Raw genomic sequence first — 72,089 nt, 5'->3', positions numbered from 1 at the left:
GCATTTGTTTTTCAGTTCATTTCATTTATTTCTGTCAGGGCCTGAGAGCCTTACAGGGAGCAGTGGGTTCTATATACAACACCACGTTAAAAAATATAAAGGCAAAAGCACAGAAACATTACGACGGGTCATTTAACAATTCGTAGTTTTCTTTTTGCTTTTTTTTTTTGGGGGGGGGGGTTGTTTTTTTAATTATTATTGTCAGTAATGGCGACAATGGCAATAGGAAGGCTAATTCAGTCTATGAAAGTTTTTGAAGAAAAAGAACATTGAAAGTTGACGTTTTAACGCGGGAGTTCCAACTTTTAATTCGTGATCAATGCTGGTTCAAAAAATAGGGCATGACTAAGTGTTCGGTTAGAGTGATAAATCTTGTGGAAAAAACTAAGACATAATATTTTTCAACAAAGTGAGAGATTGGGCAATGACAGGGATGTTTTCAAGCTTGTGACGTTGGATGTTCGGTGATGGTTAAAAAGAATAAAACGAGCGAAGCGATTTTGAATAGGATCTACTGCAGATTAGGGGAGGATACCGCGGTTCCAGATAGAGGTTATACGTTCAAGTGGGGTACGAACGAGAGTTTCAAAGAAGTTCTAATGAAACGGGGTCATGCAAAACATTTCGTTTGATGTAACCCAACAATTGATTACCACTGTGACGTGGTCTACATGAATATTCCACGAAACATAATTGGTTATATAGACACACAACTATTTAGAGAAGGGCACTGTAAGGAAGAGAAAATTATAATATTAATTAAATAGGAAGGGCACGTGTTATTTTATGTATAGACTGCAGAACTCTCGCAGCAATCTCAATGCAGGAAAAGTATTTTGCGTATTTCAAAAAAAAAATTAAACTGAGTGTTTCCTGAAATAGATATCAGCAGTTCCGCGATAGACACTGTCTGTAATGTAAAATTAGTGTTATATATTTATTTACTCATTTCTGTATTTATTTGTTTATTAAATTAAGAACTCACAGATAAACGTCGGTGTTCGATTAGGACTACGACATCACAAATTATCAATCAATCAATCAATCAATGTTTATTTTTCTCTTGTGCTAACCAACAGCTCGAAAGCCTACTGGGTTAAGCACACACAATTGAAATACACCCAAAATACAGAGTAGACAAAATAAAGAGTGATGAAAAAAAAAAAAAACATGCAAGCACACAAACGTGTATATATGCCAATTAAAAACACATGCATCAAAATGATCGTTCTCCAAAAGACAGGTTTGCACTAAAAATATCGACGTCAGTAAATTGCGTGTTTAAAACATGTTGGATACGCGAAACCGGTGATGCGTTTCGAATAAGGTCTGGGTAAAAGACTCTAGGATTTCTAGAGTTCGTTCTAAGTGGTATGCGAAAGTGAACACAGGTGAGGAGAGTAGGGCTGTCTATTGCATTATGAATTAGCCTATGTAAAAACTGAACATCCCGAATGGACCTTCTTTTACCTAAGGTGCCCAATGTTAATTTTGCTAAAATCGAATTATATTCATACAAACACTTTCTTCCAAAATATCGGTCGTAAATGATGCTCACAAATCGCTTTTGTACATGTTCTATACTTTCACTTGCTGTTATAGATATGCAGTTCCAGACTACAGATGCAAATTCTAGTTTCGAACGTACATGGGTACTATATAATTTCAAGAGACAGTGATGAGTGATAAATGGTCTAGTTAAGCGAGACATTATTCCTAGCGTGCGCAATGACTGGCTGATAATGGAGTTTACATGAGAAAGGAAAAAAAGATGGTCGTCCACAAGAACATCTAGGTCTCGCATCTGCGTGGTCCGACAGATCGTTTCATTTTCCAGAACATATGCATAGGATAAATTGTGACGCTTTCTTGACAGCGACATTACTTTTGTTTTGCGCGGATTTAAGAAAAGATTGTTAGAACTGCACCATTCTACCACTGAACGAAGATCGTCCTGCAGCAAAGTACAGTCAGTGACTGAGGTGACCTCCCGAAACAACTTCACGTCATCTGCGAACATAAGTAATTGAGAGTGTTTTACGGACGACACCAAATCATTTATAAAAATAAGAAACAACAAAGGTCCAAGGTTTGAGCCTTGGGGCACTCCTGATATAGAAATGAATGGACGAGACAAGAAGCCAGATACCCTTACACAGTTCTGCCTTTTATGAAGATAACTCCTAAACCAGGTATTGTACTCAGGACTCAGGCCATAGTCCCTAAGTTTCAGCAATAACAGCTCATGATTGACCTTATCGAAGGCTTTGGACATATCCAGATATATTGCGTCTACTTGGCCCCGAGACTGAATAATTGGAAAAGCAAAATTTAAAAATGTGCACAGATTTGTCTCGACGGATCTGCCTTTGACGAAACCGTGCTGTACAAGAACAAACTTTCTTTTAAAATAATTATACAAACGATTGTACACCAGCTTCTCAAAAACCTTTGAAAATGCATTGAGAAGGGAAACAGGACGATAGTTACTAACATCACAAGAATTACCTGTCTTGAAAATCGGGACTACTATTGAATATTTCCATTTTTCTGGAAAGACACCACTCTGTATAGACAAGTTAAACACTTTTTCAAGAACAGGAGCAAAACATTCGGCACATCCTTTTAGAACGAAGTTGGGAATACCATCTGAACCTGTGGACAGTTTAGAATTCAGCTTTCCAATAGCTAAAAGCACTTCGTGAACAGTACATCTAGTAAAAGGTAAATAGTCATCAAAAGTAGTATTACATGTCATGGGTAAAGGGGTGTTGACATTGGAAAAGCATGAACTGAAATGATGCGAAAACAACTCACAAACAGATTTTGGGGACGTTTCAATAACTGACCCGATGCTCAGCGTTATATCGTTAAAGTTCTTCGTGGTATGCTTTTTCACATAGCGCCAGAATTCTTCTGGTCGCTTGTTCAGGTTACGCTCCATCTGCCTGCGGTAGTGATATTGGTCGTTAGCAAGAAGCTTTTTTGTTAATTCACGACAGATGCTAAATTTTTCATACCACAAGCCGAGCCTCGTTTTTTTATGTAATCTGTGGTAACGTAATTTTAATCTCAAGTAATATCGCAAATCTTTGGAAAACCACTTCGGGTACTTCTCTGGGCGGTTGGTGCGCTGGGGAACAAACAAGTTCATGGCATCATTGACTACCGCTGTGAAACTATCCACCATCGAATCTACGTCAGAGCATTGTAAGACATCAGTCCAATCATATTGTTCAAAATATTTGTATAAACTAAAGTAATCGCCAGCGCTGTACGCGTACCGTAGTGCACCAGACGAAACCCTTGACCTTAGAAACATAGAAAATGAAACCGTAAGGGGAGGATGATAAGCATCAGGGGGGACCAGCGGAACAACTGTGAATGGAACAACTGTGAATGGCAGCCGTATCCAATGAACCTCAAATCCCTCCAAACGCGTTCTAACCAGAAATAGTAGTACATATTTTTGTTTATCATAAACAAAGACATAAAAATTAAATGGCCCTGTTTTACTTTATACTTCACACCATTGCTGTGTACTTCCATTCAGTAGACGAAAAATGGCCTTCAACGTGGATCTATTTACATAGTCGAACATTCACGACGACAAGATTATTTGACTTTGAACTGCCCTGCGTCTTAAGAAAACCTTTAAAAGCCATATTATCAACAAAAGCGCGCCATGATTTTAAATTAACAAATATTGCACGGCAAAAATGGTAGCACATTAATTAACATCTTACTTTCCTAATTTTTTTTATAAGATGCGGTGCGAAAAAGTTCAACAGTGGCTGAAAAATTTTAAGCCGCCTTTTAACTCTAAGCCAGCCTTATCAAATTGCTAGACGGGAAGGTTCAGATTCAGTTCACGTTCGTTATCGACCACACGACTTTTAACCTGCCTAGGTTAGAAATGTCTACAAGGATTTCAGGCGCTTTAATGTTGTGAATAATTTCTGAGTGTAAATTAGGGCGAATGTTGAGCCTCAAAACCGGGGCCGACAAACGTTCAACAACCTTTTCCTTGTCTCGAATGGTATGTATAAAGTTTAAGGTTTCTGCAAATACAAGTCCCACACAAAGAAAGCAAACAAACAATTAACAAATGGCGCGACAGAGGAATTGTTGTATGAATGCCTGGAAAACAACTTTTTTTTTCATTCTGAACATATATTTGTTCGTAATCTTCGTGCCCTTGGTTAAACTATTTAAGGTGATCAAATGACTAAATGTTCATAGTTCAAGCTGGTCAGTGCTCTTTGAACTCGTCTTGCTATGATTACTCTGCACGTAACCTGCTACTCCGCAAATCACTGTCAACAAACAAACATTTATACTCGACCAATGAGATGGTTTGATTGCTTTTACATGGCGCAAAACTCTTAGCGCGACAAAGCAATAGCCAGCTATTACTGCTGTCTTTTTGAAAGTATCATCTGCCACAAAGGTCACTAATATATCAAAACTTCCTCATTAAGAACAGCAGGGCAAAACTTTCTGCATAAAATAAAGACAAGCGCCGATGTCGTGTTCGTGCTAACAGCGTCGCGCAGTGCACATCAATGGCGGTAACGCAGCCCACAGCACACACTCGAGTAAACAGCTATGATTGTGAGTACCCGGAAAGTTCGGCGTAGGTCAATCCACGTATCTAGGTATAAAGAGTAAAAATCAGTTTCACGCAAGTTGGAAACCTAAAAAAAGCCACCATAAGAAATAATTTAGTTGAACGTGAGCGCGTTGGTTTTGATAACTTGTTACAGAAAGAAGAAACAAAAAGGACGGACAAGGACAGATATCTTTCGACTTTCAACAACATGTAGCGCTTTTCATTAGATGTTGGCGCCGAGATCGGTGGGCCATGAGGGAAAGGGGGAAAGAAAAGGAAAGTGAAAGAAGGGAGGGAGAGAGCGAAAGAAGGAAAGGAGAGAAAGAAATATTACTTTTTCTGGTTGACGGTTATTGGACGTCTAGAACAGTAGTTACCCGAAGAAAAACACCACTTTGTCATCTGGAGTGTGTAGCAACCCTTGCTTGGTTATGCCAAAAGATACACGAGGTGCTAAACGAACTGGAAAAAGTAATATAGTAAGAGCTATAAAACAAAAGAAATTATAAACATATAAGGCGAGGCACAACAGAACCAGATTTCTCAGCTTGCATTGATAACAAAATGCTGCCCTACAACGTGTCAACAAACCCGCAACCCAAATGATGAAGGAGGTGAAGAAAAAGGAGAGAAACAAAGCAAAAATGAACTAGGGAATTAAATAACCTCGATAAAAGAACTGAAATGAGAAAATGATTAACGTCACCAGATGGCTCGGCATTTTTGTTGTTGTGACACAATGCCTTTCACTGATTCATAGGTTGAACATTGTGTGCGACACCGGACTGCATGAGATGAAGGTAAAAAAGGGAACGGTATCTAAGGAGAAAAAAGGGTCTATACAAAGAATCTTTTCAGAGACACGGGAGAGCTGCCGCGACAAGAATGGCCGTGCTCCGTGACGACAGCACTTGGCAGCCCTAAAAAGGGATTTTGTCGGGGTAATAAAATTAATAAACGGCACAGCTGACGGGAAGGTTTAAGTTCATTTTGTAGACTTTTGTCAGCTCAGTTCTTGGCAGGGCCCCAAGGCTCCACTTCAGTCAGAACCAGGACTTCGACGTGGCCTGCTAGGCGCCAAGCCTGGCCTCGTGCACTCCGAATACCGAAGCTCGCGTCTCGTCCGTGATGAGAGCGAACGCCGCCTCGATGTGGGGATACAGCCCTTGTACACCTGGGACTTCATAAACCCCCAAACCAGAAGTATCATATTGTGAGGTCTGGTGATCGGTGCGGCCAGGGATTATTCGGCGATCCTCAGCCCATCCTGTGTCTTTGGAAGATGGTGTACAGCCACTGCCTTACACTTGTCGCCCAGTGGGCTAGCGCCCCATCTTGCATATACATACATACGCCCCGCTGCATGTGGAGTGCCTCCAATTAGGAAAGAAATTCATCCTGCATCATCTGCAGGTGGGTCTCTAACACGTTGCCGTCAAAGAAAAAGGATTCAACGACGCCCTTTCTCCAGATTCCGCGCCAGGCTGGTTTTTCGGCGACTGCAAAGTTCCGTCGAGCGCCCAGTGCGGATTCGTCAAACTCCAAAAGCGTCAGCTCTGGGTGTTGACCTGCCCGCCCAGGTGAAATGTTGCCTGATCACTAAACAGCAAAAACTGCAGATGTGATAACTTTTGTGCAATCCTGAAGAGCTCGTCCCGGCAAAAGTCGAGTTGGTTCTCGTAGTCACAGGGGTAACAATTCATGAATCAGCCAAAACTTGTACGGGCGGATCTCGTGGGTAGCTTTCAGCATGGTGTGCTTGGAAACACGGAACAAAGGTGCGGCTCTTCGCGAAGACAAATGGGGATCTGCCTCGAAGGCACCGACGACGGCGAAGCGGAGCTCTTGCTTCTGAGGAGGAACGAGGAAGACGTGCGTTTTGTTATCGACGCTACTTGAATCTGCAAAGCGCCGGGCCCAAGTCCAGATTACCGACTTGAAATGTTGCCGTAAGCCGATCTACAAGAAGAACTTGTGCTTGGTTTTTTAAAGCTCCCCAGTTCAGAGTACCACAGTACGACCTGACTTCGTTGTCTGCGCGTTTACTGCTGATTAAGGAACACAAGTTGGCAATAAGATAAAACTGAGCGAAGCAATCAATGCATTTTCGCGTAGATGACTGTCGGCGTTCCCAAAGTTAGAAGCAGACGACGTTTGCTTCGGTATTTATCGGGGTAGACTTTTCATAAAAAAACAAGTTAATACCATTTCAAATCCTGTATTTAATTTTGTTTTTTTCTATGAACAACCGACAAAGTTGTGGGCAAAGATACGATACTTTTGTCAGGTACTGTAACTTTAATTTTCTCGCGAACGTCCGTTCTGGTTAGACAAGCGCAGTCTTGCGGGAAGCCTCGAGGGCAGGTGACGCCATCTGTGAGATGCGGTCACAGACAGCGGCATTCCGTCCGCTGCTTCTCAGGCCGGCGTCCTATTATAGACGAAGACAGTTTTTCACTTCCGACTTTTATATCCCATAATGGTAAGTGTTGAAACGTTGGCATCTTGCTCGAACGGCTGAGGCCACGTTCTGGCGAAGTTTCAGCACTCCGCGATGTCTATTTTATTTTTTTCGGTGCGAAAAAGAGGGTTGGGCATTGTCGGTGACGCCCGGTATATGTTATGAATAAATTCTGGAGTTCAATTTATTTTGATTTCGGAAAGCATTTTTTTTTTTTGTTTCCAAAGTTTCCAAGGTTTTAATATACTATGGTTTATATGACGTAGTTTATGTAGGGTTCGATATTCCCGCGGATGCCCGGTACATCACTTCCCGCAAGGACAGGGGCTCCTCAATAACATGAAGTATAAAGATAGATAAGTGGACATAATTCATTCAGCCAAAACCTTCTTTTGCTAGATGTTCGCCATTTCATAAAGCCCAGATAAAAACATGGCCGCGAGGCTCGACACTGATTGCTTGACGGCTGGAAGAGGAGGAGTGAAGGGCTCAACGTAGATCGGTTAACGTGGTGGTCTTGTGTACAGGCGAGCTGTTTAGAGGCACCACTTTAAACTTTCTTTTGCTCACTTAAAGACAATATTATGCTTCGACAAGGAATATGTACGTATATATAATCTTGAAACAATCGATGTGTCTGTACTCTCCCCGATAAACCTCCGATGACGAACTCATGCGCGTTCTTCAGACTTGTCATATTCAAGCATTCATTAGATACTGGCTACACATTCCGTAAAAGGGGAACTGAAGCAGGTCTTTATTTGAGGAAAACACTTATATTGTATTCATTTGGCTTCCAGGATCATGAATACCTATATATTTTTTTTTTCAATTTGGTGCAAGAAGGCAGCAGAAAATGTTTTTTTAAAGTACTGCGGAAACTTCTCCTTCCCGCAGCGCAATGTCATACTCAGAATTTTGGAAATCTCCGCTATCGCGAATCTTCAGCGCGTATCAAATCACAAACACTGTTGCTATTTTTAAAAAGGTCAGTAAGAGACGTCACCACTGGTGTCAGTGCAGGGCAATACACTTTGCAATCTTGCGATTGCACGCATTGCCCACTCGAGTGACACGCGCTTGGCGGCCAAAAGTCCTGGGTATGACGTAGCCACTGATTAAAAGTATGTGTTTTCTCGCATTTGGTAAGATATTCCGAGAAAATGAACGTAAGACTGAAATTCACGAGACAAAAATACGCTAGAATTCACCTCTAACTCGTTGTTTTCAAAAACTCCTGGAATGTAGCTTCCCCTTAAACAAGTTCTTCTTTCTGACAGTCGTTCAGCGCTGGATCGGAAACTATGAGCACAATTTATTTCTTTTCCTTCATTCCGAAGCGAAAGTCTTGAAGTATTAAATTGGCTGTCAAGTGCAGAAGAAAACTGACTCAAGCAAGTGACTTCGAGACAAAAGAATGACAGTTTTCTTCTAGCTTGGTTGGCATCAGCAGAAGAAACATCACTCATTTGCTGTTGGTTTTTGGAAACTGTTGCTCACTGCGCCATTGCCAAACATATAAAAAAAAGAAACATTTATGAAGCATAAGGAGATTGTCAAACTTACTCCCAAATTGTTGTGTGTGTGTGCTTTTCTTTTTAGATGAATGACATTTATTTAGACAAATATGTCCGGACTCCTGGAGCAAATTGTTGTCAAAGCCACATGGCGGGCCCCCAGCTCTCTTTTTTCGTCAAAGTTGGTGTAAGACACAACACAGAAGAAACACTACACTGTACAGGTTGTTTAAAAATTTTGATGGAACAGAGTCGTCCTACTGCAGGGAACGTAACCCAGCATGTGTTTTAATCTTGGAAGGATCTACTATGGACCATGCAAACAAACTGACTTGTGTCGTGAACTTAAAATGTATCCCTGATTTTTCAGCCTGAAACGCTGCTTTCGATATATACATATACTAATGACCACTTATCACAGCTTTCTGTTCTCTTTAATGCACTGTCACACTAATCGTAACAATATTAACCTTACCTATTTTATCAAGTTGACAATAGCAGCAAAGTTATATTTACCTGCTACAGCTGTGTTTTCGTGCCTTCTTATACATTTGTAATGTAATCGTGTTCGATATCATTTCTCACAACATATAATTAATAGTTAGCAACAGATAATGATATTCCAACAGCTTTGTTTTCCCCTCGAAGATTGTGTGTTATCTAGTAATATGATCAATAAACGCCCAACGACTGCGCGAGCAAGTGAAATGAAAAAGGGCAAATCATTCCATAGAGTCGATAAAATGCCTGGAATGACTCATATCGGACTCATATCGGAATACACTCATAGACTCATATCGGAATACACTCATAGACTCATAGTGGAATAGAAATGAATAAATATTCAAAAAGTGTATTTTGCAATGTGCCTATTGATTTATAACAGATATATCTTCGTATTTTATAAACAGCAAGGTGAAATACCTTGTGCAGCACCAGGTAATCAGTGATGTTAAGCATATCAAACAAGAGTATTAGTAAATCTAACGGATGCACAAGGAAACCAAACATCACCGTGAATGAAAGAAACATAATAATGTCATACACGGTAGACACAAGTTTTTAAGACATCATATGAAACGTAAATCAAAATAATATAATGTGTCTGGCGTCCCTTGCATTTGAAAAACCTCGCATAGTATTTCTCTGCGTGCTTAACAAGCAGCGAGTCCGGGGCCAGCAGGTCAATAACAATCACAAAATCATAAACACGAGAGGCATAAAAATATTCACTGAAATAACTAAATCATTATTTGTCTGCATAATCATCGAGTTCACGAATGTCTGCAATATTACAGACATTCGTGACAAAGAAAAAAATTAATTTTATTATTTTATTTTGTTTATTCTGAACATCAAAAGGTGGAAGTAAACTAAGATTTTCTAGTTATCACCGCTCCTTATGGTCCTCAAATGGTATATAGTTATAATATATATAATACAAATGGAAAATGGGTCTATTGTACAAAACAAATGACGCCCGCGAGATGTGCCAACTTATTCCGTGTTAAAACATTATTTTATTTAGTAAGGGGTAACAAAATCCTGTTATATTTTAATACAGCAAAACAGTCTCGCCGAGGTCAAACGAAGATTGCCTCGACTAATAAGAAAACCTACGACGTTTCGTGAATAGTAATTTTCTCAAGGGGTAGCGAATTACACCGTCAACGTGACAAGTTTCGTCATCTTCCAAAGGTTTTGTTTTGAATTGGAACTTTGTTCTTACTACACTCGTTAGGATTTAAATTGGCGAAATCAAATATGCCAAGATCTCCCGGAGCGCAAGAAGAAAGACGACACCGTTATCGGTGAATTTTATATTTAGTCCTAAGCAAACAACCCGAAACCAAATTCACCATCGTAAATGGCATCGCCCGGATTCAATCTTCCACCATCACAGAAAACCCACATACACATGACGCTAGAAAAATTAAATGAGCTAAAATAAAGCCAGCAGAAGGCTCATTTGTTTCTCACAGTCAAGAAACTGTAGTTAAATATGCCAGCAACTCTGTGCCTGCCACATATTGTTTGTATAACAGCATCGTGTAAAGCCGGGAATGGGGCCCACTCGGTTCAGCGTTGGTAGTATTTATTTTTTTTAAAGCTGGTCTCACATTACCTCTCCTAGTGAGCGAATTTTCTAAAAAAAAGTGGTTGTGTTGCTTGCGTGTTTAGAAAGCCGGACGATAGTTAGCCACAATGAGCGTCTCTTGTCTCAGCTGTCGATAAGAAATGTACCCAGTGCGGTACAACCGCTAGCCTGGAATCTTTAACGATTATCAAGCAGTAGTGATATGCGACTACACGTCCGGTACGACGCTCATCCAGATCGAAAAGGGCAGGAGTAGGGACTTAACCTAGGACCCCTTACTTCTGCACGTGCTATCTGTTAAGTTGTTATGCCGGTGTAGGACGCTGATCGAACTACGGTAGTCACTATTGCGTATACCTAAACCACTACCTAGCTTCGGAGTACGCAAAAGCAACTACGGTTGGTTTGTTTGTTTTTTCCGGGACTTTCATATCAGTACTTGGTCGCAGAAGTTACTATCAACTACTCAGTAAAGAGCGAACGACGACTGAGACAAGTAACGTACTGCCCGTCGCTGAGTCTATTCCCTGTCTAAACGTGAAATAAAATTATTGAAAACACATTTATTTGGGCTGCTATAGCATGCATTAAATTTTCAGTGGCAATCAGTTCATGGAAAGATATTTATTTGAGAGATAATTTTGTTGACACTGCTAGAATTTTCATAAACAAATCGCCTAACCGAAACGAGTCAGTTCGTTAAATCGACAGAGCCTGCGACGTTTCATCAACCCTTTTTTTCCAAATGATCGCCTGCCGAACTCTGAGGGTTTTGACCGCTTGCCAAAAGCTGGAGCCCGACATTATAGTAAAACTTTCCGAGCGTCCTTCAGCGAGAGGTAACCGGGGAGAGTACGGCCTGTTGTAAGCCGAACTTAGAGCATTCTTGGTTCTGGCCTAGGACGAGCGCCGGGACCCGCGGGCGCCTCAGAGAAGCAACCCACGGCCGCGAGAAACCCCTGATTACGGGCACAACTACCGTGTAGGGATGGCCGAAGGGGCTTTGCCAAAAGAGCTCGGTGAATTGGCGGCGCGGACACCCGAAGCGTCCTTCGGAGGCGCCCGATGTCTCACGTTTTCCCTTTGGCGGCAAGCGGCGGCCAGCTCCCGAAAGTGGAAGCAGATTTCCCCGCGTGGGAAGTAAACGAAACCTTCCAGGCAGGAGTGGGTGGTCGCCCTTGCCGCCGTGGTAATTGGGGAAGCGACCTTGTCAGGGCCATGTCGGCGATTCCGCGGAGAGAGGGAGATCCGGCCTCTCTTCGGAATGTCGGCGTGTCTCTTTTTGGAAAAAGTTGAGTCTGAACGAGCCCGTGCGCGGAGCAAGACGTTATTCTCCCGCGGTCCCGAGGGCTCCGCGTACTTTGTCCTGCGAGACAGAGACCTTGCTGTGCGCGGCAAGGGACTTGGTGCCGAGGCGCTATTGTTGGCGTTGGGTTGCCGCGGCATCAGCAGCGTGACAATTGTTTTGTGTTGTAAGAAGTTGTTCATAATCTGTAAATATATATTTATTTACTGAACCGCCGAGTCCTGAGCATCCCTGTGAGCACCGGGAACGAGCCACCCTCCAGCCAGCGCAGCACTCCACGATCGAAAAGAAACATTACTGGCGCAGCCCACAGGATCCGAGGCCAATCGCGCTGTCCAGGAACCGGACACTGCTGTGTGGTCTGAGGCCGATCGCGCCATACAGAAACCAGGGGCCGCCGTGGGGTCCGAGGCCAATCGCGCTGGCCAGGAACCGGACACTGCCGTGGGTTCTGAGGCCGATCGCGCCATGCAGGGTCTGGAGACTGCCGTGTGGTCGGAGGCCGATCGGATCGCTTGCGAACGAGGGTCTTCCTGCGTCCGGGCAGCTGTAGGGGAGGAGCTCCCGGAGAACCAGGGGTCGGGACCGACACTGGGGAGGCTGGTAGAGGCTGATGTCGCGAGGGGGGCTACTGCGGCTGTTCAGGTTGGACTTCGACGTCCACACGACGGGCCTTGTGGTGAAGGTGTGACACAGTGGGTGCCACCAAGCGGGCGACGCGAGGAGGTACCGGTGCACGAGCACGAATCGCCGTGGGGCGACAATCTTGGAGCGGGGATGGCGATGGCACGCCAGGGGCGCAAAGTTGGTCCTTTCTGTGACGTCTGCGAAGCGATTGCCGAACGCGGTTCTGTGGAGAGGCCGAGCCGAGCACGCCTTCGTGGGCCTAATGAAGCTCTGGCGAGCTGCACTGTCCTCGTGACAGTCAACACAGGTGCCCGAGTAAGGGGTGATCGTATGGTGCAAGGGAGTGCTTTGTCGCGCTCACGCACGTGGTGTCAGCGGGTGTGCATGTGGGGAGGCGATCACTGCCGCGGCCCTTGTGAGGTGCCATTGAACTCGAACTTGTTGTGTAGCGTTTGCCACGCTTTTTTAGTTTTGTTGTGTTTTTGTTTACGGCAACTCCTGCGGCGCTTTTGATGTCGTTGGTGCGACCAAGACAGGTCCGCAGAGTCTATAGTTAAGTGGGTGATCAAGGTTTCTGTGTCCACGAGCAGAAAGAAGTGTTGTTCCTGTTTTTAATTTTCATCTAGCAGGTCGTAGTAGAGGAGCGCGGCTGTGTTTTACTTTGTGTAATCGAACGTTTCAGCGCTGTTCAGTGTTCACCAAGCGTTTTCAGTTTCCCCTTGACTGTTGGTTCGCCGTGATTTATGATGTTTTGGTCTTTTGTTTGCGGAAGTACTTGCGGCACCAATGGTGTCATGGTTGCAATCGATTCAGGTCCTTGAGAGGCCTGCTGAGAACCTGAGTATAGTAAGAAGTGTTGTCCTTTTTTTTCCTCAATTTTATTTAGCATGTGGTGCGAAAGGTGCCTGGCTTGGTAATTTCTAGCCATGCGTTTTGTTGTTTTATTTTTCGCTTCAGTTTAAGCGGGTTGTTTTTGTGTTCTTTTTGGGTTTTCGGCCATCCTGTTTTGTGACTGCTGGCTAGTCCAGAAGTCCTAGCGCAGTTTTCGGGGGGACGTGTAGGGATGGCCGAAGGGGCTTTGCCGAAAGAGCTCGGTGAATTGGCGGCGCGGACACCCGAAGCGTCCTTCGGAGGCGCCCGATGTCTCACGTTTTCCCTTTGGTGGCAAGCGGCGGCCAGCTCCCGAAAGTGGAAGCAGATTTCCCCGCGTGGGAAGTAAACGAAACCTTCCAGGCAGGAGTGGGTGGTCGCCCTTGCCGCCGTGGTAATTGGGGAAGCGACCTTGTCAGGGCCATGTCGGCGATTCCGCGGAGAGAGGGAGATCCGGCCTCTCTTCGGAATGTCGGCGTGTCTCTTTTTGGAAAAAGTTGAGTCTGAACGAGCCCGTGCGCGGAGCAAGACGTTATTCTCCCGCGGTCCCGAGGGCTCCGCGTACTTTGTCCTGCGAGACAGAGACCTTGCCGTGCGCGGCAAGGGACTTGGCGCCGAGGCGCTATTGTTGGCGTTGGGTTGCCGCGGCATCAGCAGCGTGACAATTGTTTTGTGTTGTAAAAAGTTGTTCATAATCTGTAAATATATATTTATTTACTGAACCGCCGAGTCCTGAGCATCCCTGTGAGCACCGGGAACGAGCCACCCTCCAGCCAGCGCAGCCCTCCACGATCGAAAAGAAACATTACTTACCGCAACAAGCGAAGTAAAGCCAAAAAAAAAAAAAAACGTTGCGGGGGCGTGCGGATTACGAAGCAATTGTTCACAAAACGTCAGTGCTGATGAAACGGGTGCCTCTCAAACGTGTTTTTATAAAACGATATGAAACCCGATCGCCCAAACCACGGTCACTCGATCGCCAGAATGACATTGACTACCTGTCGCGTTTGAACTGTTTGAACCACCACACTGTCGCTAGTAATTGCACCGCAGCTGAAAAAACATTTCTGCCTTCGCAGGCCGCCGTGTACGCAACCAATTTGATCATGGCGGTTGACTGGGGAGTGTTTTTTCTCTAGTTGGCACGAAATTAAGTCAACCCAAAAGGCTTCGTGGTATTGTATTTGGCGTGAGGGTAGTGAATTTGGGATACGCGGAATAGACTACAGTAGTGATAATTACGTATCCTGAAATAGCTACCGTGGTAATTTCGGCGTTCGCAATAACCACTACCGTAATGATAGTAGTTTTCGGTGTACTACACCGGCCCTTATCATCCGCCGCCATTTCCTTATTCGTTTGCAGCAACGTTTGGACATAAGCAATTCGTCATTATCGTTATCTTTTGTGTTCATAAAACGGAGAAACAAGTGGATGGTTCCATCGATGAGAGAACCAACAAAGTATGACCGGGGTTGTTTTTGGGACGCTTAAGCCCGGGCCTAATCCCTTTTTTCCTTTTCGGAGACGCGCCTGGCAGAAAGTCTGCGGGCGCCATTTTGACCACCCACGAGTATACATTGCAGATGCGGGCTCGCCTTAAGCCCAGGAAATAAAGACATGTATGTATATGCCTCCAGCACCAGCCAATGCATATTTATGTTCCCGACTGCTCAGGCTGGCGCTGTCGTGCAAGACATGAAATAACTTGAGCGATCAAGAAACTACTGCCACTGTATATAAAAGGACATAGGACGAAAGCAGACGAAAGTCACCGACATGGAGGCAGGCGAGATTACGAATCCAAAGAAGCATTACATCACGGTACCGTGCTAGGACTTTACAGAGCGGTTTCACGTGATAACGTTTCAGCATGAAATCTCGCCGGGCGTCCATGTTAACTAAGTTTGGCCCTGTTGTTCTATGAGTAGGGGCTCTTATCCGATGCACTCCACTGCGTCTGCTCGAGTAGTCAGCGACAGAAAAGGCCGTCGTCTGCTTCTCGATTTTGTTTTGTGTTTACTGGTATATATTCCGGCTGCAGACGAGCCGGCGTTTGAGAAGACGAACTGTCTCCGGCCAAAATGCATGGACCCATTTGATGCCTCCGGAACTACTACGACACATAAGAAAGTATGTGCCAAGAAACTTAGGGAGTGGCGGAGAAAGAGAGGGATATGAAAACGGCGAGCTTCTGGTTGGGAGGACTAGTGGGTACACCTAGAGCCTAGCTGTCTTTGTCCCCACTGCACTCGTTGAACGCACTAGAACGCGGAACGTCGGCGGCCGGCGTTTGGCTTTCGCATTCGAACGCGTTCCATGAGTGCAGTGTAAACAAAGGCAGGTAGCTTTAGTTCGACCCATTAACCACTCCAACCAGAGCTCGGCGTTTCGACGTCCCTCTTGTCTCCTCCTCTCCCTCAGTTTGTTGGCGGATACAAAGCGTGACTTTCTGCGGCACAAATACGTCCTTAATGGAACCTATTTATTTATCTCGTCGACGGAGCCACCCACCGGGCTTGCGCGTTTCACCAACACCCAATACGACGTAAAAAAACGCTAATCGTCTGCAGTCAAAATAATGGGGAAAGTGATGGATGCCGTTCATCAACACGAGAGAACGCTGCTTCTTGAAAGTGAAAAAGGCGTTTCGTAAAACTAGAGTGCCTAGATTTGAAGAGTGTTTCCAACTCTTCGATCTGGTTCACGTGTCATATGGGCAGCTTTGGCAATCCGAGCTGCGAGGAAGGAACACACGCGTTGGTCGTCTGCGAGCGTCTCTGCCTTTCCGGCCGCTTTCCTACTCTCCACGCGACAACGCAACCCATGCACACTAGAGACCAATCCCCTCGGATGGCGTGCGCCATTGAAGTGCAAACGCCTTGGTTTCCTGGGTTTGAGTTGCTCCCTCTCCAAGAGCTAAGCTTTCTACGTGAAACTGCCGCATAGGGCGCCGTGACGGCGATACGTAAGCGGTCCATTAAGAGAATATAGTGTGCCCACTGACGCCGTAACAGACAACGTTCGGTGCCCTCCGAATGAGCCACACGTCCGACGTAAATCCCGTCTCTTCCGGCGAGACTTCCGGAACATGTTGGTTACGGGTCGTTAGCTCTGTCTACCGGGTTTCTACGCCAGTAAAACGACATTTTTATGGGGTTAGTGTGATGCTAATGATACGCCGAAAATGAAAACATCTACACGTCTTTCATGTCTTTTTCTTTTACGAACAATTTAAAAAAAAATGTTTGAACAAGTAATAACATTACGCTGAATTACTGGCACAGACGCGAATATTCTGGTCGTTCAAGCGCTTCCGACGAGAAATCGTTTCCAAGTGTAATGTTCCGACATCATTGGTCGTTTGGGAACCACATGATCGGGCGAAATTTTATAAATGAAGATTTCACAACGAAGCACCGTATGGCAGGTGGTTTTCCAAAAAACGAGTCATTGTTTTTCCTAGGACTTTCGTCGCCATTCGAATGTGAGCACATATTACCTGAACACGATGGCATGTATTAGGGCAGGTTCTAAGAAAGGTAAAAACACGCGCGATGGTCAGTGAAAACTTAAGAAACCGAGGGTGTGGCTTACTAGCATTTGTTTGTCGCTTTAGAGCCAATGAAATTTCAGAATTGGTCATTACCAAGGTCGAAGAACGAATCACCGAGGAAGAAGTCTGCACGCAATAACCCGCGCGTTTAATGAGCTCTCGCTGACTATAGGCATTGTGCATCTATTTTGGTGTGCCGCATTAATGATTATAGATAAACAATATTTCTAGATGTGATATTCAGGTGTGCTGCACTAATGTTCAAACAGTAATCGTGAAATTGACAGGTAGAGGCTCAACAATCGTTTGATTTATAGTTCTAGAGCGCAGCTCTTAGGCGCCAGTTTCCGGCTTGAGAGGCGTCGACGTGTGCGTCGGCGTCGGCGTAACCGCGCGTTGCATTAGGGGACGTTTCCCATAATGACGTCACACGTGACTTCATGAACGTCACTCGTGACGTCACCGCGCGTTACATGGTGGATAAAGTTCCATGCTAAATTTAGCGAAATTTGGCGAGGAAAAAATTCCCCGCAATATTAACCAGAAAAAATTACGTAAATTTAGAGAAAAAAATTTTACGCTAAATTTACTGGGAAAATTGCCAAGCTAAATTTAGCGCGAGAAATTGCCTGCTTTATTTAACGAAAAAAATTCCCCACTAGATTTAGCGGAAAGATAACCCCGCTAAATTTAGCGGAACATTTGTCCCGCTAAATGTAGCGGGAAGATTTTTGCGGTAAGTTTAGCGGGGAATTTCTCAGCTAAATATGATGGGAAGTTTCCCCGAATAATTTTAGCCCAAATTTTCCTCGTTAGATTTAGCAGAAAAACTTCCCCGCTAAATTTAGCGGCGAATTTAGCGGAAATTTCCGCCCTAAATGAGAAGGGAACAGGAGACGAGGATGGGAGGGTAAGGATGAGGAGGAGGGGCATACCCTCCCATCCTCATCCTCAAGAGCTGCGCTCTAATTCGGCGTTACAGGGGATTGTAAACGACGTTCATTTTTATTATTTTTGCGCTAACAACGAACTTGCCGCCTCGTCAACAGGCCCCTCTGACCTGCCTTATCTCAAGTTGAAGTAACAGCGGCCACAGCTGTTATCGAAACTTTAAAGGCAGCCATTGCGGAATTTGAATCCCTACGCTTAGAGGGCATTTCGATGCAACCGCTAAGATTAAAGCACTCGGATAATGAACCTGACCGACGTCGAAGGCATAGGCTCACAAAGCTCTCATGGTCCTGCCAGGCCTGACGAATTCCGAGTAGCCGGCACCTAATCATCCTTTCCCTAATTGCAACGGCCACAACGCAACTGGACTGCGTGGTAGGGATACGCAGCGCGGTCCTTGGGGACTCTAGATAATCCCCAGGTGCCGCCCACACGAACCGCTCCCGTAACTCCCCCGACGCTGCGTGGAGTAACTGAGCAAACTGCGCCTAAGTGTGGGATCTGGATATTGCAGGGCGGCATTCCCTTGCACTCCCCCCAAAATTATTTAATTATGCGTGAGGTTGTAATGAATTAGTTTAACCTTTCGTGCAGATAAACATCCCTTATGAAATCGTCATGATGACCCGCGTATAGCTCAATAAAATTGATTTCTTAATATCGTACAACTAATAGATTGATAGAGAGGAAATATTGAGTAGTACAGACGCTGAGTCCAAATTAATAATATATTTCCTTTTTTTGTAAACGGTTACCTGGTACTTAGATTGGATCTAAATTTTAATGGCCCGAAGACAGCGGCTTTCAATCGTTTTGCGTTCAATGTGCATGTTTTTGTTCAGAAAGCAGTCGCAGAGGGCTTGAGAGTCCTGGGCCGGCTTGCTAGAACAGCGTCTCAGCTGAAACTGGATGAAAGAAAGCACTACAAAAGCTGGGGCGCGCGAGAGTCTTGGGTCCCGCTCAGCTCGTGCGCTGGCTTTGGCACTGCTTTCTTCCCCCAGTCTCTTTTCAGACAGTGTTTTTAACAAGCCGGCCCTGGTTTGCATGCTTTGTTATATAAATCTTGACAGGGATTCAAACACGACGAAATTCCTTCCCACTTCGCTTCATCGTCTATCGTAACGGGAGCGCGGGCTTAGATCAGATTGTAGTGTGAGCGTCAGGACTTGCCACACATTGAAATATATACGCGGTGTTTTAGCGAAGAATTTAAAAAATTCCTATCAATAGGGTGGGTGATGAAAGAAATACATATTTTCGGGAATGAACCGTCAGCCACGGACGACGTCGGGGATTGCAAAAACGCAGCCCAAGTAACTAGCTAAATAATTGAACAAAAGTTACTCATTAACCTTCCAACTTTCTTAAAAAATAAATATATGGTTATGACTAAACCTTGCTGAGTGTCATTGAAGTGTCCTACATTAGTCACTTTTAGGTAGACTTTAAGCACGTGTGATGCGTGGGAGTGAGCTAAAAGTTTCACTCTGGAGCATCCACAAAACTGGTGTTATGATAACGCGGATATTTTTCTTCATTATATGCAAGAAGCCCTTTTTCTTTAAACAGGCAAGTATAGCACAACCAGAACACATGTCTGCATAACAACATCAATGCGTTGCTTAATCTGGAACGAAAAAGATCAATACACTAACTGCCCGTCTTGACTGCGAATTCGTGGCTGCAATTCACTTCAACGTCGCAAAAGTATGAACCATAAATGGGAAACACAAGTTCGAGGCAGTGAGTCGTCAAATAAACACACTCGGAACTCGGAACTGTAAAACGTGTCCAAAAAGACTGGTTTGAGAAGTCTCAAGATGTCACCGATGAAAGACATCGTGAGTAGCATCCTCCTGATTCAGTCGAAAGACGAGTGGAGATTACATCGCTACGGCGCAGTAGCAGCCTCAATCGCCCTGACCAGCTGCCGGACAGACAGTGTATCATCAGGTATTTAGAGCACCTTGGCAAACAGTCAATTTAGAGCACGCCTGCAAGCGGCTTCTCGGTCGTAAATGTGCGCAGGCCATGCAGACGCTAAGACAGGCCGGGGTGAGAAGTTGCTGCGTAAAGAAGCGGAGAACACCCGCGTATCTTTGTCGCAGCTTTCCAGCATTGTTGCTCGTTTTTAGACGCTTGCATCGCATATGCGACCTGCTGGCAGCGACGAAGACGCTACAAATGTCTCCTGCGCTGAAGCTTTGAAAACACTGTGTCGCCCTCTCTCTGGGTTAGCTAACGTCATTAAGCCTGGCAGTATTTCCGGCGACCTCGCTGATCTTTTAGAGCCCAGCTCTTGGGCTCCCGTTTCCGGCTTGGGCGGCGTCGGTGTCGGCGTCGCCGTCGGCGTCACCGCGCGCGTTGCATTATGAGACGTATAGGGGGAAAATGTCTTTTTTTTTTTTACAGCGCAGCTCTTAGACACCCGTTTCCGCGTCTAGTGGCGTCGGCGGCCCTATCGCCGTCACCGTCGTCGTCAGCGTAACCGTCCCACTGAATAGAGCAAGAAATTGAATTGGTGTTGAGGTCATGCGACATGAATACCATGACTATTATACCATGCCCGAGAGCGAGAAAAGGCAGCGAGAACGCACAAATATCAGTACTGATTTTTTCAGCAACTACAATTACAACTGCATATATCAGCCTGAATCGAGCATGCATGTCACAAAATAAAGTTTCCGCGAACAACCTTTTTAACTAAATAATTACGATGTGAGACACATCTTGAGTTATGAAAAAATCCAAAATTAAGACCCATGTCGAGAACTTTAATGGAAAATAGAGGTTAGTTTCGGTTTCGCTGCAGAACTAAAACGCGCATCCTTGCGTAAATATTACACTAAACACCGTTCTTGTTTTATGGATAAAGAGGTGACCTGCGCTTATAACAGCCTAGCTTCTTCGTATTACCAGAAATAATTTGTGTCGCTCAGTGAAGCGAGCACACTAGACAGGCTCAACAGCGGCGCGCATCTCCGACCCTCACTATAGACGCCATTTTGGAAAATGAGTGGCGCCCCCTATAGTTAGTTGGAGTCGCGAATACTGGAGATCGCGACTGCTCCGCCGCGATTCGGCTCTAAAACGAAGCTTGGGAGTTTCGGTACTCTGGGAATATTCAGTGACTCTGCCGTGAACGAGTCACTTTTTGCAGCGCCACCTGGGCTGCGCTAAAAGCCTGTACACGAGGGATGATTAATAAGTAATAAAACTGCTTTGGTATTATTTTTAGGGAGGTATAATTTGTTTTATTTAAATTCCGACCGCTGCCGCCACTACGATTTGAGGAGTCAGTTAAGCACGTGTCTGAACCTACAGTTGAAGAGTGGTAAGGCGGGTTCACGGAGCACCGTTTACTTACATTTTCTTGCATTACGTATAATTCACCGAAACATTGGCGTCTCGAACGCCGCGTGCCAGGTCATCTTCTTGAACTGGTAGCCGCGCGTAACATAGAACACAGACGTCCCGGTGACTTGTACGTAACCTTTTATGACGTAACGCGAAGGCGGGACTGTGGGAAGCAGCCTTTCATCTTTAGCGTTCCGTCGCAGCGGTCGAAGGCACCTCAAGCGTTTCGTCATGGCGAACGACGACCATGCATGCTTCCGAGAGAGTATGGCAGAGGTGCGTGATTGAATTTTGCTTTAGCCTTAAAAGAGTGGTAACTACATCGTTACACTCTTTATTTAACTGGACTTATCACCGCGTTAATTCTGGGCCCTTCCAACGTTGAAGCAAGAAAATAAACTGCAGGGGAGAAAGTTCGTTGGATGGTTGGCGTCTAAATTACGAAAACAAAAGAGGGATAAAAAATACAGTGCAGACTACAAATGCCTGCGTCCTCTCTAATGATTTGTATGTTCATCTTTATTGCTTGTAATTAAGTAAGTTTTCTTCGTATAATAATTAGGGATGCCGCGAACTTTTTTCGAATCGAAGTTTCGATGACCAAACCACCGGTTCGAAAGGTTCGAAAGATTTCGATTTTTCGAATTGTCTATATTGTAAAATTTGACCGAGGTCAAATTTTCGAACTTGTTAAGCTAAGAAGTTCGACGCTTTTCGAACCGTCGAACTTATTACGCTAAAAAATTCGATCTTTTTCGAACTTTCGAATTTTTTGCGCTGCAAGGTTCGATGCTTGTCGAACTTTCGAACTTGACTGACCAAAAAATCGATGAATTTCGAACTTTAAAACTTATTTATCAAGAGAATTTGAAAAGTTTCGAACTTTCAAATTCTGAAAAGTCAGAAGTTCGACGAACTTCGAACTTTTAGGGTAAAAGTTCGACGTTCATCGAACTTCGAAAGACCGGCGGACGGTTTCATTTGATTTCAAGTAGTGGGGTACATTCGTAATTTTTTTTCTCGAACTTTTACACGCGGTGCTGCGTTCCTTACGAAAGACAATGTCGTTTATTTCAATGATCTGGCATGCTTAGGTTTAAATAAATAAATCCCCGAAGGGGCGAGGAAGGACGACGGGTTTTTGACGATTATCGTTTGTGCCAGATTTGAAGCACGCTGCAGCCGGAGCTATTCATGGTAGATAAGTTATACTTTTTTAAGAATGATCTATTTATAGCCTAGGTAAGTGCCGTCTTAAGATGTGATTATTGTTATTCAACGTGAGTTTCGAAGAAATGTCCAAACATGTATCTGCATGCAATTATGACCTAAACTTGATATTTATTTTCGTCTAAGTTGTTTGAGGTATCGTATTTAAATTAACACCACAGACAGTACATATCATTGCCATCTGCAGAATACAAAATAATATATGTATTGTTTTTTCACGTTAAGGAATAAATTAACTCACGGGAGAAGATTTCTAGTAGTGTTCAAGTTCAGCACGTCATTAAAAGAAAACTTTTTTTTTTTTCGCTTCACGTTCCTGGGACGTGTTTCTTTTAGGCTGTACACATTTTGGTAAAAGAAACTTGTTTCAAAGTTCTGAACCTCTGAATATACTAGAATAGAACACTTCCGACGAATTCTTGATAGTTTTTTTTTTTTCTCCTGCTTTTTATTCCCGCATTTATTCTTTTTTTTTTTTTTTTTTTTGTTACTATCGGCACAGGTGTTTAGGTCGAAAAGACAGCTTTTAACTTCCGAACCACTAAGCATGTGACGAGCAGTGCCTTCTGACAACGAGTTTCTAACAATGACCATCTACGCAACCTTTTTATGCAGTGAAGAGCGACATTAGCTATACATATGCATAAATAATTTCAGAATAAAATAAGCTCGACCACGCCCTCTTTCCCCGTATTGTTTTCTTTAACAGTCCGAAATACCTGCAAGGGGGAGAAGGAGGCTGAAGCCACCCCCCCCCCCCCCCCCCCCGCTACCCTCTTTCCCCCCGTTTTTCCTCTTCCGACGCCACTTGTATGGTAGAACGCTCCTCGACCTCGAGTTGTGTCGGCTTTTGTGCTTTTTACGACGCGATTCCTCCGTCTTAGAAAATAAACCTCCAGGACAATTATAAACTTCACCGGATCGGATTTCTACCAGCGTGCAAGGGGTGGCGAGCTAGTTTGCCAGGTCGCTTCAAGGTTTTTCTGAGCCTCAACCTCCTGCTCGCCTCTGGCCGTTTCGAGCTGGATGAGTCTCGTAAAACAGTGTGTTCGTGCAATCACTACTGCGTGATGCAGGTTAAAGGCCCCCCCCCCCCCCCCCCCCCCCCCCGGGGCTGGCGGTCACAATTCTGCACTGGCAAATATTATAGCACGTCCGGGACACTCGTCGTCTCATTTAATTGCCTGATCAACTTCGCAGAATCTAGATATCACACCCTAACTTTTCTAAACTTGATTTTGTGAAAACCAGTGAGTCGTGAAAACGATACTTGAAACTGAAACTGTGAAAAAACTTGAAAATCGGACTTCGAACTTTGAAATCTTGGATTAGAAAGAAATTCAAAATCTTCGAAGTTTTTTTTTTTTTTTTTTTTTTAATTTAGCGTTAAAAGAGAATCGAAACCTTCGAACTTTTTGAACTTTATGCAAAAAGAAATTCGAAATCTTCGAATTGTTCGAACTTCATGTCTATAAAAATTCGAAGCGTTCGAAGTTTTTGAATTTTTTTTTACAAAGAATATCGAAATCTTCGAATTTATCGAACCTGAAGTAAAAAAATATTCGAAATATTCGAATTCGAAATTTTAGAAACCGTGAAAGCTTCGAACTTTTGGAATGCGAAACTCCGCTGTGGACAAAAGTTGCGAATGTTTCGAAATCGAACCTCGGTCGGTACGAAAATATCGAAATTTTTCGATATCGAACCTCAGTTCGCTTCGTAAATATCGAAACCTTTCGAAATCGAACCTAGGGTGGTCCGCGACATCCCTAATAATAATGTGTACGAAGTCGCGGCTACGAGGCTGAAACCGGAGTCACGGAACATTCTTTTGCATTTCTTTGAGTTTCTTTTTTTTTACATTCTAACCAGTACATGAATGTGAAGGATGCCACCATGAAAAGGAAACATAATCAGACCACGTAAAGTTACCAATTCAGAATAAAAACAAAATTGGTGTCATTACCTTTTCAATTAGCCCTCATTATATGGAGCCCGTAGCTTGTTTCCAACCGGTGTTTTTTTTGTTTTCATAGTTTGAACATGATGTCAGTTTGCCGTTCTTTTTGTTGGCCACGAGCGTCTCGCTAACGCAGACGAAGCTACCCTCTCACGCACTCTTTCCACCATTACGTCTGACCAATTAAAGGCAGTGCAGGCAATGTACTCACTGAGCTCATGGCCATCACTACACCAAGCGCCCTAAGCGAACTCCATTCGTAACGCCTCCCTCTCCCCTCTTTTTATTTATACGGCCCTATTTATTAGGCACGACATCAGGTTGTTAGTAAACATATGAGTAGTGATCCAACGACAGAATTTCGCTAGACGAGAACCGCATTTTGAAAACGAACGGCGATCGATCGAGCATACAGCGTCGTGTGAGGCGCCGTGTTGAAATATATGAAAAAGCTAGAGTAAAATTTAAAAAAAAAAGAAAGAGAGAGCGGGGGGGGGGGGGGGGGGGAGGGGGGAGGCGAAGCGGCGCCCTTTTTTTAATGCTGCCCTGGGGGCCTTGACTGCGCTAGATTAGTTTCTCTGGGATAACACTCATTTTGGAAGACAACAGACGAAGTGAGTGAAAGGTTAAGAGTTATTAACGAATTAAAATGCGCGAAGAGCATTCTCACTTACGCTTACGTTTTTTTTTTTTTGTTTTTTTTTTATGAACGAAATGAAATTTTTTTTTACATTTGGAGATTGAATATTCACTAACGTGTCTGCTAACTCGCGAAGTCAGTTATTCGTTCTTAAATACTTTCTTTTTCGAGGACCTGCTCACACTACCAATATTGTACATCCTTGAGGGTGTAAATCAACTTGTCCCAGGCTTCGCACTTTAAGAGTGTTAAAAGAAAGCGCTTAGGTTGCAGGTAAACACAAAAAAATTAAGATGCCTGCGATCGTAACAACCACCTATGCATGTATACGAGCAACAAGATTAGAAGCAACAAGCACCATGTGCAGTTCTCGCATGCACGCAGCATTACCACCTAAAAGACAAGACTTGCACCTGATCTGTTGAACATCTTCGTAATTAACAGAAACATTTTTGTTTATTATGGATTTCGTTTAGTGGAACCCACAACAGAAACGTTAAACGCTTGCTGCAGTAAGGTCATAAATTATTTCCAGTACCAAAAGTACCAACAAACAATATTTTGGCAGGTAAAAGTCTCTGTACCCCAACGCATTGCCGAAAGTAACAAATGACGTCACACCAGCGTAACCTGCTCTTTGACACGTAGCTGTTGCCTGGGGGGCAGACTTAAGCTAAAGTATCCTGCTTTGCACCTCGTTTTGTTGTAGTGAAAAACGCGGCCTTCGTGACGGCGTCATTAAAGCAAACTGGCGGTGAATCAGTGACCAGCATTCTGGCGAGCGTCGGAAGCGAAAGTCAAGATTCGGAGGAAACGGATCAGGAACGACGGAAACATAACACCGAGTTTAGCGTGTGCAAAGCAGCTCTGATGACCACAATGCACTGCCGGAAATGTGAGAACGGTATGATTTAAGACTAAACATTTTTAAGCTATCTGCCCGTGCGCACCGTTTTTTTTTTATTTTTTTTATTATTTTTAAGTATGAAGTATGCGTTCCGCGTTCTCGCGTTTCTTGTGTCTGGTCGGTTGTTTTTTAAGACAAAATTCAGAGTCTGTGTGCGTTACTGACGTAACATTAACTGCGTTTGCCGTTCAGACAGTACTCAGGAAACACCTCAAACGCTCAGAAGAATCCGGAAGGCGTGACGGTCGTGTGAGCAGCACATAAAGATGCATACTGGTACGTTAAACGCACGACGGATTTGTGAACGGTTCCTATAGACATAATCAAAAGCTTCAATGTTAACGCGATAGCGTTAAGGAGCTCGTTCGCAGAACTGCAGCCTGCGTCAGTGGCGTCGTGACGGAAAAATCCTGATTGGTCGATAGGGACATGACGTCACAGCCCTTTGACCTCGCGTGGGAATTTCAAACAACCCACAACGCTTACGTCAAACGTGACGTCACGCGTGGAATGAAAGTGAATAAAAAACATGATATGTAATGCAAATTAAAGGTCGCGGCACGTCTCAAATGATTGCACTTTTTAAAGTAAATCATTTGCCCTAAAGCAAAATTTGAAATATTTGAGGTGGGATTCGAACCCTAGACTTCTCGGTTGCGATCCAGACACCCTTTCGATCACGCCGTGTCCGCCGCTTTTTTTTTTTCTTTTTATTGTAAAGTTTTTACAGGGACACATGATACGCACAGGTTACAAACAAAACAATATAAATAAATTATGTTCCGCCTTTCGCCCGTCTCAGGATGAAAGGGGGTAGAAAGGTTGAAACTCCTAAGCCTTTCAGTTCTTCGAGTTTTGGCAGTCACTCGGGGATGGGTATTTCGGTTTTGTACACAGACACCAATTCGCATGCCGTCTGCACTAAATGTATTCTTATTCATCACATGTTAACATCGGCGTGACTGAGAGACATACGACTTTTCCAGGTGCTGTGAAGGACAATGAGCATGGCCATATCAAGAGAAATTGTGTCAATCCTTTTGTGCATATAAACATATAATACTGTTGAGGGTCACAAGTAGTTATTTCTTTAAAGTTCGTTGCAAGGCATCTAAAATAAAAAAAGAAACTTGGCATCCCGACACTTTAGAAAAACGTGCTCAATAGTTTCCAGTTTTTTGCAAAGAAAGCAAAGGTCTCTCCATGGAACAAAGATCCCCTCGTCTTTCAGTCACCTTTTTTTACAAAAGGCGTATTTGCATAAAGCTTAAAAAAAAAAAAATTCTGGCTGACGGTTGGAATTGCATCTTTTTGACGGGTTTAAAAAGTCACACTCTTGTCTTTCACAGCATCTGAGGCGATACAAAGGCACGTGGAAACTAACGTCGTATAAATCACTGTTTTATCGTTTCCGCGTTACGCCAGAAAAGTAAACAAAGGAAAATAGTCAAAACTTTATATGCATTGACCACTTCGCTCTAGAATGCACTTGTTGGAAAAATACAGGATTGTATGACAAAATAATAAACAAAAGAACATTTTTTTGGCAAACTAGTTTGTACCACCGTTCGCACAAAAGAACTTGACTGATCTAGTAAAAACATAAATTTGAATACCATCTGTTTGACGAAACGTTGCGAAAAGGAAAGGACGCCTCTGGGAATGCGAAAAAGAGGTTATCCTAACTCAGTCTCTTATAGGTAGATTTCCATATAAAAACCGCAAACGCTCGATGCAGTTTCAAATATTCACTCGGGGACAAATTACATTCTGGAAAACAAACCAACAAACCATATTTTGGCTATTAAAAAATATTGCACTCAGTGGTGCGAGTAAAAATCGAAACTGCACATTTCTCCCATTCACGCACCTCACTTCGCGTTTCGTCTATGACAGCGGACCAGGTCGCATTGCTTTTCTTATGGTTCTGAACAAACACTCCGAGGTTCGAGGAAGGCGTTGACATAAAGTTAACACATTCTAACTGCTCTGGTTTTGCAGACCAAGAGCCGTCCCAAAACCCAACGCATTTCTGCCAATGAATGGGTGCCCCCGTCACTTCGCAAAATGTTTTAACCACGGACACAGTTAGGAAATACTCACCTTCATTGTCTCCACAAAAAACAGCTATACTGTCGGCGTACGCCAGTAGTTTGACATCTATGAAATGCAATCAAACACTATGTATATTCTCGTTTAGGATTACGCTTCTACATAAAAGCTCTAAAGAAATGTCAAACAATAAAGGTGAAAGAAAAAATCATTGTCTTACAGAAGACAGTAGTAGAACAGACCCTGTAATTCGTCCGTTAACTATTAGCTGGGTTGTACATCCGCTATACGCCATTTTAACTCCATAAAGGATAACTTGCCCCACCCCCACGTATTATAGTACCCTAAATAACACACTAGGTTGTACGCGATCAAATGCCTTTTCGAAATTGATTTGCAACATAGCTATTTGATCTAATTCCATATCACAGCTCTCAAGAATACTGCGCGCACAATGAACGTTTGACAAAATGGTCCGTCCTTTAATCCCACTTTTGTGAGGGTCTACAATTTCGCGAAATAAAGATAAAAGCCCACCCGCAAGTACCTTGATAAATATATTATAATCCACATTTCCTAAGGCAATGGGTCTGTAATTTTTCACATTCCTCACCTCTGCCTCATCGTCACCTTTTTTAAATGAGCACGGTATGGCTCCTTTAGAACGAAGGCGGTAATGTTTTTCTCACAAAGGGGTTCGACAGCACTTCATAAAGTTGCTCGGCTAAAATGTGTTTGTACTTTCTATAAATAAAAAGGTGTTATCAAACTGCTTCTTACTGAGGGAATCGTTAAGATGAAAGAACCGAGGGAAATACTCGACGAAAGCTAGGACAATGATCTGCTCGTCGGTGCTTATCAAAACATGAATCTCAATTTCACATTCTTTTTTTTTTGCCTTCCGGCGTACTCTTTTATCTCTGCTAAGTGCTCTTGTAGGTTGTTCACCAAGGAAAAAGAAATTTGCGCACTCGGTCGAGATACAGCGCCTTCGTACTTCTCGTTGGCAAACAGTTTCCTCTCTACCAAACAGTTGGTCGTCACAATCGTATTTGTAAATATACTGGGGCATTCAGACTCCTCTTTCAGCAGTCTTTCAAACTCCGCCTGAAACAATTTTTGATCTGCGTCTTGCAAATATTTTAATGTATTTGACCGTTCTAATGCTACTAGCTGTATTTCCTGTTTAGGTACTTCCCATCACTCAATTATGTAAGCACAATAACTCTGCGTCATATTCTCCAACAGAGTTTCAAGTGCATTTGTAAACACATCGTCATAAAGAAGAATAACATTAAATTTCTACAAGTCCCAGTTAAATCTGCTTCTTACCAATTTAGCTTTGCCTAAGGTGAATATTACAAGAGCCTGATCATTGAAAAAAAAATGGGTAGAAAATTGATATTCATCTGTTCCGCGTAAGAGTTCGACAGACACATATTCTCTTTGAAGCCAAGTGTTATAAGACAAAAACGAAATAGTGTGTCGCAGCGTTACTATTTTTTTTTTTTTTGAAAACTGACAACATCATGTAGGTAGTTCATTGGTAAATTTTGATAACACCAATGCACTGACTTTTTTTTTAGAATTGCTGCTCGACCTCTCACTGACCACACAGAAGCATTTAAAATCACCCAGAAGGACTATTCTTCGAGTGGAATTCTAGAAGTGGATCAACCCCTCGAAACATATTTTTCTGTTTCGTATGATCTCATGAGGGCAGCAAACAAAAATAACTCTCCAACTTTATCGTACATTATAAAATTAGACCAAATAAGTCTATCGTTATTATCTACAATTAAAACATTGTCATGGGGATTTAACCCTTTTCTAATAAGTTACAAGCAACCCCCATACGGGCTGTTTGCATGACTTTTACAAACATAGAAATTCTCGCAACAAGGCTGTACTAACCTCTTGGTCGCCTCCTCACTTTCTACTTTTTTTCCTTGCAGAGAAAAGATGTGAAGACTGTTGCCTTCAAGGATCCTTCGTAGCTGGAACTGTTTGCGCCCCGTAGAAAGGCCACGAACGTTCAGAGTAACGCATTCGGCTGCTTGAACGAGCTGTGGCATCTTTGCTGCATTGCAAACAGAGCACTAAAACAAAGACGTCCTCACTAAGTACAGTTTCTGAGGGTTACTACATTCGGCACTGGTCCGACACGGGCAGACCAACCTGGTACTGTTTTCCACGGTGGTTCCGCCACACCGGTTTCACTGGCGTCGTCTGTCGCCTCATTGACGTTCTCGTGCGTCCTTTTGAGAGCTTGGGCGCTAGCGATGGCCATGATGATATCTGTGCTGGTTCCCTCACTGGCCGGACAAGTGCCTTTTTCCCGTTGTTCCGGCGTTTCGGCACCCTGGCGGCCATCACTGTCAGTCAAACAATCGGTTGGAGCCGCCGCTCCGGTTTGGCTATTACTATCATCGATTACTGCAACCGTCCTCACATTTGTCGCATTTGGCGTCTTATCAAAGACCGCATCCTCGCTGGCCCCAGTCTCAACGGCCTCCGTAGTTTCCATGAACAACTCCGCCGCGCCTTCGCCTACGGGCCCGGCGACTGCCGCGTAGGTTCTCACAGACTGGCTAGCCACATGACCAAACGGACGACACTGGGTGCAAGGAGGAACTCGGCACTCGCGTCGAATGTGACCGGCACGGTTGCCTCTGCGGCAGAGTGGAGCACGGACAGGTGCCACCACCAGCATCATTCCGCCAGCAACCTTCGCCTGATGTGGTAGGTCATCCGTGGTGACGCCTGCCTTCATGATGATGAAAACTGCTTGTGTGTTCGACTCGACAGCCTCATTCCCTAGTACGTGCCACTTCTCTCTCGCCACTCCGGTCACTTTCCGTATGGCGCCAGAATCCTACGTACATACCTCGTCGCCAGGAAGGTGGGAGGGCATCATTGGATTTTCATACGTACAGCCTGGCCCTTCGGGTCGAACGCAAGGCAGCGTCCTTCCTTCACAAGGATTTCCCGGGCTTCGACCCGCTTCCTCTTGCTCTCGTTCTTTTTGACTGTCGTAAGCTACACGTTGTTCATCTGGTACGAGCCCAGAGAAAGCACGTCGGCCAGAAGTCCCGCTTAGCTCAATGCGTCGCGGAAGTCTTCGACTCGGTACGGACGTCTTGTAATGTCCCCATGAAAGAACAGAGAATTTAAGACTGTTGGTTCCCTGTGCAGACATGGCAGATGAACAGAAAAGTCCGACTTCGCAGAAAATACTTTATCGCCACGGCCGGACTGGGCCGTTATCGCCGCTCCGACGGAGCTGGACATTCTGTGTCCGTTTGCGTCGGCGGCCCGAAGTAGAATCCGGCAATGTCAGCAGCACTTCCTGCTCACTGGCAGCAAGAGCACGAGAAGCGCTTGAAAAGCCGATGCGAAAGGAGCACGATAACGCTATCTCGTTCCACTCTTAAAGGCGAAGGTTTTTGTGGTGTTGTATAACAGACGTCCGGCGGAAATAAGTCGACGCAAGAACTCCCTTTCGAACCCCAAGCAGTGAGATAATTAAGGCCGCAGAGTTTTTAGACGTATAGGTTTTAAAACATATGTACCTATTTGAATAATTCTAAAACGCCCACCTTTCAAGGGGAGCGACACTTGTAAAAATGTCACATGTCTTTTTTTATCATTATTTTTTATGGTGTCATTTCTGTGCGTTATTGCTTGCCCTGGCGGTATGATTAATAACACTTTGCTGACGTCCCTGATTCTGACATTCTCAACGATTTTGAAAACATTCAAAGCTGCACCTTAGGGTCTTTGCAAAGCAACTGCAACCTAGAAAATGCGGATTCTTGGCTCGTACAACTTTATAAATACCGTAAGCACGCGAATGTGGTCACGCGTTATGAGTTTTGATTATTTAACGTAGTTAGAGGGCGTTTTGTTTTTGTTCTTTCCCACACACATATTTTTGTGCCGGCCAATGGTGCTTGTTTCTTACCCCAACGCCGCTGTCCTTTTGGTTTTTTTACCATCTGATACCGGCGCTATATGCTACACCAATTCACACCACGGCATAGTGTAAGGAACTAGGAAATGTCTCCCGGAATGTTTTCAGGAATTAAGGCTATAACTCCTTCCCCTTTTTTCAATTTCTTTTTTCAATACCGACTGAAAAAAAAAATGAAAGCCGTTTACAACTCCCTGTAACGCCGCATTAGAGCGCAGCTCTTGAGGAGGAAGAGGGAAGAGTACTGAGGGGAGGGTAGACCCCTCCTCCTCACCTCCTCAACCTGGCTGCTACTCCTCCTCACCTCTTCCTCCTCCTCCTCCTCCTCCTCCTCCTTTTCCTCCTCCGCCTCCTACTCCACCGCGTGAATCCCCTGAGGTCACGTGACCCCCCTAGGGTCACGTGACCCAGGCACGTCAGGGGGCCACGTGACCTCACGGTTACGCCGACGTCGACGGCGACGGCGACGCCGCTCAAGCCGGAAACGGACGCCTAAGAGCTGCGCTTTAAAAATGGGAATTTACGTTGAACGAAGTTAACAGCGGAAAGCCGAGTACGCTCGCGACGACGACCCGGAGGACAACGTTAATTGTAAAATCTACTGAAAAGTACAATGAAGCTCCTAGAGATGAGATGAGCGATGACAACGGTTCGAAGCTCTCCAGCAATAGAGTTCAGATTTCTTTGGAGGACGGGTTGATGAACAGGACAACTCACATGGCATTTTCATCTGGGCTGCATACTTCTCCAATACATGCTGGGTTGCTATGCCATCTCATTTTTGGCATCCCCGCAACGACGTTACGAATTAGGTGTACAGTTTACTTGACGTCCGCGGTATCGTATCGAATTCATTGCAATTCGCCTTTTCTTCATATCAGGGTATCAATGGTCCAAATATAGAACACACGTTTTCCTTTCATTAAATAATGAGCGACCATGATAGGATTTTAATGGAGAAGCTCGTGCCAGCGCACGACAGTGCACGCGCTTTCTCTGCCTAAACAACCTTGAGCCAGAAATGTTCTAAAAGTTGGATTGCCGGCCCAAGCTATTTGTGAATGCAGCATCACCGGAAACATTTTCTGGTTTGCTACATCGCAACAATATGCTGCAGCATCGTTAATGTCTAAGCGAGCTGGCGCCCACCTTAACATTTCGACTTGACAAAAGGAAGCTTAATCATATGATGGGCTTCATAGACTCTCGTTAAGCTATGTTGTGTTTTTACTGCATCTAGTTTTGCGCCATCATATCCTTAAAATTAAGATATATGTTATCTCACTTTTTCTGACAACCTATACCGGCCAAAATACTGTTTTTGTAGGCTCGATGTGTGTAACAATAGTTTAATAGCCAACAATTTGCAGATGTTTTTATTACTTCGTTTTTCTTACGCAGTTTAACATAAGATGTGGACACTGTTTACCATACTTGCTTACCAGAGGCCCGCGACGCGGCGCTGTAATCGTGGGCACGTGTCCTCCCGTTGCACACCATATAAACGACGGCCCCGATGACAAAGGCGACGACGAAGGCGCAGATGATGGGAATCACCAGGGTGACACTCCTCGGAAAGGCAGTGCTCTCCTCTGGGCGAAGAGTCATCGGAGGTATCGTGGCTGGCGACAGAACACGCAATAAGAAAGTGATGTCAGGCGGTTGAGGTAGGCAGCGTGCGTTGAACAGTTAACGTCTACTGCTAATGTGAGTTACTCACATTCCTTGTTTGTAAATTTAAAATAATCCTTCCCTTCCGAGAGACGCCGCATGCCTCGGCGCCCAGAAGGTACAGCATGCGGATGCTATGGTTTTAATCGTATATTCCTGCTAATGGATACTCCAATTCGTGCTAAAGTGCAAAGTGCAGGGTAGTGACTGCTTCCGACCTCATTTTGATCTCAAATGAAGCGAGGTAGTTTGGTTAAGACTGTGGGAATGACAGAAGGTCTCCCTAAAAAATATATAGAAGGTGTTCAATTTTAATTCATACATATTTCTTAAAAAAAGTGAAAGCCGTTTACAACTCCCTGTAACACCGAATTAGAGCGCAGCTCTTGAGCAGGAGGAGGGAAGGGTACTGGGGGGGGGGGGTCAAGTGACCTGGGGGGTCACGTGACCTTGGGGGTCACGTGACGATGCCGATGATGCCATCAGTGACGTCACTGATGACGTCATCAGTGACGATGACGATGCGGATTCCGATGACGTCATCAGTGACGTCACTGAGGACGTCATTCGTTATGATGACGATGACGATGCAGATGCCGGTGACGTCATCAGTGACGTCACTGATGACGTCATCAGTGATGATGGCGAGGACGATGCGGATGCCGGGGACGTCATCAGTGATGATGACGTCATCGGGGAGGTCACGTGACCTCGGCGGGGGTCACGTGATTCTGGGTGGTCACGTGACCTCGGGGGGTGTCACGTGACTTCGGAGAGGGGGGTCACGTGACCTTTGGGGTGACCTTGAGATGACCTTGGGGGTCACGTGACCTTGGGGTGACCTTGGTTACGCCGACGCCGACGCCGCTATGTATATCTCCTGCCCAGGCTGTGAATTAGCGGCCGGCAGTATCAATAAATAAATAAAATAAATAATAAAAACAAACACCAGTGATAGTGTGAATATTATGAAGATCAGCAACTCACTTTAAGGTGCATGCTGCGTGTAAGTCGATCTGCTCTGGCGCACCTGGTAATTATTTACCCGTAAACACTCACACACCTCTTCTTGCTTACCATCGAACGATGACGACGAGTGCTCCCTGCGCGATCTCATGTTTCCCCTTGGTTTGTGCGCCCCTACTTGCATTTCGATGCGCAAGATGACTATCTTGGAGAGCACTTGCTCGCCTTATTTAGTCAAGATTATTACATCTGTTTATGAACCCTTTTGAGCAACGTTATTGAGTTTGTTTTGACGGCAAATTGAACGCTTCATTTGGCTGAAAAGGAGACGCTTCCACTACGGCAGCTCTCACAGAAAACCGTAACGCGGCGCTGGAGTCTCGCGGGGACTCCACAGGACGGTCTTTGAACGCTCTTCATCAATCATTCACGGCTCCCGGGGCGACAGCCAATGAAGTTTTGCCGGACTGGGTTCCTTACGCGTCACGCTTCAACAATTTTAATAACTCAGTCGACCGAGAGGTCCAGGGGTCACTGATCTTGACCATCAGTCCTCAACAGTGTCGTGGATACGTTTAACAGACACAAAAATCGATCGAGGTGTTAAGTCCAGCTTTGTGCGTTTATTTTTGACGGCTTACGGCGTAAAACATCGGTGATCATTTAAAAAAATGGCAGTTTAATCATTGCGAATTGTGAAGCACTCAAATGTTATAACAAAATTTTTAAAAAAAACCTACAGCGAAAAAAAAAAGGAACGAAAACGCGAAGCGGTACGAATACGATGAAAAGGTCAGTGTTCCTGCGGGAGGGTTTTCAACATCGCCCATCTTGTGAAGTAAAACGCATCATTCACTTGACCGTCGTCTATTTCTATAAGCTTTAAAAGCCTGGCTGCAAGGCGCAAGTGTTAAATATATTATAAATAAAGAGGGCCGCTTAAATTTATGGTGGTGTACAATGCTTCTTAATGATCTGCCAATTCACTTCTTGATGGCGGCGTGTGTGAATTAAAACGAAACACGTGGTAAAATATAAACGTCCGGTTTTCAACCCGCCCCCCCTACATCAATACCATAGGGCGACTTTATTTTCAATAAAAGAGCGTACACTAGTTTAGTTTTAGAGAGGAATGCTTTGTTTTTGATGAAATGGCAATGCGCCGCGAACCAGACGGAGAGGAGGAGACGAAACGGACGCCAAAAGCCGAGCTCTGGTTGGAACGATTAGTGGGTAGACCTGAAGCTAGCAGCCTTTGTCTCCACTGCACTCATCGAATTCGTTAGAACGCAGAACGCCGGCGCCCCGTGCTTTGCATTCGCATTCGAACGCGTTTGACGAGTGCAGCGGAGACAAAGGCAGTTAGCATTAGACCTAAGCCCCTAATCGTTTCGAATCGGAGCTCGGCATTCTGACGTCCCCTCTCGCCTCCTCCTCTCCCTTAGTTTCTCGGCACATCAAATTTTTCCCCGACGTCACATTTGTTCCTGACATTATATCTCTCCATAACCTCGTATCGCTCTGCAAAACCCACTTCCCCGAGAAAACAGCTCTCCGAGCCAGATTCATAAATAAGCTCCTGGCCAAAAGGCTTTACGGAGCGACGTGGTAGCGACTAGTGTATGTCCATCAAGTATAATTTATTGAACAATAAACACCGCCAAAATAAGAACGGCAGCGTGTCTCTTTCGAACGCGCGGTTTCCATCGAGCGCTCCGTGTCTCCCGCCGTGATATGGCTTCGCGCTTGCGCTCGAGGAGCACGAGATGGCGAAGCGTTGTCGACAGTAAGAACCTCGCGCTGCAGGCTCCTTCCCGTTGTTCTCACCCCCTCGATGACTATTAGGTCCCCTTCGGCTGCTGCTTCCTTAGCCATTTTTATCGAGAGCCTACCGCGCCCCAAGGGAATGAACCAGGAAAATCGGTTAAAATTACATCAGCAAGCGGCAGATGCTGAACTAGAACAGCTTGCCGAGAAGACCGACAGCATGAAGTCACCACAAGCTTACCTAAACCAGAGTAAAAAGAGCAGACACTACGGAAGAATATCCAATTGACCGTCGCGCCCCTAGCAGCTAAGTTGAGAACTACGCCGATGGGGACCGCAACAACGCAGATGTCTTGTTTGTGTTTTTCCGCATCGTTCGGCCCACGTATCCGAAGGTTGCGTCCGCGTTCGACCGATGCCCGTATTGAATAAGCGAAGTTAAACGTGGACGCACCACTCGTTATTCTTTTGACTTCGCCTTTATCGACTGAGCGGGAGGAAATATTGGGCACGAGTCGTGACCAATGTTTGCCTCGCGCTCAATCGAGAAGGATGATGTATAGAATCCCGTGCACAGAACTTGTATTGGTAAACACAAAATTGCGGAGAAAACAAGCTGGACGTAGCGCCCCCCCCCCCCCCCCCCTTAGTTTGATCTCCTCGCCAATAGGGGACAGCACCGCAATGTCACGTGCCCCTAGAACACCCCAACATGGTGAGGACGTTACGCGGTGCCAACCGTACCAGCATGGCTCAAAATTCGCTGGACGTCATTTTTGAGTGTACTCTTCATTTGGAATACTCAGTACGAACTCGCACTTATAGGTTCCCAAGACCGGCGATTTCAATGGTGTGGTACAAGGACTATAAAACACGACCTCTTCTTTCGAAATCTTGCCAATGCGCTGCGTAACCGCAAAAACAAAAAAGGAACTATTTCTTGACTTGACTTCACGTACGGCGGCCATAGGAACTAAGTGTGTGACGTCACGGCTGGTGCGGTTATTGAGTTTGCTTTTGAACGAGTATAATCTCAGTTTAATGGTAACGTTTAGAAATGATTTCGTTCCAACATAAACAAATACATCGAAAGTTTTATATTCTTGTTCAGCGCAGGAAGTTTTCGCAGCGCGATCTATCCGGAGTAAGTCAAAGCATCCCCTGCCCACTGCCCCGCTGCCTAGCAACGTTGGCTGGCTGGTGTGATCAACGCGATATCAAAACCACGTTTCGGCAGCCGCGTGGTTCGTTTTCTTTCTCGTGCGCCTGGTGCGCCTGCCTGCAACTATACTCCCTTTCACCTTATGTTGTACCGCAGCGAAGGCTAGAAGCGCGAGCTCATAGCCTTGGCAGCCGCCCTTGGTGCACGGGAGCATGTGCCGCCGAGGTGTGCCATGGAGCAAGGAGCTCGCGCTTGTAGCCTTTCCTGCGGTACAACACACGGTGAAACAGAGTATAGGAAATATTCACCGGCGGGCCATAGTTGTGTGCGCGACTGCTGAGCGCGTGCTGATGGCTAGCTTCCAGGGTTCTTTTGAAACGTGCATTCCACACCGTGAAAATGGCCAGTCTTAGCAGCCTATTAATGGGGAGAGAGGGGAGAGTATGCTCTCACTGTAGCAACGTCCACAGTCCTAAGGAGAGGACAAAACCGGAAGCCGTGTGTCCCGCGGCATGTCATGCGCACGTGACCCGGGAAACATTGTATGAGTTTCATTTCATTTCATTTCATTTATTATACTCTCAGGGCCCGAAGGCATTACAGAGAGGAGTGGAAATATATACATCAATATAAGGTGAACAATAAAAACAAAACGCAAAAAACAAACAAAACACAAGGTACAGAATTACTATGGAACATTGTTAAGAACATCAGTTACGGCGGTTTTAAAATCAGCAGAGTCAGTAAGTGAGACTACGGATGCGGGAAGGCGGTTCCAGTCGACGGAGGTCAGAGGTAGGAAGGAGGAATAAAAGGTGGAAGTGATGCAGTAGGGGATTCCTACTTTTAGTGGATGATCGGTGCGCGGCGATATGTATGATGGTTCTGAAATTAATGAGGCTCGAAGTGCTGGGTTAGAGTGATAAATTTTGTGAAATAAGCAGAGGCGAGCTATTTTTCTACGAAAGGAGAGATTGGGCAAATGTAGAGACGCTTTCATGGAGGTGACGCTGGCTGTACGGTGATAGTTAGAAAGTATAAAACGTGCGGAGCGATTTTGAATGGATTCAATGGATGATGCTAGGGATACGCCAGGGCTCCAGATAGAGCCTGCATACTCAAGTTTGGTGCGCACTAAAGTTTTATATAGGAGAAGTTTAAGTGAAACAGGGGCAAGGAAAAAGTTTCTTCTGAGATAGCCTAATAAGCGATTAGCGTTGTTAGTGATATAGTCGACATGGATGTTCCAGGAGAGATCGTTGGTTATATGAACACCGAGATATTTATAGGTAGACACAGAAAGCAAGGTGGAGCTATTAATACAGTAGGAGGGACAAGTGTTATTTTGACGGGACACTCTCATAGATTTACATTTAAAGGTGTTAAGTTCCATAAGCCAATTATCGCACCAGCGGGTGACGTTGTTAATATCGGTCTGAAGAGCAGATATGTCAGAGTCGTTAATGATTTCCTTATAAATTACACAGTCATCAGCGAATAGGCTAATAGAAGAAGATACATGCGTGGGAAGATCGTTAATATATATAAGAAATAGAAGTGGACCTAATACGGAACCTTGTGGGACACCGGACTTGACAGGTGAAGTTGAAGAATTAGTTCCGTTAGCGTGAACAAATTGGTAACGGTCTAATAGAAACGATTCTATCCAAGCGATTATATTTAGATCTATGTTAAGTTTACGGAGTTTATGAAGAAGCAGCGCGTGAGGAACCTTGTCAAAAGCTTTTGAGAAATCAAAAAATATGCAGTCAGTCCTGGAACCCCGGTCAAGTGTTACGTGAAAGTCATGAGTAAAGGTTAGGAGTTGAGTTTCACATGAATAAAACCTTCGAAATCCATGTTGCGCTGAGTTAAAAAACGAATTTGAATCTAGAAAATTGAAAATGTTAGTATAAATTATGTGCTCAAGTATTTTACAAGGAATGCTCGTTAAAGAAATGGGACGAAAGTTTAAAGGACTATGCTTATCGCCACCTTTGTGGAGAGGGATCACCTTCCCCACCTTCCAATCTTTTGGCAATTCTCCTTGTTCGAGTGATTGCGAAAATAATTTAGATAAGATAACGCATGAGCGCGTATTAGTGTTCTTCGAAAACTTAGCATTAATATTATCAATGCCTGCGGTCGTATTGGTTTTAAGGTTTTCAATAATATTAGATACACCTTCACAGTTTACAATAACAGGAAACATGGGCAAAAAATCATAAGTTCGAAATACAGGACAATCTGAGGTTACCGTGCATGAAAAAGATTCAACAAACACATCATTTAACAAAAAATAACACACTTCACTTGGCACCTCCTCTCCATGGGTGTCCCTAAGCACTATGCCAGAACTAGAAGGAGGGTTAATAACTTTCCAGAATTGACGCGGATTGTTAAGCAACATTGACGGCAGCGTATTGTTAAAGTAATGTAATTTTGCCTCTTCGACTGCTTTTTTATATACGTTAGCTGCAACATGGTAGGCCTCCCAGCGTTGTACATGGTCAGATAGCTTTGCAGTGCGAAATAATGAAAGATGTCCTGTTCTCGTCCTCGTCCTCTCTGTTTTATACTTTCAAGTTTTGTATCTATTAACCAACATGCTCGTTTTCAATTGTAATCGAAATAATCGTTTCTTTTTATTTGACAGCTTTTTTAATGTCACGCTGTACCATGGAGATTCTGGTGAAGAAGATACCACGCGAAGGGGAACATGGGCGTTCATGAGTGACATAACTTTCTCTTTAAATAAACACCAGTTATCATCAACTGAGCGCTCAGCAAAACAACCCATGAAGTCCTCTAGAAAATGGCAAAGTTCGTTGTTGATTGAATTAAAATCAGCCCTAGCATAGTCCAAAAATGTTTTCGTCCGATTGGACTTACTGCGTCCAGGAATGTTTAAAAAAAAGTGTAGTAGGGAATGATCACTGAGACCAGGCATGTAAGTTAACGAGGAGATCAGCTCAGGCGATGTTGTTAATATGAGATCAAGCACAGCAGCAGTTGTTGTAGTCGTACGCGTCGGTTTTGTAACAGTTTGAGAGAAATTGAAATCTAAACAAAGATTCAAAAACTCACTACATTCAGAAGAGAAGTGACTAAGGTTTGCACCCTCGTCTGACCATATTATAGATGGGTAGTTGAAATCACCTAACAGTAGTATCGGTGCATTCGGGAAACGAACAATGACTGAGTTGATCGCATCGTGCAGATTCGTTATAAACGCAGTATTGCTAGAAGGAGGGCGATAACACACGCCTAAAATGTATTTTTTTTATTTTTTAACTGGAGACCAACCCATAGCAGCTCGAGTTCAGAAACAATATTGATAGAAAACGATGGTACATTTTCTGCTACCGCGACCAACACCCCGCCACCCTTTCTTTCTTCCCTGTCGTGACGATAGAAGTTGAAACGTCTCTGACAGTGCAAAATTTCACAGTTGCGTATCTTGCTGGACAACCATGTCTCGCTTAACACGACAACATCCGCGTTAGAAGAGTCCTCAACTGATGACAGATCATCCCGTTTATTTATAATGCTTCTAATGTTCGTAAAAAGAACAGAAATATTATTATTAGGCAAAGTATTGGTAGTAGCAGCCTCACCCCTCCTTGAACGTTATGACGAAGCTGAAGCTTGATTAGGATTTACGATGTCACGTTCTGGCTGAGCGGAAGGACGGTTAGTACTTTCGGCGTTACGTCTAGGTAAATTCTGTTCTGGCCCGTGGGAGTTCACTTCACTGACACAGTCTGTTTGAGGTACATAGATATAGCACTTATTTCCAATCAGCAGTTTGTCGAATCGCAGCTTGAAAGGTATATCTTGTGGTCTTGCAAATTATAATAGCTTTCGCCGCGCAAGTCGCACTGATGGTATGAAATCCTCACTCACGGAAAATGATGTTTCTTTGAATTTGTAGGCCTTAGAAAGTACGGCCTCTTTATCTTTGTATGAAAACATTTTTACAATTATTGGGCGACACTTTTGCTGAGAAAACATACCGAGACGATGCGCCCTTTCGATACACGACGGTGCAAGAACTCCTAACTTGTCGAGGCACTCGTCTACAACAGTCTTTTCCGACTGCGCCCATGTTTCCTTATCCTTATCGGGGAAGCCAAAAAAAAGAAGATTGGATCTGCGCGCTCTGCTCTCCGCGTCATCGCAGCGTGCCCTGAGCTCCGATATCTCGTTAGCAGCCGCGGCTATCTGTGGGGAAGGGCCCACGTCGCTGTTAACGCTGACTGATTTTACCGTAGAAATATCACTCTCTAACTGGTCGACGCGTGCAGCGACATTACTCAGCGATTTCTCGGTGGAATTTTGCTTAGCCTTTAGGTCTTTTACTTCCTGGAGGATGTCGGTTTGCCCGGTCTGAAGCGTCACAACTATTTCATAAACTTTGTTGAGTAACTCCTCTTGCGCTTTGGTCATGGGTCCAGGGTTGGTTTCAATATCCCCACCAAGTAGTAGAAACAACCCAAATCCCTTACATTGGACATATGCATCAACAACGCTAAACAGCTCTAGAAATTCAAGATACAACGTAAAGCATGCCTTGGGGCCTGGCAGCACAAACCAACACAAAAAGTTGCTTTTGAATTCAAAGTATTTGAATTTACTAACCTGCAACGAAACGACAAAAAACTTAGGCATCCTGATCCGGCACTTGCTGTCAGGCCCACTGGCGAAGTTGAAGGATGCTGCCGCTCTTCTACCCTGTGGCGCTGAGGTCGATGTGGCTCTTGATGGAAACTCGTTGGGTTCCAACGAAAACTGCACCGTAGGGGTCACCTGCTGACCAGTCCAGGAGTGGCCAAGCGATAACGGAAACTTGTTTACACTTGTAACTGCCGATGTCGCCGATGAAACATTGCCTCCAATGACGGTGTTGACGTTTTCCGATAGCGATGGGCAGGACGGCACCAGGAACGCTAACAGCAGCTGCCACGAAACGACAAAAAACTTAGGCATCCTGATCCGGCACTTGCTGTCAGGCCCACTGGCGAAGTTGAAGGATGCTGCCGCTCTTCTACCCTGTGGCGCTGAGGTCGATGTGACTCTTGATGGAAACTCGTTGGGTTCCAACGAAAACTGCACCGTAGGGGTCACCTGCTGACCAGTCCAGGAGTGGCCAAGCGATAACGGAAACTTGTTTACACTTGTAACTGCCGATGTCGCCGATGAAACATTGCCTCCAATGACGGTGTTGACGTTTTCCGATAGCGATGGGCAGGACGGCACCAGGAACGCTAACAGCAGCTGCCACGAAACGACAAAAAACTTAGGCATCCTGATCCGGCACTTGCTGTCAGGCCCACTGGCGAAGTTGAAGGATGCTGCCGCTCTTCTACCCTGTGGCGCTGAGGTCGATGTGACTCTTGATGGAAACTCGTTGGGTTCCAACGAAAACTGCACCGTAGGGGTCACCTGCTGACCAGTCCAGGAGTGGCCAAGCGATAACGGAAACTTGTTTACACTTGTAACTGCCGATGTCGCCGATGAAACATTGCCTCCAATGACGGTGTTGACGTTTTCCGATAGCGATGGGCAGGACGGCACCAGGAACGCTAACAGCAGCTGCCACGAAACGACAAAAAACTTAGGCATCCTGATCCGGCACTTGCTGTCAGGCCCACTGGCGAAGTTGAAGGATGCTGCCGCTCTTCTACCCTGTGGCGCTGAGGTCGATGTGACTCTTGATGGAAACTCGTTGGGTTCCAACGAAAACTGCACCGTAGGGGTCACCTGCTGACCAGTCCAGGAGTGGCCAAGCGATAACGGAAACTTGTTTACACTTGTAACTGCCGATGTCGCCGATGAAACATTGCCTCCAATGACGGTGTTGACGTTTTCCGATAGCGATGGGCAGGACGGCACCAGGAACGCTAACAGCAGCTGCCACGAAACGACAAAAAACTTAGGCATCCTGATCCGGCACTTGCTGTCAGGCCCACTGGCGAAGTTGAAGGATGCTGCCGCTCTTCTACCCTGTGGCGCTGAGGTCGATGTGACTCTTGATGGAAACTCGTTGGGTTCCAACGAAAACTGCACCGTAGGGGTCACCTGCTGACCAGTCCAGGAGTGGCCAAGCGATAACGGAAACTTGTTTACACTTGTAACTGCCGATGTCGCCGATGAAACATTGCCTCCAATGACGGTGTTGACGTTTTCCGATAGCGATGGGCAGGACGGCACCAGGAACGCTAACAGCAGCTGCCACGAAACGACAAAAAACTTAGGCATCCTGATCCGGCACTTGCTGTCAGGCCCACTGGCGAAGTTGAAGGATGCTGCCGCTCTTCTACCCTGTGGCGCTGAGGTCGATGTGACTCTTGATGGAAACTCGTTGGGTTCCAACGAAAACTGCACCGTAGGGGTCACCTGCTGACCAGTCCAGGAGTGGCCAAGCGATAACGGAAACTTGTTTACACTTGTAACTGCCGATGTCGCCGATGAAACATTGCCTCCAATGACGGTGTTGACGTTTTCCGATAGCGATGGGCAGGACGGCACCAGGAACGCTAACAGCAGCTGCCACGAAACGACAAAAAACTTAGGCATCCTGATCCGGCACTTGCTGTCAGGCCCACTGGCGAAGTTGAAGGATGCTGCCGCTCTTCTACCCTGTGGCGCTGAGGTCGATGTGACTCTTGATGGAAACTCGTTGGGTTCCAACGAAAACTGCACCGTAGGGGTCACCTGCTGACCAGTCCAGGAGTGGCCAAGCGATAACGGAAACTTGTTTACACTTGTAACTGCCGATGTCGCCGATGAAACATTGCCTCCGATGACGGTGTTGACGTTTTCCGATAGCGATGGGCAGGACGGCACCAGGAACGCTAACAGCAGCTGCAACGAAACGACAAAAAACTGAGGCATCCTGATCCGGCACTTGCTGTCAGGCCCAGGGGCATTCCCAAACGCCATCTTATTTGGTCGGAAGTCGCAAATCGTTTTATCGGTCCTTTAACCTTGAACCGCTCGCCGAGGTGAGGCAGACCTACTTCCAGCCAGGACATTCGCTCCTTGTCGTAGAATGTCCCCAAGCGTCTCTTGCTGAAGCGCACACCACTGAGCACGGAAAGAAATATAAAAAAAAATTACAAACATACTGGTTTTCTTTTTGATCGCGAAAGAGCATAAACAAATAAATAAAATACCTTAACCAGTAACAAATCGAAAATTTTTAAAGATATTTAAAGTCTCATCGCGCTTATCAGAATGCGCCAGAAACCGCATGGCCGTTGCATCAAAGATGGCTGCGCTGGCGGCAGCGTTTGCTTCCCCGACGTGTTGGAACAGAGGCTGCGATATCGCTATAAAGTCATCGATTATTCTTTAAATTGCCCCATCCTACGATATTTGATGCTAGGATTCTGTGTGTTTACTTCCTTCGGCGTTCCGAAACAGTATGTCGCGAACGCTGCCTCTCGGCGATACACCAGACGCTGCCATCTTGTCATCGCGCACCCCAGTGATGTTCCCCTGGCGCACCCCAGCATGGCGGAAACGTAACGCGGCGTCAGCCACGCTCCAATTGGCAGCGCACAGGAGCCTTTCTTAGGGAGTGTTCACTAACGGCCATAGCTATGTGCGCGACTGCTGTGCGTGTGCTGACGGCGAGATTTCGAAGCTCTTTTGCAACGTGCATTCCGCATCATCGAGATTGAAGGCCTCAGGAGCGTACTAATGTGAGCTCTTTCTGAGTATGCGCTGTAAATATCGCCCTCAAATATGGCGTCCAGTAAATACCCCGTATAAACCTTTCCATAAAAGGGCTCCTTGCCCGTTCCATTTTGAGTGTCGTGCGTATGGCGTGTGATTTGCTCGCTTTCCGAATCGACGAACATGCGCGTGCAGCGATAAGGAGATCGCACGCTGGGCTGAGGACTTGGAAATATTGAAATGGCGTAAAATTATGGTGCCTGGATCGCGTCTTTGACTGGTGTGTTTACCGCGGCCAAAAAAGTGGTCCCTCGATTTCCGCCTGATGACGTCATAAAAGTGTCATGCTGTCGCCGGTCGCGACCCTGGTGGCGTCCCAACAGTTATGGTGTATGTAGCAGATGCCTGTTCTGCTGCACGTCGCTTTCCACTGTGACAGTTCACGGAAGCTAGTGCAGCCGGAAGTTGGGACGCCTAACGGGACGCCGTGACGACAGCGACACTCGCGTTCGCTTCTGCTTTTCGCCAGCATTTCTACGGCCAACCGCCAGGATCGCGACAGGCAACAGCATGACACTCGCGTCTTTTGTTGCCACATCGGGACCACTTTTGATGTATGGGCGGGATAGGACGCTAAACACACCAGTCGAAGACGCGCTCCAGGCACCATAGTATAATGGTGGACGGTTCTCTAGAAAGCAGCATAGCGGCAGCTTTCATGATCAATGCACAGTTCACATTCAGCAAGAAAAAAAACAGAGAAAAAAAGCTAGCACGTTGTTAAGCTTTTTGCCTTAGGACTAAAAACAACAACAACCCTCGAGAAGTACAGATGTCATTTTTAGAAACTACAAATTACAAAAAAAAATATTACCTCGCATTTCTCGAGGAAACGTGGTTCTAGCCAAGACAAGAGCTAGCCTGTCCTGAACAAACATACTCAGGCCTGTTTACGCAGCGCAGCTGGTCTTGGGCGCAGGGTAGGGCGTGCTTGATGCCGTAGATCCTCTTGCGATGGGCTCTCAGATAGGGACAAACGTACCCAAACAGATAAGCAAACAGCCGAGCGATCGCGCCCGGCAGAGTCGGGTTGTTAACCGAACCGGTCTACTTCTAAGTCAATTTCCCCGCGAGCCATCGGCTGCTCAAGCTATTTCTACCATATCGACTTCCTCCGGGCATTTACTCAGCACCGTTGTGTCTAGAAGTCAGTCTCGTCCGGCAAACCTCGTCCTTTGATCGAATTCCGAATATCGACCGGAAAATGGCTCGGTTTTTTTTGTGTGTGTAATATTTCGCTTTCTTTCGGTTTTATTTTCGTGATTCGTTTTATATATATATATATATATATATATATATAGAGAGAGAGAGAGAGAGAGAGAGGGGGGGGGGGGAAACAGGAGTGAAGGTATAAGCGAACGTTTACCAAACTAGGCATCTAATTATTCATCCTCAGCCAATATGATCATGGCATTCATAAGACACGCCGCACGTTTCTTAAACTGTCGCTGACAATGCGCCTAGAAAGTGAGGGAGAGAAGGAGACAAGAGGAGACTTCAAAATGCCGAGCTCTGATTGGAGGGATTAGGAGGTACACGCGAAGCTACAGCTGCATTTGTCTCCTCCTCTCCCTTTGTTTATCGGTGCATAGTTCAAAGACTGCTTTGGAAGTGTTTGTTCTTGTTGCACATAATGGCGCGAATGCCGACATCGTTTTTTTGCGCACATGCGTTATGGCATAAAAACTTGTATTTCCGAACACGTGAACTAGTCGCGTAAAGCGCGCGAGCCGTGCTTGAACTTTGTTCTAAATATTCGTTCATTCAATCCTATAGGAAAGTCCCGAATGGCTGTACACAACGCTGACAATAACGTACGGGAGGCGCGGGAATATTTTCGTGAAAGTGTATCTTTGTTAGTTGAAGTCAACAGAGCACAGAAGTGCGAGCCTGAGTGGCTTCCGCGCATTGAGGCACTTTTGTCCATGAAACAATTTTAGCCTCCGACGCCAGTCACTTCCGACTGGTTTAGTTTAGCCTTGCCCTGCTTCCTATGGTTTGAGCGATATCCCTGCCTATTTGACAATGTAAAAAAATCCGGCAATAAAGAAAAAAAAAAAGGATCGGTGGCCGAGTGGGCTAAAGCGCACACCCAGCTCAACGCGCGTGGAGCGATAGCTCGCGCTGCAGAACCCAGGGATCCTGGGTTCGAGCCCGTTTCGATCTGGATGAGCATCGTACCGGCGTGCGGTCGTGTATCACTACTGCGTGGTGCACGTTAAAGACCCCAGGCTAGCGGTTTTACCGCACTGGCTAAATTGCTCATCTACAGCGAGTGACTCGTCGCAACTTTAAATGGCAGACCAACAACACGCTGTATAAATATCCCCACAACCCAATTTGTTTTTGGCAAAAAATAACGTCACAAAAACCGAAGTGCCATCATCTGTTTTTGCAGTTCTGGTAATCGGGCGTAGAGGTCATAGAAAACAAAAACAAACAAGAAAATGAAGGAAAACGAGTGTCGCTGTCGTCGTGGCATTCAGTAGCGTCACTCAAATAGGGTGCATGCAACAAAAAACAAAAAAAAGAAACGATCTGTCATAAAAAAGGAAGAATGGAGGAAGCGAAAAAAATAACACAAAAAACAACAAAAACGAGCCGCTATTATGGCGCGTCAGCGCCTGCGCGATACCAACCTGACCAAGACTTGACGGATCTACTGCAAGTTCGTTAAAGAACAAGAAAATGAATGTCGCCGGCATGGCCGAGTTCGTCGAAATGTGGAAGTCGTCGATCTCGTCGTGCTGTAAGCCTGAGTGCGAAGTGAGAAGATGAGGGCGGCGCTAAAATAATCATTGTTTATCATCGCGTTAGCAGTGACAGCCGCATGGAACATCGCTTTGAGAGAAGCATCGAAAAAGTCGAGAAACTGGCGGACATCGTGGTGCCCGGTTTTTCGGCACGAAGTTTAGATTGTGCTCATCTTCGATGCAATAATAAAGCAGTCTCAAAGGAAACAAGAATAATGTTTTCTTTGCGAGAACAGTCTTAGGTGGCGTCTTGCAAGTAACGAAGAAAAACGCTAGGCAGGTCAAATGACGCAGAAGAATGCACAATTCCATTATTCATTCACAGCCCCGATGAACTCGGGCAGCATTGTGCATACATGAACTCATCGATGAACCCTAGATGTGCCTCAGCGACTAACGAAGAAGAGATTCGTACTTCTAAACGAGATTGTGAGAGATGAACAAGGTAGAAAGATGGGCTTGGATAAGATGAGATATATCTTTTCCGATAGAAGATCCAACGTGTGAACTGAAAGGAGAACCAAAACACCACTTCTGGTAAACAGTTCCGTGATATATCACTCGTGCGCTCCAGCATTCGATGTCTTGCTAGCACGCCAAATCTCACACGAGAACGCTGCTAAACCTAAAACGAAGTAGACCACCGCAGCGCGTGGCCTCGCTTGAATAACGACGTTTAACTGGCTTTAGGAACCTATGGCGGCATTCACTGGACGCCATATTTGAGGGCGCTGTTTCGAGCGCATGCTCAGTATAAGCTCACATCAATAGGTTGCGAAGACAGTCAATTTTGATGGTATGGAATGCACGTTGCAAAAGAACTGCGGAAGCTTGCCATCAGCTCGCGCCCAGCAGTCGCGCACACAGCTATGGCCGCCAGTGAATATTCCCTATACGGTTACTCTGTCGTATACAGCTAGCGTGTACCATAGCCTTTTAAAATATTGTCTCAATGTTCGAAGCTCGTCTTAATTCGTGAACCCATAACCATTTCAGGATTAAGAAAATCACTTGTGAAAACTGTTCGCTAAATCTTTACAGTTGTAGCTCAAAATCTAGAAAACCGTGAAGACATGTCTATTAAGGCTCTCCCACATTAAAAAAAAAAGAACTTACAGAACTTACAGTACTTTCACATTTAGTAACTGCATATGTATTACTTTCACCGGTCTTTTTTAATTATACGAAACTTCCTCTCGAAAATTTTGCAATTCAGTGATAAGATAATGCGCTACTCGGAAAACAAAAAAATAAAACTCACGTAAACGCGCGCTTCTAGATGCTAGCTCTGTATTAGAACTGCGCCTGTCTCGCTCGCGACCTACACGGCACTCCATCCCATTTCCATAACGGAGCATTCGCGTCGATCTCGACAAGGAAGGATTACGAGACTCGGAGTGTATTTCTGCTGGTAGAAGCATGGCTGGCATTTCAATAGTAAAAGTATCGAAGCCGAGGCACACTCCCGCGCCACGACCCCACAAGTGCGCGCCGCGGCCAAATGTCGCCTGGAGTAACACAAAAACAACGAGCCCTTGGAGACGCTTCCATCTTTTAGACCTCCTTGAGCCACCGCCTAAAAGCCCAAAAAAGCTCCGTTTTTATTTCTCTGTCCTCGATGTACGCGGCGACTGGACCGAGATATTCAACCCTGGCTTCGGGGCTCACCAGCTTAACTTTACCCTGAAAATCCCTGCGCGGTATATGAAAGTTTAATGATGCGGTTGTGTCATTCTTAGCATGTCCTCGCGCTGACTAAAAGTATACTTCGCCCCCCCCCCCAAAAAAAAAAAAAAAAGAAGAAAAGTTACGGTGATACGTAACTTAACGAAATACTATAGTATTTCGTTAAGTGCCACTGCGAGCTTTGTTTTTGCATGTTTAAAAGGAGCACACAGTTTCGTCGACGTTTTATGGCGCCGGTATAACCCGGAAAGGCAGGCTTGGAATCTAAGCAACAGCTTAAAAGTTGCAAGGTGGTTCAGTTTTTATTTCATGTATATCGGATAAAAAAGCACTATGAAGCGGTAAGCGCATTTTTCAGCCAAATATGATTACGCCATTTCGACCGTCTTTAACTCATGCTTAACGACGTGCCAAAATATTAGCACTTAATTGTTTGTACCTAAACGTTTGACGATAAATTAGTTTCATATTTTATTTTATTTTAATATTATCTTTTCGCGCAGCGACATCGCTGTATATTAGTTGCATTGTACTTCATAAAAGAACCGACATGGTGGTCTACGGTATGACCAAGGCGCGATTATGTCTTGTCCATAAATGTTATAACAAAGCACCCCGCACCTTTCACGCTGTTCAAGCAAAGGCGTATAAGTCATCTTCACGCTTCAACCATGGCCGTAATCTGAAAGGTCTAAGAGAAAAAAAACTCTCGAATTCTCCAGTTCATTTTTTTTTTCTAGTACGATTGTTCCATTGAATAGCCTTCCTGAATCCATCATCTCCCTAAATCAACACATTCTTGTCCGCCAAAAGGCGACTAACAACATGTTCTTACATTTCTTTTAACGTCCTGTTTTACCAAGCGTGTGTTTCTGTATCTATGTCCTGTTTCTTTTTGTATTACACATTTATGTAAAGGCTCGTCCACACTCTTGCAACCAAGTGCGACCGAGAGAGACCAGGCCGGTTTTTAAGCCTTTTGCGACTTCTTAGGTCCGGATGCACTGCAGCGGAGCTGGTCCCAAGAAGTCGCAAAAGGCTTAAAAACTGGTCTGGTCTCTCTCGATCGTACTCGGTTGCATATATGCGAACGGCGCTTAATGCCTTCGAGCCAAGGTGTAAAACAAATAAATGAATTATTAAGTAAGTAAATAAATTAATAACATAAAACATCGGTAACACCGTTGACAGTGCTCTTGTTTTTTAAACGGCAAACTTTAGCTTCGGAATAGATACATTCACTGATGTCACCAGATTATGTATTGTATTAACACACAAGCATTTAGGAAATTCACAGTTCTTTACAAAATAGGCCAGATGTCCCGGCTGGGCTTAATCCCTGCTGCTTTGTTTGTATCCAAGATCACTATCGCCAATTAACATCGGATCCCTGTGTTCTCGACTTTCTTCTTATTTATTTCTTTCCTTAGATCATTACTTTTTGTTTTTATTGCCGATAGTCCGTTTCTTTTTTCTAACTCTGCAGAAGCGGAAAAACATATCAGCCTGTGGTGACGCTCTATCGCCACAATTTCGGCACAGCCTTCGCCTCGTCTTCGCGTACTCCGGCGAAGCACGGCCGCGCGCTACACTGCGTGGCCGATAAGGAACACAACCACCGCAGTGTCATCGTCTACTGCCGCTGACGTATGTTCCTTCTCCGGTGCTAGGAAAATAAAAAAGCAGATCTACTCTATGAGCAGACTGCGTAGCTTGAAGAAGACGACTTGCTACCCAGGCACGCGATGCACCGCAACCACGCGACCGGAACGATCGCCGACTGCCGCTGCCTTGGCAATAAACGCCGTTCTTTTTCTATGTTGGGATTTGTTTCTCAACACGACGCGGTATTTCACAAGCCTTTGAAATGAACGTAACAAAATGTATGTCAGCAGATATGAAAGAACCATGTAGCAAAACCTCAATATACGTTTCTTCAGAAAACACTGTCAGAGGCCGGATTATACTACTTTACTTTTGTTCGGCGTTCATTCATTAAATATCGAAGTCTTCGTAATAAAAATATTAGTTACTACATCAACTATCTTTTATAATAGATTTACATTCAATTATTAAGCGCCGCATCGGAAATCTACTGGGACAGGTAATAATGTGGCGCCCTCGCTCCATGATTCAAGCCGAATGCGCAACTTGGGTCGGCTAACGCAACATACAGAAACTCTCAGCAGAGAATTCCTTTAATATATATATATATATATTAATTGAGTTCGTTTTTTTAGTAATTACGACGCCCGTTCTAGCCCATTGGAGCCTGTATTGCGGTCTACCGTACATCTCGGTTGTCTGGCTTGATCTTTGTCTCTCGTATATTTGCACATGCCTTGCCTGTTTTTCTAGTGGTTCTTGACCAGTCAAACAAAAAATTTCGGTTTCTTTTCAGCTATTTTCCCCTTCCTGATGTTTTCTATTTTATTGAACTTGCTCTCTTTATGCTGTTAAATGTTCTGCTCGTATTTCTCAAGTTACTGTATTATGCTCCTATTTTTAGAAAGTAATGAGTAATTAAAATAATCCGTTACCAATATTTTGTAGCTAAATTACATTACAAAATAATTCCGGAAAAAAGTAACTTGGCAATTACCAAATTACTTGAAAAAGTAACAGTTTACACGTAATCCGTTACTCCTAACGGATTACTTCCCAAGTCTGCATAGAACCATGTCAAATTAAAGATCATAGCCTTTTGAACAAAAAGTTTAGACCCAGAAATAAATTTAAAGGTAACCTCACGCGCGGCACCTGCCTTGGCTACTGCACATCGCTCGTTCTCATAACCCCTGTAACGTAAATTTCGTGCCTTGAAGATACCAAGCAGTGAACAGATCCCTACAGCTGGCGTAAGAACGCATGGCTACCCAGATGTTTTTCTCCCCTACAAACTGGTTAGCCTCAAAGTAACAGAACCATGACCGACAACAACAAGATGATTCCGGGAGCCCCAGCATCGTGCCTGCGGATGTGGGCAGCCGGGAACTCTCTCTGCCCAATCTGCGGCGCAGGCTCTGCGGCGTTGGCGAAGACGTCGTGCCGCGAGTGCGTCTATTTCCGGATCTACGGGGAAGACCGGGCGCTACCGTCGCTCGACCCCCGGTGCGAATACCGGTGGGTGGCGTGTCATGAACACACCACCCTCTTCGTCCCCCCCCCCCCCCCACCCCCCCCCCCCTCCCCCATGAAGTGTAAGCGCCTCGAGTGTCCAGGTGCCGTAACACAATCATAGTTCCATAGATGCTTGGGAGAAAAGGAGGGTTTTGTCATCGGGAATGCTACCGTCGCATCGCGTAGAGTTTTATTTATGTCTCTTCTGTTCAAGCGTCTCGGAAAAAGTATTCGTCTTGCCGTAATAGCAAGAGGAATGCATTGGAGCAATCCGCGAAGGGAATCCCTCGGCACTTTATCATCCGTTTCCCCTAAAGGTTTTGCGATATCAGAAAAAAAAAGTTTGAGATGGAAGAAAGAAAAGACTGCAGATAGTGCACGTCAATGTCCATAGAACTAAAAAAAAAAATGACAGAGTACGCCTCGATTGAAACATTGGGTCGGTGAGCTTTGGCACTTCGTTGGAAGACTTTGTATAATTATATTTTCCTTAATCACGTTAAAACTTTCATTTTTGGTGATTTGTGGAACATTGAAAAAATTCAGTAATTATGGTTTTAAGCTCAAAATGCGTGGCCAGTTTCACCGAAAGAAAGTTTTATTTTATTTGCATATTATTTCCTCATGATACTTCTCGTATCATCAATGATGCTGCGGGCATTACTTCGAAAACCATAATGACATCTTCACATATGGTAGGCCAAAAGGCAATTACAATATTTTGTGTGGCATAAGTTTACATTACACTTGCCGCAGTAGGTGTAAGAAAAGCTGTTCTGCGCTGGCGGACAAGACTTGCATCGCAGCCTGCTGCTGCCCCAGGTGGCTACGTGACCGGCTCAGCCAGCCGCACATCATCCTGGGGAGCACCTCCACCTGCATTGCGTTTTTCCCAGGCGGGGTCATTGAAGATGTTGGCCTCCCGACTGATTTCCATTTTCATACTGCGATAAGGCACTCCGCGATGCTTGCCTGAAATCGCCAGAAGTTCACAGGCTTCTCATTCAAGTGGGAGCAGTGCCGCCGGTACAGAAGCAAAGCATTGACTGTAGCGTTCATCAGACTGTGATACAATAGGTACAGATACTATCTCCGAGACTTAATGGGGAACTTGTAAACTTTCATATAGTAGTTCAGGACATCCACACCACCCATGAAGTGGCTGTATGTCGCTACAATTCCTGGTTGTGGTACTGGAATAAACGTTTTTTCCTTCTCCCATCTTCGCACAGCTCCGACTGGTTCAGAAGACACATAGTTGGAGACGAATGTCAAGGCTCTATTATCGTACCAACTTACAACTGCTATAATTGATAGATTGTCGACCGGATAATCGAACGCACCACGTCCCTCCTTCTTCAGGTCATTTTCTGACTTTAGTCGGCAGTCCTTTAGCCGATTTATTCTGATTGTTCTTACAAACCCCAGACCTCTCTTCGACAACTTAATCGCAAGATCTAAGCTGGTGAAGAAATTGGCGCATGCTATTTCGTAACCATTCTGCTGTGGAAGAAACTCGCACATCCTAAGAGTGACGTCACGAGCCAACCCTAACAGGTAGTGTTGTTTCGTTTGGCCGTGGAAGACATCGAACTGATAAAGAAAACCAGAGAAGCCAGCTCGACCCCACAGTTTTATGCCCCGGGGGTTGGGCTTCGCGGGCATGTATTGCTTCATGGGGCACCTCCCAGTGAAGGAAATTATCATTTCGCCCACACTGTTCAGCTCTTCTTGCTCGACCGACTGGAGGTTTTCTTGTCGTAAATTTAACCACGTTCGGATTTTCCAAGCTTTGTAACGTTTTGTGTCTTCTGTGGCCTGACGGTTGTCAGTGAAGTGTATCGGCCTTCTCAATTTCTCAAACCTGTTCAGTGGCATCACATCAGCGACCACGGGAAACATCGTCCCTCTTCCCCAGTAACATCGCCAGCAGGGCATTTGCACAGGTCCCATCCGGTATATCCCAATGTGTTGCTCCAGTTCAGCCTCTGCGACGTTCATTGACTGTCCAGTGGACTGGGTACTGTACAGGTTAGTCACTTGGGCAAGGGATGCGATCATTTCCAAACTTATAAACTTCCGGAAGTAGGTCAAAGCGGGTGCTACCGTCACTGGCATAATAAAAACTTTGCTGAACGTTCGAATGGCATAGTCCAGCAGGTTCATTTTCTAATGGCCTCTGTCAATGGAGCCTGTACCGCAGTGTGAGCCGCTGCTACCGTCCATTTCATCCTCGGAATAATCATCTTCAGAAGGCTCGGCAGGATCAGGAGGGACACTATTTGGCTCTTAGACGTATTCAGTGTGCCCTAAATCTCCAAGGTCACTCTCGTCGCCCGATGCCATGCAGCTCAGAATGTCTCGGGATGACTGGGCTGCAAAAATAATTCACAGTATATGTAGTGGCGCCAAATTATGATTCGTAGCATATATGATCCGAACGTCGGTGACGATATCAAATGCCCAGAGTAGTACTCATGGTAGGCAACAAATATTTTCTGCTCACTACCTGGATATAAACGCAGATAAAAGTGGTATAGAGGCTTCAGAAACTGACCTAGTTTACAAAGCACACAAAAAAACCATGTTCCTACCTTTGTTTTGTGAACAACAGCCGTAGAAAGTACGCGTTCTAATCACCATCCCGCTGCCGCTGGGCTCCGCCATTTTCAAATACGCCGTAAAGCCCCCTCGTGGGCAATACTCGAACTAAAAATAACCGAAATCTAGGGAAATATGTATTATAAACTATTGGGGAGGAGGACAGACCGTGACGCCCCAAGCGGTTAACTTTACAACTACACGGATGGGGACAACAAATACAATGACTCAGCGCTCGGCCGACAAAACCGAGCGCGGCGCCAGCGTTCGGCTGGAGTTCGTGTTCTCCGGTGAGGGGGAGGAGGGGCTCTTTTGTTTCCACTACGGCCTGCATGAACAATGCAGCATGCACGGTCCCAGCTTAGCCCAAAAGCCGAAGTGGGTCAAGCTCACATTCTATGAGGATGGATCCGGCACTTAACGTCGCTTCGTCGCTTGTTAGTATTTTTTACATTAATGACATGGACATGCCTATAAGGCCTGTCGGCATGTGCACAGGTCTTGTATTGAGTAAACACCAAGCGTGGGGAAACAAACGGGTCAGAGCGCCCCCTATAGTTCGATCTCCTGCCCAATACTACAGTGGCTGAAGGGGTAGTGCAACGAACGAAACTGGGGAAGCGGCACAGTGTTGGAAGACGGCCGAGGGTGGCGCTGGCGCTTCAGCACCGTCGTTCCGACTATGGCTCGGGCTTGGCCGCTTGGCCAGCTTGGCTCCGGCCCTTCTAATTTCTTTGCTCCGGCCAGCTGCGGTCGATTCGCAGCTGTCGACTCCACTGTCATCTGCTAGTGTCACATTTTTATTCACCTATGAACACAAACCCTGTCCTTGGAAGTTCACTGGAAACAAATAATTGTTTTTGAGGTATTTATATTAGTTATGAAGGGTGCCTCTATTTGCCGACCGATGGAGACAGCCTAACGGAGCTGCGGATCAAACCGCCACCTACACCGTCTTTCAAGGAGCGGCCGTTCCCGATGCATGGTGGAGGCTACGCGGTTACTACACTTCCCCCTTTAAGCCACTGTAGCGATACACTGGGTGTTGGTTGGTTAGAAATGCAAACCAAAACTTATTTTAGTTTGAGAATTTGTCGTAGCGCGCCTAATAAGGTAGGCATTGAAGGGGAATTATAAAGTAACAGATTTAATTTTTCTTTTTGGGTCGTTTTTGTGCTAATATGGTGCCTGGAACGCGTCACCAACTGGTGTGCTTAGCGTCGTAGTCTACCCATGTGTCGAAAGTGGTCCAAAAGCGGCAACAAATGACGTCAGAACAACCGGAGAGTCGTGCTGTTGGATGTCCATATCCTGGGCGGTTGGTCGTAGAACTGCTGGTGAAAAGCACAAGCGACCGAGAGTGTCGCTCCCGTCACAGCGTCCCAACTGCTGGCTGCCAAAACTTCCTTAAACTGACACGCCGAAGAGCGACCTACAGGAGAGCAGGCGTCTACCAAATAAACCACCGCTGCTGGGACACCGCCAGGATCGCGGCCGGCGACAGCGTGACACTTTTATGACGTCATCGGGCAGAAATCTAGGGACCACTTTTTTTGGGCACGGTAAACACGCCAGTCGGAGACACCTTCCTGGAACCATAGTGGTGTTAAGAGTTAAAAATATTGCTTCCGCTGTGAGACAGCAGCATCTTTAGGAATGTGGTTTAAAAATATTAGCTGGCATCGTGACGATCTTTAGCGTAGAAACGCAGAAAGAACAATTGGAAGTTGACACACCGTTCGGCTCCTCATGGTAGTTACCTCATTCGAGGTTTTTGCGTCAGACTGTACTCCCTGCCTTTTTCAAGAAGCTGCAAAATATACGTAACTGAGTTATTCTAGTTTAAATTCAGAGCCTTCCAAAGTTTTCTGGAACTCTGATCGAGATCATGCGAATGTTTTCGGTGCACCGCGCATAGTTAATTGTCTCCCAAGGCAACGCCGCGTTGCCTTGGGAGTCGTGGGCTCGCCAGCAGCGCGGCAATTTGTGCGATTTATCTCGTGCTAGGAAAAGGCCTAATCCACCAATCTCAGGAGATTTCCCTCGCGTATACGACTCGCAAATCGGTTAATTTTGGTGTTCTGTCCATATTTGGTGTTCTGTCCATAGGAAAGGAGGCACGAAGTCGGTATATAAGATTTTAATGACGATTCCGACTAACCTCCGCCCTCGCACACGTCGGGAGGGACGCTGTGGAAAACAAATATCGGCGTCGGTAATGGCGGCGGTGCTGTAGCGGTGACTGTGAGTCTTTTGTTTACTGTAGCCCTGTTAAAATTTGCCGAATTCACAAGATCGAGCAGCTTTGTGCCCCGTACTACTCCTCCGTCGTCTGCTCAAGGGATTTCGAAGATTCTAAGGTAAAGAAGACGAAGAGCATCAAAAAGAAGGCGCTTGCCTAGCCTTACAATTGAAACGCCGGCTGCGCCGGTCACTACGAGACCGCCGTCGGATTGTGCCGGTGAGTTGCCTTTTATCTTGTGTTTCCTTTCCGAACCCAACAAATTTCGCCTTCTAGCAGGTCTTTAGAAATCTTGCATCGCGGAGTCGATAGGCTCCCAAGCAGCACGGATTTTGCCCAAGCAATGGCCAATGGCTGGGATAGTCTTGTGGCCACTGGCCAAAGAGTGACCATTCATTGGCCAATGCTTGGCTGATGGCCAGTGGCCATTGGCCAATGGCCAGAGAAAGGCCAGTCATCGGCCAATCTCTGGCCACTGTCTGGCCACTGGCCAAAGGACCATTGCCAGCCATTGGCCATTGCATTGGCCAACTCTGTGCTGCTTAGGAGCTATTACTTGAAAAACAGCTGAGAAGGTAGGGTATGGGCGATCCTCCAAACCCCATCTTGGCAGGATATATTTAAGAATACATACTCACTATTTCGACTCGAAACTGCATGGAGGCCGTATAAACTATGCTCAGTTTCATTCTAAATGCGATCAAAGTTTAATCTACATGGGCGAGTCACGAGTTTTGATCATAGCTGCCATGAATGTGCGATAATGCAGTCCAAGCGCTGGTCACATGCTCGTGCTTGTAATTTTCGCTTCGTTCGCACTTAGGTGAGACGCAGTATAGTCATACTTCGTATTTGGTTTTTTAGTTGTAGTCTACAGTTGTAATTATGGCACTAGAAAAGCACAGTGCTCAAATCTTACCTCAAAAAAGCGATCTTTTTTTTTCAGAAACGAAATTTGATTAGTTCTTACGTGTAACACAATGAACCACCTCGGACAGTTCAAGTATGTCGTTTCACATTAAGCAGTACGAGTGAACGGCCAAAAAAGTACCGATGCCGTCTTTCTGCAAAATGTGTCGCGCAGTGTATCTCCGAAACACACATATATAGCTAAACATTCGAAGATTGCGCACTATCCATGCCTAGCTAATGAACTCCCCATGGAATTGACACGGGAGTAAACAATGACTAACATATAAGTAATTTTGTTTTGTTTGCTGAGAAAACTAGTGCAAGCAAAGCCAGTGTGCAAGTGGCAAACTCTCTGACATCATTCGTCATTTCTGGGTCCCAGACGGGCTGTCGACATTCAGAAACACACTCCAACAGATGGTGGCCAAACAGCTATTGTGAAGAATGTCAAGACTGTCCCATTTTGATCCACATTTCTAGTCTACATATTGGTGATCATTTCCTTGCTTCATCAATGCATAAGTATGCCAACCACTGAGTGACAACACGCATGTGTTAGTGACGGTGTCGCGCGAGGCTTCAGTGTTGTCGCTACAGAGAGGGCTCACCCTCATACCAAAGCTCTTCGTGTTGTCAATGGAACTATTCGGTTGATTCCAATTTCCTAGAAACGCCAATATTTATCTTAGTGTGCTTTGTGTCTGAAGTATATTTGTGAAGGATGTCTCGTTTCTTTCCGGGAGAGGGGGGGGGGGGGGGGGAGGATGGGGGGTAGTACCATGTCAGCTGCTCTGCATGAGCCACTTGGAAACTGTTTGGACTGCTCTGAAATACTTGTAATTCACCTCAACTTCTTTAGTCTGTCATGTCCATGATAATGCTGAAATGTAATAAGTCGACTGAACCATGTTTTACAAAAGAACAAACACATTCAGTAGAAAAGTTGGATGGCTTTATTAGTTTTCTTGAAGTACTCTCATAATATATGATGCTGGCAAAGCTACTTTCACCAGCAGGCAACTTACTCTCTACTCCGTTTCACCATAGCTTGTGGAACTGTGGAGGCTACGGCTCCTGCGATCCAGTAAGAACGTCCGAGCGAGGCACCTGGCTGCACGTCACAAGAGCTTTCGTGTCACCACGCCCGATGCAAGGACCACCTGCTAGAACCGGCTGTCGTCTGCTGGGAAACCAAACAACTTCGGATGAACGTCCACTGCAGCAACATCGCCATCCGCCAGAGTAGCGAGCTGTTCAGCAATACTTTTATGGCACAACCATTTACTCAATTTGCCCACGAATCTGTGGCGGGTGCTGCTAGAGCAATATTTTGAGCGGAAGCGGTTGATTCAGAGCAGCGTTCATTCGAACATCTTCCAAAAGCCATATTTTTCTCAAAAAAGTGTTGAACCGTATCAAGTGTCGTTGAAGCGTAACATTTCTCTTCGTCTTTCTTCCGTGTCGTGTAGTGTTGCGGTCAGGGGAATCCAACGGTAAAACTACTAAAAGAAAAGGCTTAGAACCATGGTTCGTCGCAGATGGCTCTGTTGCTGTGGTGATAAAAAGGACTCGACCATGTAGTGTGGTCAGGTGCCTTGCTCCGACGCTCTTAGTGGGTCGGGGGGGCCGCAGTCTTCACAGTTCGCCAGGTTACCGTGAAACACAGTATAGTCTCTTACCTGTGCACGCTATAAAACAAATGAGGTGCGAGGTGTACCGACTCTCGCAGCGGTAGCCTTTATATTATTGCTTGCTTTGCTTTGTATGGGAGAGAATAGCAGTGGCACAAATTTTGAGCACATAAAAACAGTTTAGAAACCCTACTCTAATTTTTTTCACTCTTGCCTGTCATGCAAAAAAGAGCATCATGCCTGAAAACCAACATCTGTCTCTAAATTATTCTTTTCTGAAATGACAGATAAATGTACTGTAAAAATTAACCAATCCAATCGCAGACAGGTTTAAGAACAGATGTGAATAAATAAAGAATTCCTTCAATCTGCAAGCTTGAAATCAAGTGTGTGTGTGCAATAAATACCCGAACTTTCGACTATCCCCCGTTGACACTCATTTTTGAAGGCAAGGACTTCATCGATTTCACGTCAGTTCAAGCTTTAGTCAGGCAACATGCTCGTGTTTATAGTTTCGGCTGTGCCATAGGAAAAACAGAGGTGAGTTTTATGTCGCTGAGTCAAAGCAGAAGTTTCAGGTCTCCAAGGCATCTTAAAAATGCATTAAAGCTACTTCTGACTTCATATTTACATGCCTCGAACATAAACTAGCCACTTCACTTCACAAGTCTTGGGATTCACAAATAATTTGTAAATATGCATTCTGATTTCATTTTTATTCACTTTTGAAACTGATTGCGTATATAAAATATGCATTCTGTCTTGCACACCTCCCATTGCGACGAAAAAGAGAGAGATTCGTCGGCATTTTTTTTTTCTCACCGGAACGCAGAAAAAAGGGAACATGCTTCAATGTGCACATTACGTTGAGGTGGGACAGTTACGGAAACAATTTTTTTCATTTTCATAGTTTATGAATAGGCACATTACTTTCAACTCCTAAGACGACAAAGTCAGAAAAAAACTTTAGTTCACATTCAGTCAGGTCGTCCCTTCAGATCCAGGGACATATCACCTTCATAAGGTCACCAGTACCAATTAGCAGGTCAGGGCATCCGTTCAGGACTCCCTACTCATAGATGCACAAGCTGGACCTCGAGGTCACAGTGCCCTTCTTTCATGTACCTACAGTGCGGCCCCCTCGTGCACTTGGTTCCAGATGATGAAGCTGGTGCTGGACAGGATGTCGTGTCCTGTAAAAGAATCGTGCTAGTGGTAAAACAATCTGTTTACATCTTTATACTGCGTATTAGTCCTCCCATGCCATTATTAACTGAAAATTAGTGAAAGCCTCTTTTTTTTTTTTTTTTACGCCACCGAATGCACCAATGAACACGTCTATTTTTCTTTTTTTTTTTTGTACTGAGCACCTGCCAATATCCAAGGGATGCAAATGAATATAAAGAACTTTGCATTATTTGCTCTTTTGAGACTCTTTGAACTTCAGAGCTTAAACACTACCACCGTTTTAAAGCTGGGAACCGCTTTCAGCGTGATTGCAGCTCCAAGGCGCCAGGACTAAGCGAAAATGTATCGCCTCGCATGTAGTTGTGGTGATTTCTCTTAGCATCTGCACCGATAATTAAATTAAAATAATAAAGTAAATATTTTGCTAATAAAGAAAGTTGCATTCAGAGACAAAGACACAAAGAAGTACCGAATCACACTGACCGCCAACGGCGTTTATATTTTCTCCCCTAAAGACAACAAATTGTTTAGTCTCAACACTCAACGTAAGTGTTTTTTGTTTGTTTTTTAATAAAGAAACTGACGTGTTTTAACCCAAATGCACATAAAAGGATGCTCGGGGAGATTGAAGGCTTGCGAAATTAGATTGTGCGCGCAAGAGTTTAAGGGTGGGAGCCATTTTACTAAGAACCTCTCACAATGGGGGTATCTCACGTTGCCTCGTTCGCGTAATACGAGAATCTTTCCCAACATTACCCTTCAACACCGAAAAAAAAAACAGAAGTAGCAAAAGGTTTTAAACTGAGCTTGAGTACGCAGGAAACTCGAGCCATTGTTGCGTCTCATGGTTAACAACGGGTACACCTTGAAAATTGGGTCGGACTTTTTGAGGACCAAACCAAAGAAGGTACACTGCACGACATTATTAGCGCGAATACGACTTAGGCGCTTTTTGGTATTTTTATTTGAGAAGGCACCGACAGGCCTTTAACTGAAGACTTTGAACAGCTAAAGTAGCTTTGATTACATTCCTTCAATACTAAGAGGAAAACAAAGAAAGCTGGCCATGATTTTTTTGCATTGACAGTGTCGCGGTGTATACGTGAGTCACCAGAGCTAAGTATAATGACATCAGCACTCTAAGAAAGGAAAGGTGTCGCATTACACCAACACGAGCTGCTGGCCAACGAGGGTCTCGCGACAGTTCCTAACAGTCAATTCGTCGCTTGACAAGGTAAGCGGTAAGATTATCATGGCGATTTCAACCCGAGACGGGGGCAGGAGGCGACGTTATCTTTCCCGGTTACTCTCCAACCACCGTAAAATATTTTTCCTCCTTCTGCCACAGTCATCGCCGTAAACTTCCACCAGCTAGCCTGCGCACCGACTGTAATTAATTCAGATTATCTTAGAACGCACACCAAAGGGTTCTGATACGATAAATACAAATATTAAAAGAACAAAATTGTAATACGGGAGACACTTTATAAAACTATACACGGTCGACCGCTTCACATTTTAAGCAAAAACACACATACAAAATGAACAACTTTGACGTATAGAAAATAAGCAGAGCTCACCTGATGTCGTAAACGAAACGCACACAAGCGCTAGACTCTCTCGTAAGACTTCGCCGTATCTGGCGCGCTGTACTTCCGGGGGATTCGTCGGGGCAGTGCATCCGCTGCCGCCGTGTAAACGTTCAGCGGCTTGTCAACTGCGTCGCTCCTTTCGCTCCGAAAAGTTTGACCCCGCACGCTGACGACATCGCCGGCGTCATTCAGCAGCAGAGGAAGCAGCAGCGCACAGTTCAGGCACATGACACGCCGGCAAAAATTCCCAACTTGCCGAGACGGTTGGTGGTTATTCAACTCGGAAAAAATCTATGTTTTACCGTCGATGACTTCAGAGCTTCCTTGACGAAAACAATGTTCACACAGACGAGTTCTTTTTTTTTTTAAGTTGCTTAATTGTTTTGGGAGTTTCGAGCCAACTGCGCTCGGCAAGGACCGCCGCTCTGCTTGGCGGCTGACGAGCGACTGAGTCGGATTCGAAACTGCCGGCCTGCCGACGCGGCGCCCGGTTCCCAGAGTGAAAGAGTGGAAGGAGGAAAGTAGGTAAGGCGAGAGAGGGGGAGGTCGATCTCTTTTTTTTTTCCCCTTTCTCCTTTCAAGCACAACTAGCGAAGATGTTGTCGCTTATGGCGCTGGCCGTGGGAGCCGCATGCACCCCGGGGGAAAGTGATAAGGAGAACAAAGGATGCGCCGAGTTCTCGTTCGTTGAACATTATCTACGCACTTGTCGACTGCTTAAAAAATGTATACGGGATCATCATGTACGTGGAGGAAGAGTTCAGTTTCTCTAGAAGAGGCATTTAAAATTTAGAAGTGCACTCTACATCCGAATATTGATTAAACTTGCCGCGTTTGGCATAAAATGTTTATTACATTTAGACTGATTATAGTCACTCAGGGGACTTAAGCTATGTGTAGCATGGAACTAGGAAATATTTAGAAAGAAAGACAGAGGGAGATAGAGAAAGAGAAACCGTGAGAGTTAAAACAGAAGAGAACGAGCTAAGGGAATCAGTAATAACATTAGGTATCTCTCTCAAATTCGAGCAGATTATTTCCTTCGAGATAATTCGATTGGTAGATAAAGTTGCTGCTGCTCTGTTTATTGGGCTTGGCGTACATTACATTGAGGAACAACCTTGACATGTATTCTGTCCCGGATTATTTTCTGTAGGTGTTCCAGCTTTCGTATGCAGCTGGGTTTTAGTGACGAAAGCAAAAGAAACACAAACTGGGTTCTCTGTAAAATATGTTATATAATAATATTATTTCTACGATTATTCTTATTACGAGTGTAAGAAAGTATACTATAGATAAAAAAGCAAGATTTATCAATAAACGTCAAGGACCTTTAACGGATAATGAATGAACTTGGAGCAGGTTGAAAAATAAAAAAACAAGATGACTAAATACGTGATTTAAATCAGACCGGTTTAACTAAGATAATTTAAATCAAACCGTTTCTTAGAAAAATAATCGCGAAAAATATTTTTATTTATTGTATGTATATCATTTGATGTTATTATGAGATAACATCAAATGGAGAGGGGGAAAACTGTGTGAGTGCACCGTCACTTGCGCTGCACCACGAGGAACTGGTATACCTGCGAAGAGCCGCACACTTGGCAGGCGGATGAAAGAAGAGGAAGACGAAAGGGAAGGTATGTAAAGAAAAGGAACACAATGGTTCAGATATAGAGAAAAAGAGGAAGAATCTGTTTAGCGCAATATGTAGACTAAAGAAAAAGGATACTTCATTAAAATAGTTGCTAGTCCAGCGGTGTGTCTGCCTTTTTGTTCGTCTGTGTGTTTGTGTGTCCTTCAAGCGTGCAACTGGCGTTTTAATATAATCTATAGAGATTGGATAAAAATTGAGTAGGAACTGTAAACAAAACAGATAGAGATTCTTACAACACTTTTATCTCCTTTCTGTTCGAATCTGGCAGCTTTTCGTGGGAAAAAATAGATCCTGGACCTTAATTTTAAGTTGGTCACAATACGTAGAAGCGCACAAATCTGGGCGAGTTGGTGATGCATCAGAACATAAAGAACAGCAAAAACAAATCGCAACTATGCTGGCGTTATGCATTCAGATCGAAGAAGTGTACGCTCCCTTACAATTCCAACGAACCACTCTAAGGTGGTTAAAAGAGCTACAATCGTTACCTGTCTCCGCGTACCTTTGACGCAGTCTTGTCCCCACAGGACGGTGGAGGGTTTCACATCCCAGATGAACAGGCTGGACAAGGGGGCTCATCCACCAGCACTACTTGCAGGAGTGGGTGAGTCTCTGCTGAAAAGGCTTCGGGGGACTGCTGCGGTTCAAGAGAAGTGCAAGCCGAAAGTGAGACCGACACTGGTGCCCTGCTTACTCAAGGTCAGTCACATGATTAAGAAATTGGCGAAGAGACAGCGAGTCCCGGTTCGTTTCTCCGTTCCGAAGAAACTGGAGAAATTGTGTTGTAGAATTGATAATTGAGCAGCGCACGCAGCGCAATTAGGGGGGGGGGGGGGGGGAAGAAGCCTAAAAAGTAGTTTTTACCGTGCGAAGTGGGTATCGGGAACTTTTCGTAGATCGTTTTCGGCGCCCCGCAAGGCTCTCCGCAACCCGCTACAATACCGGGAACTCTGCGGTCAAAGCTACCGGCGCGCAAGCGCAGCAGCGGCTTCTTCGTTGCGAAGGGTTTAGCGGATGGCGCAACGCGGTCTACAAACATTTTTTAATAGAGAGTTTTCGTAGACCGCGTATCCCCCCTCCGCTAAGCCCTCCGCAACGAAGTCGCTACTGCGCCTGCGAGCCGATGGCCCTGGCTGTATCGTGTATCGTAGCGGATTGCGAAGAGCGTTGCGGGATGGCGAAAACGATCTACGGAAACTGCCTATTGTGTATAGAATACCGCTATCACGTAGTAAACAGTATATTGAACAGTCTGGTCGATGTGTGAATAAACGACTGAGGGAGCATGCATTATCTGTGAGATCGCGCCCTGCCGGTCATTTGGCAATTTATTGTATAGGGTGTTGGTGCACCCTTAAGTTTGAAGAAACATCAATAATAGTGAAAGACAAAAAAAAAAAAAAAAAGGACGAGAGAAATAACGGAAGCATTTCAGGTATCACAATGTAGGGAGGGCGCGTGTGTCAGTGCGCCCCCTGTGGCTCTGCATCAGAAGAACAATATCTTGGCCAATGGGAGCGTGATGTATGGTGTCCGGTCCTTTATGTCTTTCCTATTAAATTTCAGTTGTAAGTCAGCGCTTTGTCTGTCTGTATCTTCAACTGTTTCCTCGTTTTATGTTTTTCTTGTACCGTCACAATACTTTCATGGAATAGCGCAGCCGCCACTGGCCTTGTGCGCATAAGCAGACATCAGAAATAAGCCAAGGAGCACTCATAACGCTAGAACTTCAGTGGTGTTGACTGCTCCACCGCTATATTTATCCTACACTTAAGAGACAATCACTTCAACGAGGACTACCCCGGAAAATAAAAAGATTATACAAGTGCGCTGTTTTCTTCTCGCTAATAATTTATACAAAATGTGGTTTCTAAGGATTCGTCAACTGTATCTCCAACTATACATCGTTGCAGGAAGCGATAATCATTTGGCACAGTCGAAAAAAGCAGAGAGGCTCAACCGGCAGTGATGTCGCACTTCTCCGCATTGCATCTTATTGGCACAGATGAAGGCGACGAGACATTGAATAACAAACGGAAATTGAAGGTTTAATCGCGAACTTAAGCCTGAAACCAAAAAGAAAACGACAAATGCCGAAAAAGCAGCAGTGAAGGCTCTGAATAGACCGAAGTCGACCGCAGCGAACGCAGCGTAGGGTAGGACGCGCGCGTTTCATTGGCCGGCGAGCAGGAACTCAATATCAGCGACCAATCAGCATTTGTGTGCGCTGTGCTACTCCGCGTTTGCTGCCCTCAACGTCGGAGTATAACAGAGCCTTGAGCGTCGACGGTGGCCGTAGCGAGCGACGATACGTCGGTGTGACAGCTGGATAGAGGGAGAGTGAGTGTGCCTCGTCATCGAGAGGAGCTCAGTGAATCGGCGAGACTGCGCTCGGATCCTTATCTACAACACTCGGCTACTCGAACATTCGGCCTTGAATGTTTGGCAGTGAACTGTACGAGACTTACTCCGCAAGGTCATTCTGGCCTTCTTATCTTTTACGCTCGCAGCCAGCGTAAACTCTAATCTTCAAGAGGAACGTAGAGGCGTTGCTTCTCGGACATGCAGGCGGCATATGATTGTATCGAGTCAAGCCTATGGAAAATCTATCAAAATATGGTGACAGCAAGTCTATTGAGACGCGGAAATAAAATGTCTATACCATTTCTATCGTCTGTACTCTATATATTTCGGGTGAAAGAGAGTCTAATAAAAATACTGAAAGTAATCGATACGAAGTGACTGTATAGGAAGTTGAAAGAGTCGTTCAAGTGCAGATAAGATTTCAACGAAGTGACTCAAATATTTTTTTGTTCAGGTAGCATGCTTGGATACTCTTGGTTCTGCTTTCTCGGTCTCTGGGGCCGCTATCTCGCGCCAATGAATGGACCCTGAATATTACATCAATCTTAGTTTTGGATTTTTCCGATTTCAATATTACAGATCAACGTACTACCCTCGGAGCATTGTTGGTGAAAACACGGAACACATTCTTACGGAGAATCGTAAGAATGAGGCATTGAAGGCTTGCTGTTATAAAGTGGCTCTTCTCACACCCGGAAGGGTGACATATTCCAACTGATATCCTCCTCGGAAGATACGTTGACTTGTGTACACGCCACAGACGCCTACACATTGCTGAAATGAAGTGACTAAATACCGTTACTCGGTACTCATTCAAAAAGTCAGCGGTTTGAAGGGGGGCGTGGAAGTTATGCCTATACGTTTAATTTTTAGATATTAGTCATCTGCAAAAACCGCGTGCTGTGCTCAGAGTTTTGCGCACATTGTCGTTCATACATAATTGAGGAGTTTGACGTGAAACAAGAGTCGAATTTCACTAACGACGAAAATAATGAAAAAAAAAATGGGGCCAGTTGGGTCTGTATTTTTTTTTTTTTTTACTTTTCGAATTTTTGTGCTGCATTTTATAAGTAGGACCTCACTCAGTGTTTTTCTGTTTTTTTTTTTTTTAATCTAGGGGTGTTTCTTCTGATATTTATTTGAAAGAACTGGTGTTGTTTTTTGCTTATTTTCAGTGCTGTGGAGGAAATCAAGATTTATTGGGGTTACTGTTGCAGAACAACTGCATATCTATAAATTCATGACCAAAATTTACCCCGCCATGTTTGTTTTTTTAATCCAGGGCCCATGGAACTTAAGCCCGTAAGACAGATACTTGAAAAACGTACTCCCGGAACCAAGAACAGGAGCACACGGGACGAATTATGTGGTTCAAAAAGAAAGGAAAAAAAAACAACAAAACAATAATCAAGTACAATTTTACAAATTGTGTCGTTAACACAACAAAAAAAAAAATTCTGCAATTTTTTTTTTTTTTTTAATAACACTTTTAGTTTGGTGTTTTTTTAGTTCTTACAGATTCCGAGAAAACCCCTTCGGAGGTTACTTAGTCGGGGTTTACCGGTATTTCCAGAAAACACGGAACCCTTTTTGTAACCTATAAACATCGGCAATCTTTATGCGCGCAAACGAAATCTCGGTTACACGGCGACTTTTCCGCAGTAAGCTTCCGTCGGACTGCGGGTACCTCGGTCGGGATTTGGTTTGGGCGACTGGGGATCGGTGACCGGCGTTCTCCTTCGGAGCCACCGACGCGGCTTAAAAGCGAGCGGGAACGCACGTACAAATTTCCAAGGCAAATATTCGGGGTCCCTCGGTAGTATAGGCACACGTATCGCGCTTTCAAGCGTAGACAGGTGCCTGTTTCTATTTTTTTTTTTTTGTTTGCAAGGGTTGCGGAACACATCGCGTGTGCTACGAAAGGAAAAGCGCTGCAGGCTCGCTTTTAACCTTTCCATCATCGTCAAAAAGAAACGTTTTTGGAGCAAGCAGCGAAGTCAGGTATCTTCCCGTTCGCGTAAGGTTGTATGCTAATGCATCGCTTTCGATCCCTCGTCGCATAGCATCTACTTCCGCAGAAAGAAGGAAAACAAACAGTACTTCAAGCAAAAACATTTAAAAAAAGTGTTTCTAGACGTATTCTCGGGGCTTGCACCTTGCTCGGAGTTTCTGCATCTGCTCTTAACCCAACAAAAGTAAACGCTTCGAACCAAACAACAAAGCTGCCAGGAACATCAACCGATGCCTACGAATATAAAATATAAAATCTGGAGCGGTGCTCTAGAAGATCATTTCTGTCAGCGTTTGTTGCCTGCGACGGGTATCTCTATGTGCTGCCCCCGTTTCAGCTTGAATGTAGTCTTTGCAAACGTCACAGCAACAAATTACGGTGTAAGGTCGCTCTTCTTTAAACTTGGCTGACCAACTACACGCTATATAAATATCCACACAACCCCAATTATTATTATCCACACAACCCTAACAATCCTCAATTATTATTAGTATTTTTGTCTTTTCTGATTCTGTTTCTTATCTTTTTTTTTTTTCTCCGTTTTGTGTTTTACGCATTAGTGGCATCATCATCAGTGGCAACCTCTTTCGGAGATTAGTTTCTAGTAAAGTGGAATATGGACATGAAAAGGCATCGCAAATCGCCCTGTACTGGTGCTGCTACGAGAAACGTTCTTAACCAACCTCCAGATATTTCTACTCGAGCTGTGCCTCTAGGTCTCTCCGCTCTTCTATAGCCCAATGACTGCACCTCCTTTGCTCCACCCACTCATCTTCCACCCCATTGACTCATTGACTTTCCAGGTCGGGTCGGCCGGTCACGTGACGTGTTCAAATTCACACGTGACGACCCTTCACGTGTGAATTTTCCTTCTCGAGAAAACTGAATTTGTGTGTAGGTCATTTCCCCACTAAATTTGGCGAGGAAAGTCGAGGTTACGTTTTTTGTGGCTTCAGTTAGTCTGGAAACCTAGCCTAGTCTCAGGTTAAAATTCAAATGTAAAAAGGCACGTTGGTAAGATGATTTTCTTTTAGGTGATGTGACACCGAGTTATGTGACGTCGATTTTGCCGCTAAATGTAGCACGATTACGCCGACGCCGACGCCACGAAACCTGGAAATGGGCACCTAGGAGCTGCGCTCTAAAAACTTCCGAGGCCTTCTAAGCACTTCTTATGAGTTGTGAATGCGAAAGCATGAATGTCGTTCTGCCGCTCCCATAGTTCGCCTGCGGTGTACTGGCGTGGATGGCCACGTTTCGCTATTGCCGAAGTTCCGGCCGGCGTCCGAGAGCGCGCTCTTGTGGAGCGGCCGCAACCCAGCACTCAACTCCGAATTGAGTGGAGCGTTCTCGTACAACATCCTTCCACTTATATCGCTCGATAAATCTGCGTTTTTAGTTTTGTTGCCAGTCACCTTTGGCAACAAAACTAAAAACGTCTTATTCGTATTACTGGCAAGTGAAACTCATCAACGCGTACTAAGTGTTTTCGAAACGCTCAAAGCTAAGGGCTGAAATGTGGGGCCTCCTCTTTCGACATGCAAAGAGAATCTCTATTATTTTATTATCAAGAAGCTTTGTTCTTGAAAAGTTTTTCGACGCTCCAAGAACTCTTTCGGCTCGTGAAGAACGGTTTCCCTGCAATTACTATCGCCCCCTGGCGCACTAAAAAGGCAACCTGGCGATGAAAAATTCGTTCTCATTAAGAAAAGAGCTTGAAAAAAATTTATAGGATTCTTGCGAATAAAGTTTTAGGGGGTGCCCTTAAAATAACTCTTTGAGATGCAAAATATGGGATACGCGAAGAACCCCTAAGAGTGCTTAAAAGCTTTTACAACAGAAGCTTTTTTTTAAAGTTTAGTTTATTTATACAGCACACAAACGGTCCTTTTGACGCCGTGTATATCATTTCTACAGGCGAAGATAAGTTCTTTCGTTGCTAACTTCGAGGCTGTATACAGTTTAAGTCCCCCTCCTTTAAGATAAGTATTGCAGTTCCCCATTTTAGATCAAATACTTCTAGATCGTATATGCCGGTATTAAGAAAATGAGCCGCTCGAGTGTCTAAACCATCAGGAGCTTGTCTTTATTTCTAAAGAAGTTGATCAGAGTGTAAAAAAAAAACAAAAAAAAACCTGAGACGAACGAAAATTACGCTCCTCTTCACTCTCTTGTCTCTCCCGAAGATGTGAGCGCCTCCCACGAGAACATAAGGCTTCCTTCTTTCTATCTACGTCTCTCTTTCTCTTTTAGTCTTAACCTCTCTCTTTCTTCATATGTACGTTCTCTCCTGCCCTCTTTTCCTTGGAACTGCACGCAGCACCGGCAGCTACGAATCTCAACCGGTAGCTTATCAGCGGTCAACGCAGCGCGGCGATTGCTCCCTATGCGCAGCTCCCGCGAAATTTTTCAAAGCAGTTAAAACATGTTAGTTTTGCACTATGGGCCTCATGCGTTGCCCAGGAGGTGCTGGTGGAAAGGGTCTTGTTAGGACTTGTTTTGGGTAGCACAAACTGTCACACATGTAGAAGCGTGCCTGCTCTAATGCAGTACGCGATAACCAGGAAAATGCTAAGAAACAGCAAAGATTCCAACGCCGTCGCAGCTCAAATCAAAGCTATAGAATGCTAAGAGCGTGATAAAAAAGTCGCCCTATCACGAGTTAAGAAAAGAAGAAAGAAAATGTCGGGAAGTTAAATGTTTTGACACCACCACCCGGTGTTAAGAGACGCGTACCCTATCGATGGTGGAACGAATCTGGCACTTTCGATTGTCTTGTAGACGTGAATCTAGCCAATTTTGGACTTTGAAAGCCGTTTTTTCCGCCCTTTGGCGCTAAACAGAAAGGAAAAAGGTCAGCGAAGGAGCCATAAGTAGCGCGAGACCATATCGGGTGATCTTGT

General features: G+C 45.0%; 1 protein-coding gene across 1 annotated transcript; it reads right to left on the bottom strand.

Annotated features, from left to right (window-relative positions):
* Positions 1 to 54,071: 54,071 nt before the first annotated feature.
* On the bottom strand, positions 54,072 to 55,151 carry LOC120838547 (piggyBac transposable element-derived protein 2-like). The gene has a single exon (XM_040208529.1). The coding sequence runs from the start codon at positions 55,149 to 55,151 to the stop codon at positions 54,072 to 54,074; it is 1,080 nt and encodes a 359-aa protein (XP_040064463.1).
* Between the last annotated feature and the right edge of the window lie 16,938 nt (positions 55,152 to 72,089).

This window comes from Ixodes scapularis, unplaced genomic scaffold (genome assembly GCF_016920785.2).
Source record: "Ixodes scapularis isolate PalLabHiFi unplaced genomic scaffold, ASM1692078v2 PGA_scaffold7__128_contigs__length_106722199, whole genome shotgun sequence".
In the NCBI taxonomy this organism is placed as follows: domain Eukaryota; kingdom Metazoa; phylum Arthropoda; class Arachnida; order Ixodida; family Ixodidae; genus Ixodes; species Ixodes scapularis.
Note: the sequence above shows the minus strand (reverse complement) of the source record. Positions and strands in the feature narration are given on the sequence as shown.

Bases quoted from the DNA above. Each gene is read 5' to 3' on its own strand.
- LOC120838547 (XM_040208529.1), bottom strand. From the start codon at position 55,151: ATGAACCTGCTGGACTATGCCATTCGAACGTTCAGCAAAGTTTTTATT.